At 35.0% G+C, this 65,000-nt stretch overlaps 2 protein-coding genes and 1 long non-coding RNA gene across 3 annotated transcripts; 1 reads left to right on the forward strand and 2 right to left on the reverse strand.

Annotated features, from left to right (window-relative positions):
* Positions 1 to 716: 716 nt before the first annotated feature.
* On the reverse strand, positions 717 to 2,085 carry LOC131932293 (uncharacterized; the record flags this gene model as incomplete). Its single annotated transcript, XM_059289169.1, has 2 exons — positions 1,655 to 2,085; positions 717 to 797 (listed from the first exon to the last, which is right to left on the reverse strand). Coding segments are annotated over exons 1-2 (445 nt in total), but the record flags the coding sequence as incomplete, so codon positions are not given.
* A 16,460-nt stretch (positions 2,086 to 18,545) lies between these two features.
* On the reverse strand, positions 18,546 to 28,912 carry LOC131932295 (uncharacterized). The gene is made up of 2 exons (XR_009384531.1): positions 28,730 to 28,912; positions 18,546 to 21,314 (listed from the first exon to the last, which is right to left on the reverse strand). It is a non-coding gene; the product is annotated as an uncharacterized LOC131932295 (long non-coding RNA).
* Positions 28,913 to 28,977: 65 nt separating this feature from the next.
* LOC131932294 (uncharacterized) lies at positions 28,978 to 43,409 on the forward strand. The gene is made up of 4 exons (XM_059289170.1): positions 28,978 to 29,095; positions 29,220 to 29,345; positions 40,525 to 40,791; positions 41,953 to 43,409. The coding sequence occupies exons 3-4, from the start codon at positions 40,608 to 40,610 to the stop codon at positions 42,708 to 42,710; spliced, it is 942 nt and encodes a 313-aa protein (XP_059145153.1). The 5' UTR covers positions 28,978 to 29,095; positions 29,220 to 29,345; positions 40,525 to 40,607; the 3' UTR covers positions 42,711 to 43,409.
* The last annotated feature ends 21,591 nt before the right edge of the window (positions 43,410 to 65,000 follow it).

The following is a 65,000-nucleotide window of genomic DNA, read 5'->3' on the forward strand; positions in this document are numbered from 1 at the left end:
TGATACGGACTTTTGTTGAAAATAATATGTTAGATGTTTTAAATGTATAAAATAAATTTTATTTAAAGAAGAAAGATAAAGGCATATTTATATGTAGAAAAGGGGGTCTGCGTGGTCGGCGTTGTAGAGTCAGTAAAGCTCATGGTTGCTAAACCGAAAAGTCTCGAGTTCGAACCCTCGGGCAGATGAGGCTCGTTAGCTTGGGACAGCCACTCTTCTAGGAGAGACAACTCCAAAATCAAACAACAGCTGCCTTGTAGTTTTTTCTTGGTTGGACAAAGGCTTTGGAAATCCAAAATGAAAAGCAGGCTGAAATCGGATTCAATGGCCTCAATGGCGCTTAACCAGTTGACACGTAACGCTTAATTGTGTTGGAGGCGTGGTCGAGTCGGCAAAAAGCTCATGGTTGATAAATTCGAACAAAGTCTCGAGTTCAAACGCACTGGCAGATAAATCTCGATCCCCTTCAACACTAATAATTAAGAACGAAAAAGAAGATTAGGGCGCTGCGAGAAGGGGTTGCACAAAGCCTAACAAGGTAGGTTACACGTATGTCACATTTGGCGTTGTGCAGGATGGAAACGAGACACGCTACCTACACACACAAACACACACACAAACAACTTGAAAAAAGTCATACATATATATCTATATATATATCTATATATATATATATATATATATAAATATATAGCCTATATATTTACAATACCTACCCAAATGATTGCTCTCAAATTCTCTGTTTTCTGACTCCGAATCCTTCGATGAAAAGAATTTATGCCTTACGCAAACTGTATCTTTAAAAAATTAAAAGACATGGATATTGCTTTTAGTTACTTAAACAAAGGTGTATAATTTTTTTTTAAATTTTAATTTTGTTTGTGTGCGTGTACAATTGATTTTAATTATCTACCTCAGTATCATAAAGGCTCATCCATAAATGACGTCACCCTTTTTTTGTGACGATTTTACCTCTCCCCTACCCTCCGTCACACATCGTCACAAAAGCAAGACCACCCCCCCAAATTACGTCACACCTTAGCCTACAACCCCCCTCAAAATTGCAGTTGAATTTTTCTTTAAACATCGATATTTTTCAAAAATCTTGTCGGAACTCTTTTTTCTAAAATGCGAAATAACGGCTAAAATTATAATGCAAAATTGTGACATCACACCATCTGAACAACACCCCCCCCCTTTCCCTCATCTCACCCTCACAAAATTACGGACCCCCCTCCCCCTTAGAGTGTGATGTCATTTATGGGCAACCCCTAACCGTCTCAGCGCTGTAATAGGCTACGCAAAATACCTTTGTCCCATATTAATTGGCTATAAAACATTTGATTTAAAGTACCCTAAAGATTAGGCTTAGAAAACCTTATTTTATGAATTGAAAAATAAACTAATTATTTCCGCAAATAAATAAAAGCGTAAAATAAAAGCTAAGACTGGTAATTGTATACAATCGTTAATATTATAATTTTTGTTTTAAAATGTAGCCCACCGATTAAATTGATAAAGTTGGTTTTACTACAATACAATTAAAAGATTCCAACATTTTTTACAATATACTTCTTCTATTATAAGTATTTTTTTTACAATTTTTAATAGTAGTTTGTTTTAGTTTTAAAATCATAATTTGAAATATGCTTACCTATGTGTTGAGCGTTTTTCGATCCCAAATCATTTTTGCCTTTATGCATTTCTGTTTTGCAAAGTCGCCATAATCCAGAATAAGCTTTTATTAAAACTGGTCCCGAAACATTTCTGAGTGAATTATCAGGGCCGTCGATGATAAGCCAACTGTCAGTTGAAATGGCAATAATTTGCAAGCATAGCCCCAAAATTGTAAATCCAGTTGCTATCAATAGTATCCTGGGCTCGAGCCATTGTCCTGCTTTACTACTAAAAGATAACTTTTGTCTCTTTGGTCTTATCCCACTTTTCTGACTTCGTTTATGGTGTCTTCTATTCGAAGGAATTTTTTTTATTCCTTTCGCATTGTGTTCCTTTTCCATCTTGATACACTATGTTTATCAGCTTACTGACTTTGGTATAAAAACTGGTTAGGAGCTATGTCGTTTTCTTTACACAGGATCATAATGTATAGATACAGGTATAAAATACTTTCAAAAACATAACAATGGAAGCGATTAATTAACATTTTTAAAAAGGGAAGTAAATAATAATATAAAAACGTTTACAATAATATGCTTTATTTATGTATTAAAGAAAAAAAAAGAATAGAAACCTATTGTACTAACGCGTAATGTACAATTTCACTTAACGCGTAATGTACAATTTCACTAGCCAGTTTTGTTAAGAAATGACGCGACTAGTTCTTCGTAAGATTCTCACGATTCTCTAAACTTCAACGTGAGAGATCAGATGCTTTTAATTGATTGCATTACATTGTGTCTGGATCACTGTATTAAAGAGAAATAAACTCACGGATTCTTGAATCGCTATCTGATCAGTAATATAGCATATTCAGTGTTTCTTCCAGACTTTTTTCTCCGGGGGGGCATTTGAAATCTTCGGGGGGGCGGTAAACTTTCTTCGGGGGGGGGGGGGGCGGACCCTGTTAAAAGTATATATTTTCTATATGAATTATATAAATTCTATTTCGTTCGGGGGGGGGGCGGTAAAAATTTTTCGGGGGGGCTTTGCCCCCCCCCCCGAAGAGATGCCTGTAAGAAACTCTGAGCATATTACTGTCGGAACGGGAGGGCGGAAGACGATACTCTTGCCGAAATTTTAAGAGCCAAAAAAAAATTAGAATATTGTACCGAATAGATATTTTTTTTTATTGCTTGTTTCATAACAAGTCCTAAGACTGCAATATTCATGTAGTTAAGGCCACTAGACCTACTAAACGATGTAAAAAAAATGGCACAACACGACAACAGCGTTGTTACTTTGTTCAACCTAACTGATAATTTTAAACTGCAATACACTCTTATCAAAATTGTTCTAAAGACACGCCCAAATGTAGACCAAATAAGCTTGCACTTTATACTAACTACACTCTAAAGTAGTGGTTCTTAACATTTTTGGAGGTACCGAACCCTACTGGTTTGATATGCGTCTTCACCGAAACTTTCTTAATAGTTTTATCGTCTACATTGACAAAATGTTATCGTGAATCATATCTCGGGATTGCGTCTGACCTCCGCTGAAGCTCTGAGACTTTTATACTGAACCTCTTTTTATTTTCTTCTTTTTATTCGTTTCGGTTTACTAAGGAGCATAGGCGTAGGCAACACTTCGTCACCTCACTTGATTTTTATGAAGATGGAACCCATAAAATCCAGCCTCCCACATCTATATTTCAAACGATTTTCTTCAGATTTTTTTTGTCTCATTCTCTTCCTCTTTCGCGTAGACTTTACACCAACACCTGCATAGTAATTTATTTACTTTCTTTCTAGTGTGCCCGAACCATAGCTTTTTCCATGCTCTTATCTTATTTCATTCTCCACTGTCTGTAACCTAGCTCCGAACCATACAGTAAAAGAGAACTCATATTTGGCTATAGCTCCTGATTGAATTTTTTTGAGCATTTGAATTCCACATTGTCTAAGAATGTTAAAACGCGTTTTATTGCTGCTGATTCTAATCAGAACGTAATGGGTGTTGCAACTATCATTAAACTGATTATTACTGCTTCTCCAGTCAAAGACTTTGACGGTTTGGCGCTCGGAGTTCCAGAACAGCTATCTGAGCATTTGGCATCCGTTAATCGGTCGTCCTGCATAGCGGAAAAGGGGTACTATTAAAAAGGGTTCGGCGTGGTCGAGTCGGTAAAGCTCATGGTTGCTAAACCGAAAAGTCTCGAGTTCGAACCCCCACTCTTCTAGGAGAGACAACTCCAAAATTAAACAAATGACTGCTGCCTTGTAGTTTGTTCTTGGTTGGACAAAGGCTTTGGAAGCAAATCCAAAAAGCAAAGCAGGCTGAAATCGGAGTCAATGGCCTCAATGGCGCATAACCAGTTGACACGTAACGCTTAATTGTGTTGGAGGCGTGGTCGAGTCGGCAAAAAGCTCATGGTTGATAAATTCGAACAGAGTCTCGAGTTCAAACGCACTGGCAGATAAATCTCGATCCCCTTCAACACTAATAATTAAGAACGAAGAAGAAGAAAGAAGAAGCCGCTGGCTTCCCGGTCATTGCTTGTCCCAAAGAGCCCTGGGCTTCCATGTGAGCTCTATGGCGTGTACGTTCGTTTTTAAAAAGGCCATATACAATAATTGTTAACTATATCGATTCAGGCGCGTCCTCTGGCGCCCCTGCAGAGTGAGATTTGGCGCCCTTGGCTTACCCATGTGCCCAATAGCACCTACGTTTGTTCTAAAAAGCGCAATAGGCAAATGGATAAGATGGGGCGTTATAGTCGGTTACTAAATTGAATCAGGCGCGTTAGTCGTCGCCCTGGCAGGTTGCAACCTGGCGCCCCGGGCTATCCCGTGAGCGACTAGTGCTTACATTCATTTTAAACAGTACGATTGACTGTGCATAAGATAGGGTTTTGGAGACGTTCACTAAACATAATTAGGCGCACCAGCAGGGTACAATTTTGCGTCCTGCGCCCACATTAGTTTTAAGGAACACCCTACAATATTGATGATTAAACCGAGCCAGGGGCCGTACGCGGTGCCCCTGCCATTAACATAATCTCAAGGCTTTCATACAGCACGCCCCATGGTGTGCTCATGGCACACTGGGCGATAGTGTAGGTAATCCGGGGGAGGTTTCTGCGAAAAAAAAATTCAATTTCGCACTTTATGAAACTTTAATTTAAAAATAATAACAATTAATGACTTTCTAAATAACCTTTAGTGCATAATTACATACAAGCTTGTTATTATAACGTTTGTTTTATTTTCTGAGTGTTAAAAGATTTATCCATTTACCTATCGGGTTTAAATCCTTCCGATTTACGTTGGCGCCCTCACCTATCTTGGAAAAGTTGGTGATCGGTTTTTACCGGCCACTGACTCTTAAGGGTATTTCATTTACCTTTACGCCACACCTCTGTAACCATCTTCAGTAAGCTTAAATCTAATTTCCGAAGTACATAAACAAAGTTGTTTTTTTTTTTTACATTATTTTTTATTTTTTAAATTTACTTTTGGTCAATTAATACTAAAGTTTCGCTGTCTGTCTATGTATCTATGTAGGCTATCTATCTATCTATCTATCTATCTATCTATCTATCTATCTATCTATCTATCTATCTATCTATCTATCTATCTATCTATCTATCTATCTATCTATCTATCTATCTATCTATCTATCTATCTATCTATCTATCTATCTATCTATCTATCTATCTATCTATCTATCTATCTATCTATCTATCTATCTATCTATCTATCTATCTATCTATCTATCTATCTATCTATCTATCTATCTATCTATCTATCTATCTATCTATCTATCTATCTATCTATCTATCTATCTATCTATCTATCTATCTATCTATCTATCTATCTATCTATCTATCTATCTATCTATCTATCTATCTATCTATCTATCTATCTATCTATCTATCTATCTATCTATCTATCTATCTATCTATCTATCTATCTATCTATCTATCTATCTATCTATCTATCTATCTATCTATCTATCTATCTATCTATCTATCTATCTATCTATCTATCTATCTATCTATCTATCTATCTATCTATCTATCTATCTATCTATCTATCTATCTATCTATCTATCTATCTATCTATCTATCTATCTATCTATCTATCTATCTATCTATCTATCTATCTATCTATCTATCTATCTATCTATCTATCTATCTATCTATCTATCTATCTATCTATCTATCTATCTATCTATCTATCTATCTATCTATCTATCTATCTATCTATCTATCTATCTATCTATCTATCTATCTATCTATCTATCTATCTATCTATCTATCTATCTATCTATCTATCTATCTATCTATCTATCTATCTATCTATCTATCTATCTATCTATCTATCTATCTATCTATCTATCTATCTATCTATCTATCTATCTATCTATCTATCTATCTATCTATCTATCTATCTATCTATCTATCTATCTATCTATCTATCTATCTATCTATCTATCTATCTATCTATCTATCTATCTATCTATCTATCTATCTATCTATCTATCTATCTATCTATCTGTCTATGTATCTGACAAGAACGCTCTAGAGAAAACACAAGAAAATTAAAAACTTTCACAGTAAAGCGGAAGCGAAATATAACGTCATATTCAGCATATAGTAGAAAAAAGTCGACAGCCGGGAGAGTGCACAAAATAATATGACGTCATTGATTCTCGAGTAAACATTAAATTAAAAAGCCAATTTTGTCTAATCTAAGTGGTTTGCGTGAAGAGTTTCTTTCATACAATTCTTCGGGTAGGGCGAAGCCCCACCCCGCGTAAGAGCGTCTGAGCCACCCCCCTCCCCAACTCAAAAGAAATTTCTTCATCGATACTCTATAATAAAATTACCGCCTAATTAATGTGTCTACTCTAAAAAGTGGTTTGCTTGCCGTTTCTTTCATGCAATTCTTCGGGTAGTGGCGAAGCGCGACACCAGTGTTTAAAAAAAGTGTTTAGAGTGCAGTTTTTTTCATGTATCTCTTCCGGTAGGGGCGAAGTCCCGCCCAGGTTCTTCCTTTAGTTTGTATGATCTACAAATGCGACCAGTGTTTCTTTCAGACTTTTTCCTCCCTGGAGAGGTGTGGGGGTACTTGAAATTTTCGGGGGCGATGGTAGAATTTTCTGGGAGGGGGCGGACACTGGAAAAAGTATATAATTATATTTCGTTAAATGGGACGGTAGACATGTTTTGGGGTGTGTGTGTGGGGGGGGCGGAGCCCCCTCCTCCCAAGTAGAGTTGCCTGAAAGAAACTCTAAATGCGACTTCTGTCATGAATGAGATTAGGTGCATGGTTTAGGGATATGCCTATGACTATATTTTGTATAAATTAAAGTACCGATTGTGGATAAAAATCCGTTTTCAACGTCATTTTTCGTTTAGGTTAAATTGAATGAAGGTGGTGATTTTGGTTTTGGTTTTAGTTTAGAGAAAAGAGACAGCACTATTAACCTAGCGCCCGTTGTATCCTTCCTCAAAAGGGCCATTTTTCTCGTTATAAATATAGGCCTATTTCTCTTATTAAAAATACGTAACAAAAATAACCGGGGCGGCATTTTGATTAATTTCATTGTCGACGTTTTGCAAATTTGGCCGCTATTTACAAAGATATTAACGCCATATTATAAAATAGCATTTTAAATGTGGCTAAAATAATCAAGAGATGTCTTGATCGTCCCAATCTTTTATTAAAGAATGCAAGTTTTGTTTTTCTTACTTCAGTGCATTTAAAAGTTTTTTTTTATTATTAATGTTTTAGCATTGTTTTATTATTAAAAGTGAAATAATTTATCTGCATACTTACAGCAAGCTGAAAATGAATTTTGTTTTTCGATTTAGTATAATTAACGTAGATAAATGTTACAAAATGCGATCACATCAGGTTAAAATCTCTTAGATCTGTATATATTTTTAGGCGATACAATCGCCAACGCTTGTACCTGTTTCAGAAATCGAAGCATCAAGGTCATAGAGTTTTATTTTATGCTATTGTCCGTTATCAATTTTTTGCTCTAAGTTCGTCGAATTGGTAATTTTCACTTACTTTTATTATACTTAAATTAATATTCTTAACAGTATCACAAATTTTAGGCTCAGTTGTTGTGGTAGCCCCACACAAAAACACACCACCACAGCAGTGTAGAAACACCCACACAAACACACCAACACTACAGTGTTGATTATCTCGTTCTCTCCCTTAGGCTTGCTGTGGTGAGGATTTGGAACTGCGCGAGCGCGTGTCGGCACTTCAAGTGCGCGTGCTAATATGGCGTGTGTGCGTGTGTGTGAGACTGGTTAAGGTTTCAGTAGCACAAGTTACACAGCTACTAGCAATCCCCTGCTACACATTTTCGCTGCTGTCGAAAAGATAAGGTCTATTTAACCAGATAGCGTTTTAGCACAGTGTTACATAGTTTTGTTGGGGAGGGTGCTGGTATGAAGCAAAGCTATATAAACCAATTTGAATGTTTTCTTTATTTTCATTTGATAAAAATTGCTGCTCTTTCGAATTTTTACAGAGCCAGAAGACATAAGATGCGGGTTCTGCTGGATATATTTTGACAACGAAGAAGATCAGATAAAACATGAAAATGAGCATCCGAAATTTACAAAATGCTTGCACTGCAAAAACAAAATTAAAAGCAGTCGAGCAATCAGTCATCATGCGAGGTACTACAAGGAGAAACGTGGCTCCATTGTTATTACTGTGACACTTGTTTCTTCCAAGAAGAGCTCTGGAGTATCCACAACAATGAAACGCACTCGGAAAAAGAAGATAAAGGGGGATTCAGCGAAATTGATTGAATACAACACCAGACAACAGATTACTGATTGAATACAACACCAGACAACAGATTACTGATTGAATACAACACCAGACAACAGATTACTGATTGAATACAACACCAGACAACAGATTACTGATTGAATACAACACCAGACAACAGATTACTGATTGAATACAACACCAGACAACAGATTACTGATTGAATACAACACCAGACAACAGATTACTGATTGAATACAACACCAGACAACAGATTACTGATTGAATACAATACCAGACAACAGATTACTGATTGAATACAACACCAGACAACAGATTACTGATTGAATACAACACCAGACAACATATTACTGATTGAATACAACACCAGACAACAGATTACTGATTGAATACAACACCAGACAACAGATTACTGATAAAATACAACTATGACAAAGAGGAAGATACTTATTCCATTAGGACACAAAGCTCTTGTTAGGACCTCCCAAAACCTTAACAAAAGATAGTACAGAATAACATCAGGACAGTCCAGACATATCAATGTCCACAAGCCGAACACAGCCAACTCTCAACCTCTACCAAATGCACGATTAGAAGTTTTGTATAAGAAATCAATAACATTTTAAAACATGAAATTGAAAATGTGAAAAAAGGATTTGAACTTTATATATTAGATTTTAAACGCGATAATCTTTTGATTCATTTCAATATTAATTTGTAATAGTTCATTTAAATAATTGGCTAAATGTCAACCCTTCTTTTGGCACATTTTGTTGCTAATGTTTCACATTTCAATTGAAAATATAACCGAAATAATTCTCTACAATTCAAATATTTTTCTAGTACAACTTTATGTATTGATTTAGGATGATGGATGGTTTTAAGTTAGTATAAATTACATGTTATGTTGGGTGACAATCTATGGAAATAATAACATAATGTTCCAATGAGTTACATCCATGTAAGGCCTATATACTGTGTTCCCGGTTCCGTGATGAAAGTCTTATAGTGAACCTTAAATCTATAATATAAACATTGTTGCTCATAACATTTTTAAAGTTATTTTCCAGTTTTATCTTTCAACACTTTGGGAGTTCTTTGTCTTTCTTAGTCGCTTACAATATTTTAAAATTAGTACGCTAATATAATAAAACCAAAATAAACCGGAAGTGATCTCCACTAAACTTTATCGAATATTCTTATATAACATTACGAGGGATGGAAACTCGGGAAATAGGCCTACACATGATTTTTTAAATCCATTTTTAATTACTTAAACTTTTAAATAATTATCATTAAAAAAGTTTTAAAAAACCCACGTTTTCTGATTGAACTAAAAGGTAGAAAATAAATGCTATACATCACAATAATGCAAGCGATCACTCTACTATAAGCGATCGCCAACTGCGTGCGCATTATGAAAAAAAATGAAAAACGTGGGGCGCCGAAGTAAAACTTTTTTATCGGTCATTTGTTAATATAAGATGTAAAAGTTATATTACTATTGATTAGATAATACTATTGAGTTTTATTAGGGAGCTTGTAGAGAGTCAACAGTATTAAAAACTGTAAGAAAATCACAGCATAATTGCTAGACTTACTAGTTTCAATTTGGCAGTGCTCAATATCCTAATATATAATGGCCCACGTGCGCACTTCTCTCTCTCTCTCTCTCTCTCTCTCTCTCTCTCTCTCTCTCTCTCTCTCTCTCTCTCTCCCTGTCTACCCGCAAAATATTTTCGCCGGACATCACATCAGAAACTGCAGCGATATATGAAGAACTTTATACGGACTTTTGTTGAAAATAATATGTTAGATGTTTTAAATGTATAACCACAATTTTATTTAAAGAAGAAAAATAAAAAATAAAGGCGTATTCGAATGTAGAAAAACAATTTTAATTATGCAACCGGAAAAGTGTTTAAACTTGGGACAAGAACGCATTTAACAATGACGTCGCTTATTGTTTACACTAAAACAAGAGCACGAAACTGATGACGTCATCTTCCGAGTTTAAAATAAAACGAAATGAACTATTTCATTCAAATATGATTTAGAGCTATGTACGCTATGAAATGTATACAATACGATTTTCTCGGCCTAAACTTTAAAAAACAAGGTAATTAAAAGTCTAGTGACAGTTTTAGCGCAATTTCCTTATGTTATCTAAAAATAGCTCTGTCGTAGCGTAAATCAAGAGCAGGGTTAGTAAAACCATTGGTTAAAATATTTGTTTTATTTACAATAGAGTTAAATGACTAAAAACCATTGCGCGCCTAGCTACTGAACGTGATGACGCAGCCATTGAACGTGATGGCGCAGCTATTGAACGTGATGACGCGTGTGGTGTGGTTGGATAAACATGCCTACTAATTAGGTCCAAATTTTAATTAATTAAAAAAAAAATTTGTGACCGAACGGAAGGATATTTTTGAAAACTTTCTTCGGCAATATTGTTCTAAATTATGGCAGGAATCGATTGGTAAATGTTTCAAGTCGCTAAGTGGTCTGGTTGCCGAGATATGGGCCAAAAACTGCATTTTTTTTTTAGGTTTTTTTTGGCTTTTCCGGGAAATCCATGAAAGAAATCCGGAATTTTTTGGCCCACTATCATCCTGGTAACTTGCTTAACATAATTGTATTTGGAACTAGTCCTCGATATTGCTTCGTTGAGGAGGAGATACGACTTAAAGCTGCGGACACACATTCATACATTCGTACATTCGTACATTCGTACATTCGTACATTCGTACATTCGTACATTCGTACATTCGTACATTCGTACATTCGTACATTCGTACATTCGTACATTCGTACATTCGTACATTCGTACATTCGTACATTCGTACATTCGTACATTCGTACATTCGTACATTCGTACATTCGTACATTCGTACATTCGTACATTCGTACATTCGTACATTCGTACATTCGTACATTCGTACATTCGTACATTCGTACATTCGTACATTCGTACATTCGTACATGCGTACATTCGTACATTCGTACATTCGTACATTCATACATTCATACATTCATACATTCATACATCCAGAAATGACGGGTTAATAAACGCAATTCTCCAGAATGAAAATTGCGCTAATTAGTTTATCTATTTGGATTCTGGATCTAGAGATTCTAGATCTAGGCTAGATCTAAATCTACGCAAAAACTAGACGTAGACGCTATGTCGCTAAGATCTATTCTAGATCTAGACTCTATCTACTGTAGAATATATTCCAAAAATAAATTTCTATAATAAACTTTTTCAGGACTTAAATATTTTATAGAAATCTTTGTTTGTTTAGCAATGAAACTGGCTAATTTAGGGTAAAAAAATTAATTTACACCTCACTGATACGGGAAAACATAATTTTGCAATCTTGTCCGTATGTCTGTGTGTCTGTCTGTCTGTCTGTGTGTGTGTCCGTGTGTAAACACGATAACTTGAGTACCGTTACAGCTAGGTTGATGAAATTTCATATATAAGTATTTTATCAAAATCGTAGATCCGTATCAACTTTTGAGCGATTTCCGATAACCGGAAGTGGTACTTTTCCTACTTTGAATTTTTTAAAAGCCTATAACTTGAGTACTATTTCAGATAGATAAATGAAATTTCACATGTAAGTAAAAGATTTAATTCTCTACCTTTTGTTAAATTTTGAGTAATTTCCGTTGACCGGAAGTAGTAATTTACGCTACTTCCGATTTCTCAAAAAACTAATGTAAATTTTAAAAGTACTAATAATATTGCGCACTATTATGCGCTTTTTTATTTGGCGTTCACTTGGTGTGCAATTAATTTGTCTACGAGATTTTATTCTATTTTTAAAAATTTAAGTATTTAAAATGGATAAAAAATCATGTCTATAGCCCGAGTTCCCATCCCCTGTTATTTTATATAAGAATATTCGAGAAAGTTTAGGGGAGATCACTCCCGGTTTATTTTTCAAACACTTCTTTTTTCTCCATATTAAGGACCTAATTAGCTGAGATGATAGTGTACTTGATACCACACAGGTGGTGCTGGATCGAGACACAACAAGTCAAACCTAATTTTTTTTTATATATGTGAATCTTCCTATTTTAGACTATAAAGAAAGGAACTACTTTGGAAATCTTTGTTTATCTATGCAATTTGCTAATCTCTATAATATATAAAGCAAAGTTGTCGGGTGCCCGACATCGGGCACTTCCCGGCGCCGCAGGCGCTTCAAATTTGGCAGGATCTTGCCTTGGGGCGACAGAACACGGGGGCCGGTGCCGGTTGGCCTAAAGGTCTACGATGAGGGGGTCAAAACAGACCTCGACTGACAGGCGCCTTATATGAGCTATAAATTTAAAAAAAATTGTCCACGTAGGAACCTCTTCATAACTCCTGAGGTCGTAGACCGACCCTCGGGCGAATTAATTAAGCATTCAAATTCTTAATGTTTTTGAAAGCCTAAGCGAAGCTGGGCAGCATGCCTAGTATTTTTTATAATTGACGAAAACATATTTTCAAAAACTTAATGTTAAAAACTGTTCGCTTATTTGGGAATCTTGCACATTGTATAACATTATTCATTTGTTCTAGAGAGGTGATATTCGTGACGATGACTAAAATTATTTTCCCCATTTTTGTGTTGATATATTTAGGTCACAGACAATAAGTCATTCAATAAGTACAAAATTATAGCCAAGTAGGGCTTTTTAAAATTATACAAACACTTGCAGTAATGTGTTTAAATTTAGTTACAAAAATAAACGGAAACTAACTGTTACTTACTTATATCACTCTTGATGAAATATTTTATTAGTTTTCACTCTGTGAATTCTTTTGATTGTACAGTATAAATTAGTGATATTGATGCATTTAACATTCCAACACGCTGAAGTAAATAACTAAATTTTATGCAGTCGTAGCAACTTTCTAGCTTCTCTTAGGCTGGCACTCAACGACTCTACCTGTAAAGTAGCGTGGGCTACACACTCACTGCTAGCACACGTAACTAATGTTAACCCTATGTTTTTAAAAACACTATGTCTAAGGGCAATGGCATTACCCGTTTTATTTCAAAGGAGCATTACTGATTTCATCTATGTATGTCATTTCTTTATTTCATAATACCTCTAAATGCACAAGATATCCAACGGGTTTTTATGTATTTTTCAGTGCTTCTTTACGTTATATTTGACCCGTGAGGTTTTTACCTTCTCTTATACAGAGAAGTAATATATCCTGCACAAAAATTATATGAAATTTTGAGTTTTCACATTTTTAAACCTCCCTACTTTCCTTGTCCGTGTAAGCCCTACTAGGTGGGATAACTAAAATCTACCCTTCTAGGCTCATTTAACTCTCCGTCCGGTCAGTGCAAGTCCGGCTAAACCCAGACTGGTTAATAACCTAATACTTATATATATATATATATATATATATATATATATATATATATATATATATATATATATATATATATATATATATATATATATATATATATATATATATATATATATATATATATATATATATATATATATATATATAGCTTAGTTACAAAAAAAAACAAATAAGTTGTGTTGGACGTTAATATACATAGAAAAGCATTTATTTAAAAAATTGTACTTATCTTAATTGAGACGAAATCGTTGACTACAGCCAGCTAAAATCCAAATGGAATGAATGGTTGGAACTTGGGGGGGGGGGGGGGGGGAAGGGGGGAGACAATTGCGGGACGTGTCGTGGTGGGGAGGGGGGGGCTGTGATGCACTACAAAAGAGTCTCATCCGGTTTTGTATTACCACCCGGGACCGCAGGGACAAAAACGTTGTCTGTGTCTACAATTAGGGCGTCAGACACGCCTTTATTTATGGGATGTTTCTCTCTTGGCCTGTTTAGGAATTCCTATAGTGTAACTAATACAGGTGAGAGTGTGCATTGAACTAGAGATGTTTCAGATTTTTTTCTCTAAACCACTTGGTCAAAACGTCAGCTCTTTAAAGAGATGGGTGATGCTAGATACTCTCAAACTATCTTAACCTTGAATATAACAGAAGTGTACCTTGGTTGGCTAAAGCTGCCAGCCCAAAAAAAAACCACTTCTACATCGGACTGTGTTTAAAAATCCACTATGCTATGTCAGACCCTCCCTAGACTTGGACGCGTTTTCACAAATTTAACAACCAGGTAACGCCTGTCTAGTTCAGGTGGGGGATAAATCACTAACGGCTTCCATAGCCTAAAAACCCACACCGCATCCCCACATTTCATTACATCATTATGGGCTCAATAACTCTATAGATAGCTCTACTATTAACTGAAATAAAACTGGCTATGTATGTGCCCCCAATTACTTTAAAGAACGCTCTACTCAGAGTTAAAATACTTTAACTTTAACACTACTTAAAGCATGCTCCTCCTATTTGTAAAAATCAATATGGGCGCAATTATTCTGAATGATATCATTACAATGTATCGAAAACAATATGTTGATTCGTATTCTTGAGATTGTCGCTAATGTGTATCAAAAACAATATGGGCATTCTTATTCTTAAGTATGCTTATATAATGCATAAAAATAAATATATACTAATGGCTGCCAGTGGCGTAGCTACCGTAAAGCTAGAAAGCAAGGCATAGGGGCCCAAGGCAAATAGGGGCCATTTTCCTTCTTTTAAAAAGTTAAAACTTTTACATTGGAATTTGGATATTTATTTTATATAAATAATTTTTAATAAAATAAATGAAATCAAGTTTTTTTTTCTACTGTAGAAATAATTAAATTTTAAAAAGGCCCCAAGTCCTTTCTTAGTGTACAGGCAGTGGCATTCAGTGTGGGAGAGGGTGGGCGACTAACATTATTTACATTGTTAATTTTTGCATAGGGGCCCGAAAATCCTAGCTACGCCACTGAAGGCTGTCCATACAATTTAACAAAAAAAAAGTTTGGGCGTTATTACACTACAAATGGCCATATATTTCACTAAAGATGCCCCAAAAATTTATAATAATAATATGGGCATAATTACCATTTGGATGCCCTTAAAATGGATAATAACGAAGAAGTACATTAAAAAATAGCTTTAGAGATGCCCCCAATGTTAACAACGATGATTGGTATAATTACTGTTGCATGTCCTTCGAGTGTAATATATGAATATAAGCATAATTACTTTCAAGATGCCCCTACAATATATGCCTTTAAAATGTATTATAAAGTGAAGTGGGCATATTAGTAAACGCTCATAAAATATATTATAATGAATATACGAATAATTACTTTAAAGATGCCCCTACAGTGTATAAAAATAAATATGATTTAATTACTCGACGGATGTCCTTGAAAATGAGTATAACGAATACGCGCATATTACTTTAAAGATGCCCTTACAGTGCATAACTTGGTCACAAGTACTCTAAACGATGCCCCTACACTATACTAAATAAATATCACACACATTTATTAAGGGAATATCATTGACTTTCATAGCACTACCCTTCACTGATGCCCGCTTTTTCTATATATGTTTTGCTATACGGACAGTGTAATGTTAAAACGAGTGACAGACGATTGAGTGTTACAATTTTTTGAGTGAGATCGGCAAACATATGGAAAGTTACGATGACAATATGACACGACATATCGCAACAATTTTTAAATTACTAAAAAAAAAAAAAGAATAAAACAAGTTAATAAAAAGTCTAGTGACAATTTAAGCGCAATTTCCTTATGTTATCCATAACAATTTTTAATTTTTTGTGACCGAACGAAAGCATATTTTTTTGCGCGAAAAAAAAGACAACTATATTAACCTATATCAACGGAAACAGTTTTATTTTAACGAGTAGGCCTACAAGATGCTCAGTTTAAACAAGTTAATATAAAGTCTAGTGACAATTTAAGCGCAATTTCCTTAATTAATTTTTTTAGAATTCACAGACCTGCGTAAAAATCCTTTCGAACCTCCGCTCATTCGCTATGGTAAAATCCTTTCGAACCTTTGCGCTAAAAACCTACACGATGCTCAGTTTAAATTAAAACTAGGCCTACAAGATGCTCAGTTTAAAATATATTTAAAAAAATTTTGTGACCGAACGAAATGATATTTTTGAAAACTTTCTTCGGCAATATTGGTTTAAATTATGGCAGGAATCGATTGGTAAATGTTTCAAGTCGCTAAGTGGTCTGGTTGCCGAGATATGGAGCAAAAACTGCATTTGTTCGAGGTTTTTTGGCTTTTCCGGGAAATCCACTAAGGAATTCCGGGAATTTTTTTGGCCCACAATCATCCTTGGAACTTGCTTAACATATTTGCTTTTGGAACTAGTCCTCGATATTGCTTCTTTGAGGAGGAGATACCACTTAAAGCTGCGGACACACATCCATCCATCCATACATCCATTCATACATCCAGAAATGACGAGTTAATAATCGCAATTGTCCGTTTGGAAATTGCGCTAAAAAGTAGTAAATATCATCCTAGGCCTACACGATGCTCAGTTTAAAAAAGTAGTAAATACTTTTTTGTGACCGAACGAAAGGATATTTTTGAAAACTTTCTTCGGCACTATTGTTCTAAATTATAGCAGGAATCGATTGGTAAATGTTTCAAGTCGCTAAGTGGTCTGGTTGCCGAGATATGAGCCAAAAACTGCATTTTTTCGAGGTTTTTTGGCTTTTCCGGGAAATCCAGGAAGAAATTCCGGGAATTTTTTTGGCCCACAATCATCCTCGGAACTTGCTTAACATATTTGCTTTGGAACTAGTCCTCGATATTGCTTCGTTGAGGAGGAGATACGACTTAAAACTGCGGACACACATCCACACATCCATCCATCCAGAAATGACGAATTATTAAACGCAATTGCCAGTATGGAAATTGCGCTAAAAAAATGTCCACCTCCGCTGGATGCCCCCCCGTGGTGGATGCCCGGGGCCTGGGCCCTGTCCGCCCCCTCCCTCTACACTCCACTGCCTTAGTCTAGAGTAAACACAAAAAAACTTTAACAGTTTCTACAGAATTTATTGCATGAATTAAATTGGAACCAAAAAAGGAATGTAAATAAAAACAAGATCTACATCAATCCCAAGCAAAATAACTAGGCTAAAAATACACAAAACAAAGCAGCACTTTTACGTGACAAAACAATATATACAAAACAACATACACAAACACAATATATACAAAACATCCAGCCAAGTTGCACAAGCAACCTCACTGGAAAGGGGGGGGGGGGGAGAGAAAAGAATAAAGAAAAAATTAATATATTGCATGGCAAATACATACACCAATATATACATGTTTAAATACTACTAACTTCTCCTAAAGCTATCTAAAGCCTCGAGTAAAACTAATCCCTACTATTACAATTCTAAAAGCAATTCTCAAAAACACAACTAACAACTCTCTAACCAAGAACTAGCAACTTAAAAATAACGTGTAAAACAAGTTCATTGTAGAACCAATCTTTCCTACACAAGGAGCAGCACGAAGCCATTGGCCTACCTATACAACTTCCATATTGATAACATTGAAGTTAACACACTCCGCTTGGGCCCCAATAAAGGCAGACACCAAGCAAGTGGCTCAACATGACATTGCACGAAACAGCACACACATTAATTTTAAACAACCTAAAACTCTAGGCAACTAAAAATACTCATTGACTAAGCCAATCCTAGTCATCGTGGGGGACTCACAATAACAACACATCATAATAAAGTAAAACAATCAAGTAAATGCACACACGCATTCGCACCAGTTTAGGAAACCTCCTAAACATAACGACCTAAACCACGTGGTCTAAAACATACGCCAAGGGTTTAGAAAATACCAAAAATACATTTCAAATCTTTCAAAATAACACACCACTTGTATACCAGACACGCCGATGCTCACTATCTCGTTTTAGACGAAAAAGTAAGAAAACGAGAAACATAGGCAGTAGCTTTCATACCAATTACACATATAAAAGTAAAATAAAACAAGTACCTGCAAGCACGAGGTGCCCACAAGGAAACTGACCCGATCTACATTTCGCCTCGGGTAAAAAAAAAAGAAATTATCCGAGCGGTCAGTTTTTAAACTGACCGCTTCGGGCGGAAGGGGAAACCCCGTAGCCGCTGTCCAATGGACCATTCACGCACAGATTCGCACACAATAAAATAATACAAAATAAATCATCCATTCACCCGCTCACATACGTAAACACGACAACTTAAATAATGTTTCAGTAAGAAAGACAAAATCTCACATTTGGTTAAAAGATCACTTAGATTACTTAAATTTTTCAGTATTCTCCGATATCCGAAAGTAGCACTTTATTTCTGTTTTATAAAATAACTGCTGGCCAGGTTTCATGGGCGTCACCAGGCGCTCACAGGAGCCACATTTTACATTACTGCAGGGGCGTCAGGCACGGCCTATGATTCGGTTTAGTTATAGAATGTCTTGTGCTACCTTTCTCCTATTGTATGGTGCTCTTTAGAACTAATGTAAGCACCATAGTGCTCACAAGGGCTCGCCCGACCAACGGGGCACGGAAGACGCGCCTTATTCTATTTAGTAAACGATTATAGTAGTGTAGAAGTGGGTAGTAGTACCCCCTTAGGAAAAAAGTTTAAGGTGCTTTTTGATACCTCCATTTCTTCCAAAAACATTTTGATGATATAGAAAAATGTATGTCTATAAAATTAATAAAGCTTTACTGTGTTAAATACAAACGAAGAAAAAAATAACATTCTCGAAAATGGTTGGCGGTGACGGGTTGGTTGTACTACTAGAATTTCTTACCCGCCATGCCACGGTACTCTTTATCTGACTTTAAGGGGTCGGCGTGGTCGAGTCGGTAAAGTTCAGGGCTATTAAGCCGAAAAGTCTCGTGTTCGAACAGATGAGGCTTGCAAGCTGGTGACAGCCACTCTTCTAGGAGAGACAACTCCAAAATCAAACAACTACTGCCTTGTAGTTTGTTCCTGGTTAAAGAAGCAAATCTAAAAAGAAAAGCAGGCTGAAATCGGAGTCAATGGCCTCAATGGCGCATAGCCAGTTGACACGTATACTTAATTGTGCTGGAGGGGGATCCCTTCCAACATTAAAATTAAGAACGAAGAAGACGAAGGAGCAGCCGGTCGGACTTCAACTACAAAATGATTTTTGATTCACGTTTGTAATTATCAAAATTTACAATACAAAACTTAATGAAGTATAAAGATTTTGTCAACACCATAGAACGTTTAAACATGACACGCATATCGTCTTCAGTACTGCACAGTTAGAAAGACAGCTAAACATTACATCAGACATTGACGAAACACAAAAACTTACTTACCGCTTCTCTTTTACGATCAATTCCACTGATTTTTTAAATCCGAATATGGATTTTATCATCTAGAACAATTTCAACATGTTCCCGCGATTTTCTATCATCGGGTCTGCAGTTATGGATTACCCGCTCTACCGTCCCCCTAGTGTATCAGTCTTTCAAATGAACATAACGTCATTGTCGAGCAAATACAAAGTGTTCGTACGAATATGTAGGGGGAGGAGGGGGTGAAAAGTCACAAATCTCACTTTTTAGGATCTGGAGACAAGTATTGTGAATATTTAACAATGCCAATGTACTAGATAGGCTACTAGTTCCACATTTCAGATAACTGTATGCAGAGCCGTTTGGAATAGCTGTTCACTGTATGACAGACTTGCAAAATTGTGATTTAGAATTGTGCAATTTGACCCAAGTGCGGGGTCAAAAAGTCACATGCTTGGGGTGAAAAGTCACACATTTTCAAATGTTATATTGTTGAATCTATTTGATTCTAAAAAACATTTTCTTTTGCTATAGAAAAAAGTTCCCCTAACAAACCAGATTTGTAATTATTACAAAATTTACATAAGATTGAATTGAAACAGTAAAAGATTTTTTTTTATTGTGGACACGGGAAGAGCCGCAGACAGAACACAGGGCCATAAAGAGGACAGTGGCCAAAGATATCAATACAGGACTGTACTAAAATTGAAAAAAAAAAGTAAGGCTGTCTTTCAGTTAACAGTTAAAGAATATTTAGGCTGCATATTTCACGATGACTTCAATTAACACAAGCCACTCTTGGTGCGTTTTGTCCAAGAAATGTCAGACTTTGTCAGCAAAGTAATGATGTCTTTTTTTGGTGATAATGAACATTGACTCTGGGGAAGATCAGGAATGGTGGCATACTATTTCCGATGGCTTTTACAGCTCCATATAGTGTGACGGTGCTCCCTTTCTCGTGTGACACGATGGAGCCTACACGTTTTTCACCCTTCTTTGCTAGTTGTCGCTGAGGCGTTTGTGCAGTGGAACACCCAGTTTCATCAATGTTCCAAATGTATTCTGGCCGAAACTTATGTTTCCCCATCACTTTCTCAATATTATCGAAGAATAAGTTTACGTCTGTTTTGTTGAATGCCTGTGCGCGATTGAGTGATGTTGCCTCCGGACTTCGCAGAGATAGCTTGTCAGTTTTCGCAGAGGACCAGGATTCTGGCATGGAAATTTTGTTGGCGACAGCAACTTCGAAGGCCTGTTTGCGTAATTCTCTCAGAGTTAGGCCATAGTAGATTGAAGAGGCTTTAATGATGTAGTCCAGCTAAACTTGTTCTTGCTCATCTGAGAAGATGCACTTCTTCTGCGTACTGTTGCCAATAGTTTCCTTCTCAATGTTGCCGTCTGTTTTGTGCAGCTTTAAATAGCGTTGAATGGTCTTATAATTAAACCAACAATCGGATGCAGCTTTATGGAGCTACTTTCCTTCAAAATGGGCTGCAACTGCCATCTTAATGGCATGTTCCGTAAATGTTCCTCGTGTTGTCTTGCGCTGGTATTGTCCTGGCGTGATTCTGTGAAGAAAAAATGCAAGTTGAACGCCTTAGAATAAATTCAAAGATACAATCTAAACACAAAAAGTTCAGTGATTGCATGTTATTAAAACGTTTTTATGAATTTTTTTTTCAGAAATTTAAATGTTTTAAATTCACAATAGAGTTGCATGACTAACAACCATTGCGCGCCTATTGAACGTGATGACGCGCTATTGAACGTGATGACGCGTGTGGAGTAGTTGGATAGAACAGCCTACTAATTTTGTCAAAATTTTAATTAATTCATAAAAAATTAATTAGGCATCCAATTAAGTTAAATTTAATGTCAGATTGCCTTGTCTTCATGTCTTAACCCACGTGCCAACTTTGCTTTTCATAAAGTCATTTTTAAAACCACTTGGCTTAGAGTCAGCAGAGTCACAAGTAAGAGGGTGTGGTACCTACTGCACAGGGTGACCATTTTAAGGTGACATCAAGTCAAATAAAGCGGAGTGATCTCCCCTACGTTTTCTCGTATGGGGTCACCCATTTATGACATCAACAAAAAATTCGAAATTTCAATTTTTATACCCCCCCCCCTTCCCTTTCCCGTCCATACGCGTCCACTTCAGGGGCATTGTTACTAACTCGAGAACTGTCGATTTATTTCATAAATTTTATATGAGGTTTCTTTTTAAATTTCTTTTTAAACTTAGATGTAATTATTATTATTCTGATGTAATTATTATTATTCAGATGTAATTATTATTATTCTGATGTAAAATTCAACATGTGGACGTCAACATTGGCGCGATTCCCCCCCCCCCCCCCCCCCTCAGTCCACATCCGACCAAAAAAGTTAATTTTTCCAGGACAACCCCTTTCCAAGCTACAAAAAATTACAAGCTACTTATTGGTTTGGTGACTATTTTGATTTTTTTTTTAATTCGATGTTACAAAATTAAATAGTCCCTATGCCCCAGGACAGGGGTAAGCAACCTTTTGGGACGATAGAGCCAAAAGTTATAATTTACCAAATATCCCAGTTTTTAAAGAGCCACTAACACTTTTATTTCAATATTATTATGATACTTGATTAGGATTATATATATATATATATATATATATATATATATATATATATATATATATATATATATATATATATATATATATATATATATATATATATATATATGTTTAAATATGAAATAATATTTATTCAAATCAAAACATACACATGTTTCGTAGAAATAAGTATTAAAGTATTTTATATAGCTCTGCTAGAATAATAAAATCAGTAATCAAAGTAGATCTATAACTTTCATTATTGAATACTATTTACAAGTTTCGCCTTGCGTGCCTTTTGAAAGTTTGTTTAAACCTGGCTCATAACTTGTTTTCAGTTTCAATCACGATTCTAGATTTGTATTTGCAGAGGCGTAGCGACCCTTCCCGGCGCCCGGGGACATACTTTCAATTTGGCGCCCCCCTCGGGAGCAAATTTTCGATTTGCACCCCCCCTCGAACTTTTCATTTGCACCCCCCCCCCCCTCAAACTTTCGATTTGCACCCCCCCTCGAACTTTTCATTTGCACCCCCCCCCCCCTCAAACTTTCGATTTGCACCCCCCCCCCTCGAACTTTTCATTTGCAACCCCCCCTCAAACTTTCAATTTGGCGCCCCCCCCTAAGGTCGGCGCCCGGGGACATATGTCCCCCCCCCCCCGCCCCCCCCCCCTCGCTACGCCTCTGTGTATTTGTTAGTTGGCTTCTATACTTTGTATTATATTCATGCAAGAAAACGCTTGCTCGCATGAATATATTAACCCGAAGATCGTCAGCACTCCAAATGCCAACTTCTTCGCCTTACTCTAGCATCCTGCAAGACTATTCCTTGCGTCACATAGTAGGGCCTCAACTCGCAGCATTTCTTTTAGAGCTGTCCAGTTGTACAGTGAAACGTACATGTTTTACTGGACCTCCAAATCCTCTAACTTGCTCTTGAGGTCTGTGAACTCACCGCTCCACAAATGTTTGGTTTTCAAATCTAGCAATTTAATTTGAAGCGAACCAGCCTCAACTCCAAATAGCTCAAAGTTAATCTTATTTGTTTTTGTTTTGAGAAAATCTACTATGAACGTCAGCGTTGAGTGGCTTATCGACAGTGTCGGTATAGAATAAGGCTATAGATTTTTTCTCATTTGATTCTGTCGTTGAGACTGTAATTATAGTTATAAACGAGTGATTGCATTTCTTTTGAATTACTCAACTCTCAATGAACCCATCCTTCATTTTGTTTATAGAAATTCTGAAGTGATTCATATTAACAGTAGCGTTGGTTTTATCGTGATATTTTTTTGTTTAGATTTTTCGAAATAAAGTAATTTACCGCTCTCCGTGTCTTCAACCAAATGAAGTGATTAATAATATTTGGATCCCGCACAGTCTACTTGGTGAATTTTACCACTATTCAATTAATAATTTCGACCTTTGGCTTATAATGTTTAAGACAGCTTAGATACATCTTTATTTTGCATTTTAAATAGACCTAATGGCCTAATAATATAAAACAAATATAACGGAATACGAAGGCGGAGAAAGGTAGAATCGATATCGCTAGTAATACTTAGGCCTACGGTCAGTAGCGTAGCGAGGGGGGGGGGATATATGTCCCCGGGCGCCGACCTTAGGGGGCGCCAAAATGGGTTGGAAAATTAAATCGAAAGTTTGAGGGGGGGTGCAAATGGAAATCTCGAGAGGGGGGGTGCAAATCGAAAGTTTGAGGGGGGGGGGGGTGCAAATGGAAATCTCAAGGGGGGGGGGGTGCAAATCGAAAGTTTGACGGGGGGGTGCAAATCAAAATCTAGAGGGGGGTGCAAATCGAAAAGTTTGTCCCCGGGCGCCGGGAAGAGTCGCTACGCCTCTGCCTACGGTATCTAATTTGTTACTCGGTTTTTACAGCTTGTGAACGTCTGAAGAAGAAAATAAAAACATTTGTGAAAATAACATTAAATTGTACCGACTCACACTAAATTCAAATTAAGTCTGAATGTTTTCTTATTTTAATTGATCTAAATACTAACGGATATAGCGACAAAACATTAGCGATACCGTTTTTCTCGATTTTTTAAATTTAAGCATCTACTATAATGCACTACGAAAAAAAATTATTTTCATAGTTAAAAAATGTAACTAAAAATCCCATAGTCTTACTCAAATCGAACCTAGTGTCATTATTTTTAGTTTTAAATCATTATATGTATAACTTAATTTCAGCTTTGTGTTGAGTTATCGTATACCTAATTCAATCATTAGTAGCACGTAGTACAGGACGCAACATATTAGCTCAATGGATACAATTTTTACTATTTTAAAAAGGTTACTTTATTATCTTTGAATCCTCTCATTTACTAGTTTATTATTTTTTTAATTATTAAAATTCTTTAAGAAAAAAAATGTATAAAAATTGGTGACATAATTCCTATAAAACGAAGGAACATGAAAATGCGGTATCGATACCACTAATAGTGTACCTAGTTTGTGAGACATTTTGCATAGTCTGCTAAACGGATAAACCTAAAATAAATATGCTAGTTAGAAAGTTTAATAAATAATAAAGATAATCCTACTAAAAACAAAGCTAGTCTCAATGTTCTACTATTTTATGTAAATTTTTGAAAACTCACCTTTTATACTCAATATTAGATTAACAAAAACAAGTAAAAAGTTGAAATAAAAATTATACGGCGGTAACGGTCAATAACCGCTGCTAATAAGGAGGGCATATATGATTGGAATCATAATCGCGTTCTATCGTTTTTTAAACGGTTTACATAGCAATGCGAACGACTACATTTGAATGAGATTTTATTGTGCACGAAAGGTTTAGAGCCTGTGACGTCATATTTTATTTACTTGTGCAACTAGCTAGTATATACTAGCCGTCCCGGTCAGGCCCTGCTCTGGCTTCTGTGAAAAACCTTTCTGTTAAAGACCATTACCTGTGTGTTTAGTAATCATCATAAACCCGGCACTGCCCACCCAAGCCACAACCAACCAAAACCAAAACAAAAAAACGCAAACATAACGCTAACACAATTACAAATACAAACGAAAACAAAAACCTAACAACAAACCACAACCACAAACACCAATACAAACACAAAGAAAAAACACACAAAAAAGCAAACGAAAACAAAAACCTAACAACCGACCCAACCACAACCACAAACACCAATACGAACACAAAGAAAAAAAAACGAAAAAGCAAACGAAAACAAACCAAATCCAAACGCAAAACCAACCACAAACACAAATACAAACACAAACCCAAAGAAAAAAACACAAACGAAAACGAAAAAAGAAAGAACAAAAACGAACCAAATCAAAACGCAACCACTAACGCAAACCCAGCCTAAACACAAAGAAAACACAAACGCGAACATAAACGCAAAGTGCTCACAGTCTAGCCCTGGGCAGAATCGCCTGTTTCAGCTTAATAAACGACTATAGTACCCCAACTTATTCATAGTCTTTTCCAAACCAAAGCAAATGAACAATTATAATACTCCAAGCTTATCCGTAAAATACCTACAACATTTGCACTTGATCAATCCCCGCTAATTATGTAATTATTTTTTTCCCAACACCAAAACAAAGTAGTAAAAAGAAAATTCTTTTCCACTAATGCAATGTTTTATAAAGGGAAGTAATTGTGTTTTCCTAATTTATCAAAGGGAAGTAAGTGCTAAAGGACTAAATATAAATAATTTTCAGACATTAGAATTTTTGTAAAAGATGATATTTTTACAAGCTTTTATTTAACTCACTTCCTCTGTCGTCGGTCTGTTGTCAGTCTAGATCGAAACGCTGGAGTGAAAATTCGGACAGTTCTACTTGACAGATACGATTCACAGTTGGCACATGGGTCAAGACATGAAGACAATGCAATCTGAAACTAAATTTGACTTAATTGGATGCCTAATTAATTTTTTATGAATTAATTAACATTTGGACCGAATTAGTAGGCATGTCTATCTAACCACACCACACGCGTCATCACGTTCAATAGCTGCGCCATCAGGTTCAATAGCTGCGCCATCACGTTCAATAGACGCGCAATGGTTTTTAGTCATGTAACACTATTGTAAATAAAACATGTAAAGTACTGAAAAAAATTCATAAAAAAACGTTTTAATAACAAGCTTTTATGTACTAATGCACTAAAAAGTAGAAAATAAAGTATACACTATTTAAATTACTTTAAAGAAAAGCGTGGGTCTCTTCTCAAATATTAGTAAAGGTATCCAATAGGTGCTAAAGTACTAAAGTGACCCACGCTTTTCTTTATAGTAATTTAAATAGTAGTGTATAATTTATTTTCTACTTTTTAGTGCATTAGTACATAAAAGCTTGTTATTAAAACGTTTTTTTTTATTAATTTTTTTACAAGCTTTTATTTAACTCGCTTCCTCTGTCGTCAGTCTGTCGTCAGTCTAGATCGAAACGCAGGAGTGAAAATTCGGACACTTCTACTTGACCGATACGATTCATATTTGACACGTGGGTCAAGACATGAAGACAATGCAATCTGAAATTAAATTTGACTTAATTGGATGCCTAATTAATTTTTTATGAATTAATTAAAATTCGGACCGAATTAGTAGGCATGTCTATCCAACCACACCACACGCGTCATCACGTTCAATAGCTGCGCCATCAGGTTCAATAGCTGCGCCATCACGTTCAATAGACGCGCAATGGTTTTTAGTCATGTAACACTATTGTAAATAAAACATGTAAAGTACTGAAAAAAATTCATAAAAAAAACGTTTTAATAACAAGCTTTTATGTACTAATGCACTAAAAAGTAGAAAATAAATTATACACTACTATTTAAATTACTATAAAGAAAAGCGTGGGTCTCTTCTCAAATATTAGTAAAGGTATCCAATAGGTACTAAAGTACTAAAGTGACCCACGCTTTTCTTTATAGTAATTTAAATAGTAGTGTATAATTTATTTTCTACTTTTTAGTGCATCATTACATAAAAGCTTGTTATTAAAACGTTTTTTATGAAAAAAAAAATTTTGAAATTGTGTTTAATGAACATGCCGACAATTATTACTATCAGTTTGAAAAATGAAAATTATTTCCCAACACTTTCAGTATTAATTTTTTTAACTAATAAATTTAGACCGTGAGTACTATAATAGTCTAACACTTAAATCCATCTAAGTATCCGCGACAAACTTATTACATACAGAATTGAGCTTTATAAATTACTAGCCGTCCCGGCCAGGCCCTGCTCTGGCTTCTGTGAAAAACCTTCCTGTTAAAGACCATTACCTGTGTGTTTAGTAATCATCATAAACCCGGCATTGCCCACCCAAACCACAACCAACCAAAACCAAAACAACAAAACGCAAACATAACGCTAACACAATTACAAATACAAACGAAAACAAAAACCTAACAACAAACCCAACCACAACCACAAACACCAATACAAACACAAAGAAAAAACAAACAAAAAAGCAAACGAAAACAAAAACCTAACAACAAACCCAACCACAAACACCAATACCAACAAAAAAAAAACAACGACAAAGCAAACGAAAACAAACCAAATTCAAACGCAAAACCAACCAAAAACACAAATACAAACCCAAACAAAAAAACACAAACAAAAACGAAAAAAGAAAGAACAAAAACGAACCAAATCAAAACGCAACCACTAACGCAAACCCACCTAAACACAAAGAAAACACTAACGCGAACATAAACGCCCGGGGCGGAATCACCTGTTTTAGCTTAATGAACGACTATAGTACCCCAACTTATTCATAGTCTTTTGCACTCACTTAAACGAACGCGCCTGTTTCAATTTGATGAACAATTTTAATACTCCAAGCTTATCCGTAAAATACCTACAACATTTGCACTTGATCAATCCCCGCTAATTATGTAATTATTTTTTTTCCCAACACCAAAACAAAGTAATTAAAAAGTAAATTATTTTCGACTAATGCAATGGTTTTATAAAGGGAAGTAATTTTGTTTTCCTAATTTATCAAAGGGAAGTAAGTGCTATAGGACTAAATAAAGACATAATTAGAATTTTTGTAAAAGATGATATTTTTTTTTAAACTTGTGTTTAATGAACATGCCGACAATTATCAATTATTACTATAATTTGAAAAATGAAAATGATTTCCCAACACTTTCAATGGTAATTTTTAGCTCATAAATTTAGACAAATGCGCACGCTAATTTTCTAACACTTAAATTCGTACAATTCCAACGACATACAAATGCATTACATACAGAACTGAGCTTTATATATTATATATATATATATATATATATATATATATATATATATATATATATATATATATATATATAGGACTATATACAATGAATTGCATTTTAAAATACATGTTTCATACACTGGATAAGCTTGTTTTTAATTTATCTTAGGAAATAGTTTTTCCTAATCGACGTCCAAGTGTCGGTTATGAAATAAAATGACATCGCCTACTTGCTGTATAGACTAGAACCACTCATTGCCGGACCTTATGACAAAGCCAGAATGACTTACTGGCATGTCCGGACCGGATGCTTTTCTGCCACACTGCTCGGCCTACTATTTTTAATAACATTGCTATTTATAACTTATGACATCATATTTTGGCAAGTGACCAAATTTTCTGATGCAATTCCATTGAAAGGTCAAAAAAATAGTTCAAAATTAATTATTTGTGGTGAAAAGGCATGACAATTCTTTTAGTAAATCTCTATAGCAATTGCAAAAAGTATGCTTTTTAGAAAATTCACTATATTATACTTTATAATCATTTTATCGTAGTATTTTTAAATAATTTAAATTGAGTATTAATCTAAGACTAAGGTGACCTTTATTCTAAAATACTTCACTAGGGTACGTGAGAGGCCATTTTACAATATTCCATAGACACGTCAACACAGAATTGGATGATAATGGCCAAGATGTCTACTTAGGTTTCCCCAGACATTTCGCCCACCAGGGCATAGTACAAACATGGCGTAAGTAGCTCAACCTTAAAAACTCATAAAACAATTATTAACTTAATCTAGATCTAGATATTAATTTATTAATTTTCTAGATCAGATCTTGAACTAGAGATCTAGATCTAGATCTAGAATAGGTATTAGGTAGCATTAGGGGGCCTACTAATCTAGACTAGATCGAGGATAAATTTTTTAAATTTGTTTAATTGGGAAAAACATCTAGATTAGATCTAGATCTTATACTAGAATCTAGATTCAACAGTCAAAGGAGCAGAAAATTACAATAACAGAAGTTTGTGATGTAGCTCAAACGGGGGATTTTTTTTGCGTAGGCCTAGATCTAGATTCTAGAGTAAAGTTCCACGCGCGGTTAAAACACCGGTGCGATCATCGCCTGTTTATCGCTTCGTACAATATTTGTTTTGATGTTTTATACGAAACTAGAGGAGCTTACACTTTTCGGACACACATAGCGAAAAAACGCAACGTAAAAATTCCATGCGGTCTCATTCAGTAACCGCTTAACATAGAAAACAAAAAAAAGTATCATATCTATCCGCAACCATTCTACTTTAATAATGTGTGCGTCATTTTGTATTCATACGCATAGAACTTAAGCTATTCTTGTTATAGTGACTGGGGGGTCTTAACGTGTGTTCGAACACATGTAATACAGTTTTACATGTGTTCGGACACCTTAACCCGTCATCGGACATAGCACTTTTTATTCATTTAGAATAATTTAAAGTCAATTTAATGAATAAAAACATATATTATATGCATTTATATTGTGTTATTGATTGTTTGTGAGGTAATTTTAATAGTATAAAACCTTTTTCCCACACTCCCAAAGTTCATCCCATTCAGCCATTGCGGCTCGCGCAGTACGCTGCTAAGCCAGCCAGGTCACATGATTCCCCCTCCTCTTTCGCATTCCACTGCCTTCTTGACCTTATTTTGACCCTTTCCCTTCAATAACCAGCCCCTTTTATGCTCTAAATTCTTATTTAGTAATATTTTTGTGTTGCTGTCCGGTCCCATGTAAGGCCAAATAAGTTAGCGAACACCCCTTTTTTATTGTTCAAGCACAAAAAAAACCCATTAACCTTGACATTTACGATGTTCCATACATATATAGAAGCTATTAATAGTGTAACCTTTTAGCTAAGCATTGATTGGTTCAAGTTTTGCCCCTAAGTCCAACCCTAGGTCACTTCATCCGGCTGGTGTAAAAATAGAAATGTGCGTACCATGCAACGTTAAAAAATTTCTAAAAATAATTCTTGAGAAAGGAAACGGAAGTACTTGACACGGAAGTGTTCATAAATGAACAGTTTACGTGCAGGCGCCGTGGTTTCGCGTGAGACATGCTAATTAAAGTTTCTATGAGCCAAAAACCGACGAAGTGTTCGCTCCTACGTAATTTTTGGTGTGTGTCCGAAAAGTGTAAACTCCTCTACCGATATCTGCTGTAAACTAGCGAGGCTCACTAAATCTTAATTTTAATTTTTTATTTTTTTAACCAATACCAATAAAAGCTAGAGATATTTTTCTAACTAACTAGGCACTACATTTGATGATTTTAGCTCATTATGAACTAAAATACATGATTTTAATTATTGGTGCCATACAGCTTAGCTGTGAAAGATTTTTCCATGACAACCAGTCTGAGATCTGATTCCTAAAGTTGACCTGAAAACTACCTAGGAGGTTCGTAAGGATCATGTGTGGGGAGGGGGAAGTGGAGGTATGCTGCAATAAAACGAAATCGAAAGGATACTCGTAACTTGGTTATGTAATCTATTTACTATATTTTTAGCAAACGCCAAATGAACGCCAAATGAATGAACCAAAAATAATCACGTATAAATGTTTAAAAATATATAGATCTAAACTTTTTAAAGGTATTCATTTTCACGTTTTATTCAGTCTTGATTAATCAGTGTAAATAGGAATGTTTAATTAGGACAATTATGCATAATAATACATAGATTGAGTTAACGGCGGAATCTAACCCTCCTCCCTTATCCAGCATGGAAGCTTTGTCTAGGCTGAGTTTTAAATATTAAAAAAAAGTATATAGGCATAATAAAATATCTGTTTTTATTTTTAAAACTGTCGTTGCATTAAATTTCATCACATGTGAGCGAGAAATGCATTCCAAACATCGCCACTCATAGGCTGTGCGTAGTGACGGCTCGCTCGCGTTGTTTTGTCAACGAGAGAAACATCGCCCGTCCGAAGCTAGATCCAGGTGGAGTTTTAATACTTAAATTTGTATCTAGAGCTGGTGTGTAGATCTAGATAGATCTATTTAAAGATTGTTAGGCTACGCCTATCACATTAACGTTGATCACTTGTGAGTGAAAAATTATGCAAATTCGTCACGAGCCCGCTTGCGTTCTTTCGTCACGCGAGCGTGTGCGCAAGTCCCTGTACTGTGTCAACTAGATCTAGATCTAAGAATGCAAACTTTTGTTTATGCAGGCTGTCCTCTAATATGATTATTATAATTTATTAGCCTAGCCCTTCTGGATCTAAATCATAATAATCAATTATATAAAAATGAAAGCAAATGAAAATAATATTAACTATAATTCGATCTAGTAGTAATTAGTAATAATAAAATCAAGTAAATAATTTAGCACCTAGACTTTTTCGAGATCGCGTTTCACCACGAGATCACGGGTTTACGGGCTTTTACAGAAATACCAACTAATTCCTATCTTCCCGTGTTCAGATCGAAATACTTAATTAATTTGTCCAGCAATGTAAAAATCAAAATTGGAAAATATTCACTTAACGCTCGTCAACACAAACGTAGTAAAGAGTCGATAGAGCCACCTAGGCGAACGTCTGCCGCCAAATAGCGGTCACGTGGGTTATGGAATTTTTACTTCTGGTGGTGACCGTTTTGGAGAATTTAAAAAAAAAATAGCGCATGTAATATTCGATTTATTTTTACACAGACTGTTAAATCTAATATTGATGTACTTTCGGTTTCCGATCTACATCGTAGTTGCTAATATTTAAAAAGATCTACGAATGTTTGTCGGCACCACTTTTTGAGCTTCGGTCTTCATTATCCAAAGCAATTTATAGCGTTTCTCTGGCATATTTAGCACTGCCAACTATAGTTTGTTTACATTATGTGAAAAAACCGCAATTTTTCACGAGGTAAACATTTTAAAAACGAATTCCTATAAAGTCACTTGGGCAGACAAGAAAAATGTCCGAAACTAAGCGTCCGGTTTAGGACGCCATGTTGTTGTTACAGAGGCGTAGCGACCCTTCCCGGCGCCCGGGGACAAACTTTTCGATTAGCACCCCCCCCCTCGAGATTTTTATTTGCACCCCCCCCCCCCCCCCCCTCGAGATTTTGATTTGCACCCCCCTCAACCTTTCAATTTATTTTTCCAACCCATTTTGGCGCCCCCTAAGCTCGGCGCCCGGGGACATGTGTCCCCCCCCCCCCCGCCCCCCCCTCGCTACGCTACTGTGTTGTTAGCAACCAGAGACGCTTTCAAGTTAGTTATCCTTGCTATAATAAGTATGCATCAAATACTCTCACCAATACCAATCTGAAGGGTAGATCGATGTGTTTCGCGGGCTTTTATAGCCTTGTAAGATACCTATCATCACATGGCCAGGTAAAAGATCACTAATGATTCTCAATTAGCCTAATTACGCAGGAAATCAAGGCCAAATTGTGAGCCCATTTGAAATAATATACAACCCTTTTAGCGTCTATTGCGCATACTTCCGTACAGCATCCATCACAATAGCGATGACGTCACAATTAAAAATTACGTGCTTTCAGTGACCTTTTTTGGGCGCCGATTTCTTAAAATGGTTATAAAATAATTACAATATTTTTTCACTAAACGATGAGTCTAATAATAGCCTACCGAACAGTGCCATTTGGACACATAACAGACCAATATTTAAAGTTTTTAAACAACTCAAACTATACCCATGTTTACGTTTGACCTACATTGTCGGAAGCAAATTTTAATTTTTTTTTCTGGCAAAAATAGCTTTGTCATCTTCAGATAGCTTAAAATACGCAAAAAAAACGCCATTTTTCGCGTGATAATTATTTTTAATGTTAATGTTAAGGTGGTCTCTCGAACAAAGCTGAAAAAATTGCCCAATCGTAGGCCAAGGTGTGGTAGCCATGTTCTGGTTAGCAACCAAGGACGCTTTCGAGTTAGTGAGCCTCTCTACTGTAAACCTGTCCATTTCTAAATATATCCAGGTCAAATTCTTTTGTTTTTCTCCTTCTGGAAGTCGAGTTTTTAAATTTTAAAGTTTCGAGGTATGACGTCGTAGGCGGTTCTAGTTCCCCCTATGAAAAACACTAGGTCCCGGATGAGATGAATAAAACCAACCAATCAAAGCTTTTTATAACTAGGTTAACTATAAATAGCTTCTACAATATATGCGGGACACTTTACATACGATAGATAAGGCTAATAAAGCAACCTGATAGGTAAATAGGGGTGGCCGCAGCTTGGGTGTCGATTACGGTGGTTTCACATCGCTGCGTAACCAACGACTTGAGCTAGACTAGCCTAGTTCTAGATGCTCTATATTTCAAACTAAGCCTAGAATCTGTATACTTTCTATTTTTTTCTGCTGTTTTAAATTATTTCGATCATCTACTTCTTCTAAATCTAGTTTGTGTCTCTACATACAAGCATATCTAAGCAAATGTTACGTTATGTCTTTTAGTGGTTGTTACGTCCCTTTGTTATGATTATTATAGTTGCGTCCCTTGAGTCATCACTGGGTCAACTTTTAATGTCTTTAATTAATTTAATTAACATGTTTTTAATTATTATTTTTGCAATCTATTAATTAATAATACAATCAACAACACGTTTAAGTGTGTAAAATATTTATTTCAATTATTAAAATTGGATCAAAACGTATACAATACGCTCGTTGGCAAGCAGGTTCTTGCGTACGCAGGCAAAAAAAAAAGGGAAAAAAAATATCGCAAGGAGGGACGTCACTAAAACATGAATATCTTAAATACTATGCGTAGGAATACAAAATGACTCATACATATTACAGTAGAATGGCAGCGGAGTAATACAGTGCTTTCAGTTTGTTTCTGTGTGAAACGGTTATAAAATAGCGCCCGATGAAAATCGGGAATTTGGAATTTTCCGCTATGTGTGACCGCGCGTGGAACTTTACTCTAGTCTAGATGTCTAGGCCTATTAAAAAAGAAAGATTTTAACACGAGTTTTTTTTTTTTCAATTTCTGAGTGTTCACTAAAATTGTCCCAGGCTGTGTAAACTGTAGCGATGCTCACTAATTTTAAATTTCGTTATTTTTCGATTCAAACATTGGTAAAACCTTAGTTTAGCGTCGGAAATTATCGGGTAATGTTTGTTGAGTTTCGGTAACTAGAGTTACGGTAAATCATGGTTTATTTGACCATTGAAATATAAATAAATTGAAAGACGATTGCAGTAAATTGTTTTAATTTTTTAAGAAAAATCGACAAAAGGAAACAGTAGCGTAGCGAGGGGGGCGGTGGGGGGGGGGGGACGGACATATGTCCCCGGGCGCCGACCTTAGGGGGGCGCCAGATTGAAAGTTTGAGGGGGGGTGCAAATGAAAAGTTCGAGGCCGAGGGGGGGGGTGCAAATTGAAAATTTGCTCCCAAGGGGGCGCCAAATTGAAATTATGTCCCCGGGCGCCGGGAAGGGTCGCTACGCCTCTGAGGAAACAAGAATAAATACAATAGTAGATTTAAATTAGTAGATCTAAAAATTAAAAAAAAAAACATATTAATATAAATATAAATAATGAAGTCAAATGTAATAATTTAGCCTAATGTTTTTGGCTTGCAACGGATTTGCGACCATTAATTAACCATTAATGTCCCATTCATTCTACCAAAACTCCACTCATGACGGCCCAATGTAAGGAGCATAACTCTGTATGATCAAGTGAATAGTTTCACAAAATATTTGTTTTTGTCTAAATGAAATTGAAAATTAAGATAAAAACTACTGCTTAATGTTGGGAATAAACCTGGCTTTCCAACAGTATTAAATAGAATATATTATATTCTGTAAAAGTACAGTATAAAAATAAAAAATGTTGGAGAAAATTCAAAACAGGTCATTTTCGGTAGTCAACTTTATTTATTTTTGTCTAAACAACTATGCATCGAATTTAACAGTTAAATATCAATTTGGTTATGTTTAACATATATAATTCATAAAATACATGCCTAGATACGTTTAGAGGCATTAATTTTTTTATTTTTAATATTAAATCTACTAAAAATACGACAGATGAGTCGAAAATTTTGAGATAGAAAGAAACTATTATTTTTTATCTTTCAAAAGCGCCATTGAAATTAGAAGACCGGAAAAGGATGCTGAAACCATCCGACTTCCTGTTTAGTTAAAAATTAGGATTTGTAGGCCAAATTTTAATGAAACAAATTTATTTTTTCTATGCGTATTGTAAGCGGGCGTTACGGGACATTAACGGTGTTGGGCGGCAGCCGGCGTTACGGGACATTAATGGTTAATTAGATCTAGCTAGATATCTAGCTGCTAGACCAAGTAAAAAAATCTAGATTACGAAAATAGTAAAAATGATTACAAAATGTAAAAATGATTACAAAAATAAATCTATCCAAATTTTAAACATTCTGTATAAAAATAAAAGATGACGCCAAATAAAGTATGGTTTACAGTACTTCCGGTGAATTCCGGAAGTGTGTGACAGACTTTGGCATTGTTTTACTGTTTTTTTACTGCTATACGATTCCGGAATAATAACCGACGCTAAACTAAGGTTTTACCCAAACATTACCAATGAAAACTAGAGTAACTTTACCAGGCCCGGACACCCTTAGCCCGAAACGGAGACTCCTTTCCGGTTCGAGACACCTAATTTCGTTACTATTTGACATATAATGAAAACCAAGGCATAGAAAAACTCTCCATCCAAAGAAGAATAAAAATATGTATTCCCTTTTTTTCCTAGGCCTATAACTTTTAAATATATGCCCCCGAAACAGACGACCCAGTCGTCCTGGACCCGACAACAATTTTCCCGGTTTCGCCTACAAACGACTGGTCTTTCCTCCATCCGACTAAGTCATTTTGTGCTGTTTTTTTCAGCTCAGTTGAATAAATAATCTTGTACTATTAATATTTTATGTGTTTAGTTTTGTGTTTCAGTGTGTATTTGTTTTTAAGTGCCAAAAATAATATAATTTATAACAAAGGAAAAAAAATAATAGTGGAGATAACTCTTCCCAATAAAATGCTGTTACGGTTTACTATAGGTAATCGTTTCCAGGCTAAACACGTAAATTTTCATCCTCCTTACGACTACCCCAAAAAAATGTATTTAGTAAAGAAAATAGCATTTTTTATAAAAAATATATGTTCTGTAGCCTATCCCATTCAATTTCAAATCATTTTTTCTGAAAAAAAATAAACATTGTTTTAAAAAGACGCTAAGTCGGCAGGAGGCTTTGCTTGTCTCGGCAACGTAAAAATGGCCGCCTACATGACGGGTTGCTTTTAATTGCTCATATCCCACTGTGGGTAATTCAATGGATCAAAGTTTGATATAAATGGACATATTTGCTACCAATTATAATGTTTCTGTATAAAACATTCAAATAACAGTGCAATTAGTATTCAAAGTGAGAGTTACGGAGTTGTTTGTTTCGAGGCGCGTAGTCGGGCCAGGCCAAGTTACTCTAGATCTAGATAATGTAGATATCACTCTCAAATCGGTAATCTATGGTTCTAGGTATGTAAAATCCCAGCGGCTAGTAATGTACGAAAGTTACCTCATTGTCAAGGCTTTAATAGAAGTATATTATTGTGATATATTTGTGTCAACTTATAGATAAATGAATAATAAATCTAAATCAATGGCTAAATATTAGCGATACTCACTAATTTTAAATTTCGTTATTTTTTCGATTTAAACATTACCAATGAAAACTAGAGATCAATCTCTTATCAATCAAATGCTTAATTTGTTGATAATAAACTCATTTGGAGCTTAATTTCCGATTTTTATTAATTGGCCACTCCCAGCATTGCAAGCCAAAAAATCTGTGACAACCATATGCTATCTGAAGAGAACTCTGCAGGATTGACCTTGCAGCTGATTTGATATTAGCAGAATATGCACAGTACATTTGATTTTATTACCACATTTCTATTCGTATGGACACTGTCTTCGTCAGAATAAAAATCACAAGATGGAATTAGATCTAGATCTATATTTTTTTAAATATTTGATTTCCGTTTTTTTTTAATGGAAGGATGTTTAAATAGGAAAACTTAACCCAGATTAATGAATTTGATGACAAATATGCATCAATAAAATATGTGTAAGAATATAGAATAGATCTTAACTTTTTAAAGGCATTCTATCCCATGCATGTTTTACTAACTAGTGTGTTTTAGCAATGCTTAATCAGGGCAATTTATAAAATTCTAGCGATGTCATTGTAAAATGAATCTAACCCTCCTCTCGCACTGGACTTGGGACAGGTGTGTTATTCACAAAGTTTCGCCGATGCTAAGTTTATAATATTGTTAAGATTTGTAAGTATTTGATTAATTTTTTTAAAACTGCAATAGCATAAAAATTGATCAAGTTAGCGAGAAATGCATTTTAAACAGCGTCACGGGCAGTGCGCGTGACAGACATCTCGCTTGCGTCGGATTGTCAACCAGAAAAGTTAGCCTATCAAATACAATTAATCAGGCCTATAAAATAAAAAGAGGCTGATCGCACGTGAGCAAAGATAGGCCCTGTGGGCAAATTACAAACATCGCCAGCCCGCCTGCGTTCTTTTGTCAACCAGCGAGAGAAAACTCACAGCACAGTGTGAGCATGCGCTAAATCTAGTCCAAGTACTTTGTTATCCCAAGTTATAATTTGTATTGTAGGTCTAGATTAATATAAAGTTCACATTAAATGTATTTTATTAAGATGTGTGTCTATTTGATTTTTTAAAGGTCAGTGCAGAAAAATTGATTACCCGAGAGCGAGAATTAGGCCAATGCCTATGCATCCAAACATCGCCACAGACCAAGTGTGACACATGCTTGCTCGCGCTGGTTTGTCAGCGAGAGAGGCATAGCCCGCCACAGCGGGGGCACAGCACACACATGTCCTAGTCCATGCGTACTTGGTTTACTAAGTACTAATTAGTAATGTAAACTTAGACCCAACGCTAAAATCATTTAATTTATCAGGCCTCTATAATCGTAATATTAACATTATTAAGCCTAATAAATGTATCAACGAAGACCAGTGACAATAATAATATAATTAGTCTAATTAAAATTTATGAAATCAATAAGAATTAAGACAAATTAATTAAGCTATAACAAATTTGAAAACAAATAATTAGGCCTAAATAAGCACACAAAGACCAACGCTCACTACTAGATCTAATTCCAGGGATCAACAAAAAAAAAATAGATCGTTGTGGTTTAAGGGCTTTTGGCTTTTAGAGTCGTAGTATAATCCAAAAGCCATGTGAAATATCCATGATTAGGCTTAATTAGTCTAATTACGCTAGCAAAATAAGCTGAAAAAGTGTCACGTGAAAAGAAAACACAATTATATAAGCAGCAAGAGGATACTACCGTACAGCTTCCGTAACAATAGTGATGACGTCACAATAAAAAAAAAATTTTGCGTGATAATTATTTTTAAATTTAATGTTAAGGTGGTCTCTCGAACAAAGCAGAAAAAATTGTGCGATCGTAGGCCAAGGTGAGGTAGCTATGTTCTGGTTAGCAACCAAGGAGGCTTTCAAGTTAATGAGCCTCGCTACTAAATATATAATTAATATATTGGTAATCTATCGTTTTAGGTATGTAAAGTCGCCCGCGGCTAGTAATGTACGAAAAAGTTACCTCATTGTCATGGCTTAGGGTTATCATCACGTAAAAACCAGACCCCACATTCAAAAAGATGTCACACCTCAGACGACGTTTTTGTCTTTTAAAAACAACTATTTCGGCTGAGCGTGGGTCTGACCACACTATCCCTTCATATGCTGACGTCACAGGTGAACTCTACACCTGCCCAACTCTACTTCACCCTCCCCGTGTCCCGCCAAGTCCCAATTGGCATCTTTATCATTCACATCTATAAAATTAAAAAAAAAATTAACATTGACGTGATATGTCTCAAACCTGTACCGTGCCACCTGATTGTGACTATTACATTATCATCTCAGCTATCTAGGTTATCATTTCAGCTATCTGATTAGATAGAAATTAGTGGGATAGTAGAGAATCAGTGTAACTAAGAAATTCTGTTACGCGAATAGGCCCATTATTTCAAATTAAAATATCCCGTTTTAGCCAATTCCAAAGCTAAACAAAGATTTTTATAAAATAATTAAGGCCTGAATTGGTTTCCTATAGAAACTAATTATTGGCATAGATTGTAGATCTAGAGAGGCTAGATCTATTTATAGCTAGAATCTACGGCTAGCTTAAGTCTAGTTTTTCCGTAGATTTAGATTCTAGAATTTAGATCTCGAATTATAAGATCTGAGATATTTATGGACTAAATAAGTTTAATAAAGAGTTTCAATTATTGATTGTTTGTGTGTATTACTTATTGTTGTATGTTTTTCTTTTTAACAAATTATTTTTAATTAGGCCTTAAAGTTTTTTTCGGTATGAGTTGCCTTTTCTTCCTATACATTTCATGTCACTGTATTTTTCTGTAAAGCTATTTTTGGTTTGGTCTTAACATCAAGTGAAGTCACTAAGCCCGGGGTCAGGGGAAAGTTTTTTAAGTTCTTGAGAAAACAATGTGTTTGTTCTGAACTTTTATAATTAAAGTGGTATTTCTACCAATGAATATATCATTAAATTAAACATCTTTAAATGAATTTGTGATTAACAGTTTGGTAACAAAGAACATTATTCTCTACCTAAATATGTATTATACAGCTCTACACATAGTTCAGATTCTCTCATGTAACCAAACAAATATACAAATTTGAGTTTTAGTAGTATAGATTGCTAGATTGATACATTTATGTTAATTTATAGGCCTCCTAGTCGGCCTAGTGCTGTCCCTGTTTATACAGGAAGTCCTTGTAAAGTCTAGATCACAAACAACTAATTTACAAATTATTAATTATTCTTTCTACAGACCATTCAACTATGTATACCTAGCCCCGGCTACCAAACAAGAAACAATCAATCAACTAAAAAATTTAAGATACATTCAAGGAGATGAGCATGTGGAACGAGAATTTATTTGCCACAGACTTTGTGGCCAACATATATGTCGACCAGACAAGTGGCCTGTTCGGTGACATAAAACATGTTGATTTTAATGAAGGTGACTGTACTGGTTTGCAGTCACGGGAATCTGTTGCTAAGCACTTTTTTGATGATGTGCAGCCACAAGAAGATGGTAAAATATTTTTGTTTGTTCTGAGTATTGCACTTAGTAATTTAATTTGTACCATTCAGGCTGTTGAAGTATTCACATTACATAGTGAATATTTAGTAATTAAGTTTTGTAACATCCTACTATGAGCTCCTTATCAAGTCAAGTTTCTACCAGTCTGCTACTAGAACCACCAAAATGTTTAATTGTGTCAATCCTTTTTAATCAGACAAGCATGTGCATATGTTTATCCATATATATATATATATATATATATATATATATATATATATATATATATATATATATATATATATAATTCTCTTCTTCGAGCCGTTAGAAAACAAGCTGCAAACGCTCTCCCTACCTCCCCACCCCTACATGGTTTTAGTGAGCTGTGTTCACTCTAAATGTTTACAAGCAGAGCCAACGATTTTAAACGTAGGGGGGGGGGAGGGAAGGAAGGGGGGGGGGTTATGGTCCTTAACGAGCTACTTATAGTGTTTTAAAGAAATATTTTCAGTGTCAGCGTTGGTACTGTCGAATTCACAAATTATGAATTATTGAAAATTAGAAACAACTAAATAGCGTCGTATGTTATGCCGCGGGCCGGCTCGTATATATATATATATATATATATATATATATATATATATATAAAGGATGCCTGTGTGTCTTTTATGCATTATTACACCTTTCATTGGGCCTATAGTTCCAAAGTGGTTATTTTGGCACCTGGGATCTGTTGATTGGACAAACTGCATGGGGGGGGGGGGGAATGTCAGGGGTACTATTTTATTCAACAGTTAAATTTGAAACTGCACCTATGATGCCATGCTTGTCTTTAAGCACCCTACAAAATGAACATCAGGGGGTGCCTCTTCAGTAGTGTAAATGGTGGCTCCTGAGAGCAGACTTCTCCCCACTATCACCTTTCTTAACTTTGGTGTGCAAGATTAGATCACAACTTTTATACATTAATTACTTCAACTCCGCTGAGTTTTAATATATTTAGAACATGTTGAATTTTACTCTGGTTGAAACACATAGCAAATATATTTGGATATTAACACTTCATACTCTTTGCAGTAAAGGAAAAGTTAACTTTTTTTTGTTGGTAACTAAGTTTCGTGTATTGTTTTTTTTTTCCTTGCCCACCAACTTGAGTTGTTTTCCTTTTCTCAGATATTCTCAGTAGTGATTGGATGGAATCTTCTGACATTGGCACCTATCTGGATGCCCTTGGCAATGAAAGCCTGCTTCCATTGGAGGAAAACTTGTATGATTTCCCACGGGTCTCAGTTGATGAGGACACTTATGTTGAGCACTGCCCTACCCCTTTCTGCAGTGCTTTCAATGTTCCTGATAAGGAACCAAAAAGTGTTTCAAGTGGGACTTTCGTGGATGCTTTTTTATCACCGCCAGATTCCCCTGAACAAGTCACTCCAGTTATAGAATCAAATGTACCTGATAGATCATCATTGCCGGTTGTTGATGGATCTTTGGGTAAAAACTTTTTGTGTAAAGAAGAAAAGGGGTTTAATCTATGTAATGCTGAGATTAGTACAATCATCAGTTCAAGTCCTGAATTGTACAAAGTTATTGCTGGTTCTTCTTTCATTAATAGTAGAAAATCAGTCAAACGTGGGAAAGATTTGAAGCATTTGCATCCAAAATACAGTTACAGTTGCCTGGCTATTTCTGATCCCTCAGTAGCAGATCAACTTAATAAGAAAGACAGAAAAAAATTGCAGAACAAAAATGCTGCCATAAGATATCGACAGAAAAAAAAGGAAGAGGCTGTTGGAATAAAATCAGAAGAACAGATTTTGGAAGAGAAAAATAACACCTTAAAAATGAAAGTTGAAGACTTGCAAAGAGAGATAAAATACATGAAAAATTTAATGGAAGATGTTTGTAGAGCTAAAAGTTTATTAAGCTAAATTGTGGTTGCAATGTATTTTAATGCCTTTTTTTTTGGGCTGCTACTAGAAATTAACATTAATACTACATTCATTAAATATATTACATAATTTGACAGAAAGAAGTAGTTTGAATTGTTTTGATTCAGTATTTCACCGTACTCAGCTTATCTAGAGTGGCGCTTAGCTTAAGAAGCCATTGCTTTTTTGCTAGAGTCCTGTGTGTCATAATCAATTTAAGAATAGTTTGTTCGGTTAAATTATTTACTCTTTTTTTATCTTTTGCATATTTTTTTCTGTTTTGACTTGTGTTGTCTTATGTTGCGATAGGATGGTTCAAATGCTTATCAGAAAACTGAAACACAATTAAAATACATGTTTATGATTGATACATTTTCTGTAGTTTTTAATAAGTTAAGTGGCATTTGTATCACATATGGGCCTTGATTAGATTTAAGAAATTTTTTTATAAGCCATCATGTGTTGATTATGTATGTTATATAATTGTTTTGTAATTCTTTACTCTGTTGTGTGTAAAGATATCCACTTTAGTTATGTGCATCTCTGACATCAGCATATTTGTGCCCACTGCATAGATCTGTCACTGATTAATTACTGCAATTTTAAAATTCACTGCAAAGATGTACATTGTCAAGAACCTAATATAATAATTTCATTTGAAATCTGAAGAACCTAATATAATAAATATTTCATTTGAAATCTGTTCAGTGTCTTAACCCTATCCCTACAAGGCGGGTCAATTTGACCCGACACTGCTACATTTTAGTTAATTACCGGTCAACCACTGGACCAATTTTTTTGAGCTTCTAGATATGCTACCTACACATACAATGCTTGATTTCAACATAAAAATGAATGTTTAATTTTGCACGTGTGCATGAGGGTGAGCAGGTTTAGGTTCGCTATTCCTCTCCCTACTAACGTGGGTCAAATTGACCCGTATACATTTATATAGAGAAAAATTCTACTAGTGTAGGGGAAAGTGGTATAAATCTATAGAAGTTTCAAACAACTTCCCTTGGGGCTAGAACTTTTGGGCTCCTAAGTTAGTATCCCTTCCTAGCTTACTGAAGACACCAATTAGAAACATTTTTTTCAGCGTCGAAGCACAACATTCGAACAATCCTTTGTTCAACAATTTTGATAGCATGTTTTTAGACTCAAACTTTTTGTTACAAATAAAACTGTAGTGCATTGCTAGGTTTGGGCCTACACATTGAGAAGTTGTAAGTAGATACAAAGACGTACCAACTGATGACTGCATGGGTTCATTGGCTACTGTATCAATTTGAAAGCAATGAATCAGACCTGAACTTATTTTTGCTGCTGAATTTGGAAATTAGGGCCATACTGTCAATAAAGTATTTAGGAAGTTGTGTAATAATAAAGATACAGCAGGAAGTCAATATTGATTTGTATCTATGCAGTCTGTTGCGATAAGAGCCATCTGACGAGGTCAGTTTTATGGTCCGTGGGTGTTAGACCATGTCACCTCAGACAGTCCAACCATAGTTGGGTAAAATAGGACCAACTCCTTGACTACAGCTTTGAAGTACATGGAACCATATTTTGATAAATCAATGGATATAGAGATAACTAATGTTTCAATCTCTGATAACTTTGTACGTTACATTGAACTAAGCTTTTGGCTACTAATCTGTGTCAAGCATGCATATTGATGCCAAAATGATGACATTGCTCTAGCAATATGCCCCAATGGGCAAACTAAGTGGTAGCTAATGACCATATTTTTTCAATTTGCAACTAATGTCCCCAATAAGTTGGAATACAAAGTGACAGCTATTACAAATAGACAGCAGCAGATTTAAAAATTTGTATATTGTCAAAAGAGTTGATTCTGCCATAAGTTGAGCACAGAGAACTATGTCCAAGCTACTGCAATTCACATTAGAACAAATAGTAGACAAAAAGATGCCTTCTGAAACCACCCACTGAGTGTTGGGCCCAATAGCGTCATCCAAACAAAAGTTATTTTGCGAGATACCATAACATGTTAGATGGTAAAATTACTATTTGTCAAATATATAGATTCTATCTCTAGTCTATATAGCTTTACTGTGCAAACTGATAATAATTGTGATTAAGTTTTCTTGCATATGAAAAATAAATTTATAGTAAAGGTATAAGTCTTTATAATTTTGTAACGTCTAGTTTTATTTATGCCTAAAAAGTATAATAATAAATTACCTAAAACTAAAATTTAGTGTAGAAATGTATAAACTATAATTTTATTGTCCATTTATAATTAAATTAATAGTTATACTATAAAAATATACATATGCAATAATATATTCTTATATAAAAAGTATACGGGTCAAAATGACCCGCCTTGTAGTCGAATACAGTGAAATAGGGTTGTAGGGATAGGGCTAAATATGTTAAAAATTTGAGGTTTCCAGTCAATATGGATGTATCACATCATAAATACTGTGATGGTTATACCACCACCACTCATATTAGCTTAGATTAATTTTCTTATTTCTAATTATATTTCAATACATTTTTTGTTGTTGAGGATATGGGATTAGATTAAAATTAAACAATGGTTTGTCAAACTGATGAAAACAAGTTTTTGTCCCATGAGTTTATAATAGTTTTTTCTTTAAAAAAAAGCACTTGTGTAATGTCAAACCACAAGCTTTCTTTAATAATAGATGTTATAATAATGCACCACTACATAAACAACTAAAGTAAAATAAAAGCATGTATTTCTATCAATATGTATACAATACCCATACTGAAATAAAGGACTTGTGCTTTTTTGTAGATAAATGGTTGTGCATTATATTAATATATTTATTTTAAGGAAAGAGCATTATACATTCATGTATATCAAAAGTATATCAAAATATAGGGGAACACCGCTGCTTTGAATTTAGTAATGTATGCCTATAACAAGTATGTTTAAAACACGTTTAATCAGAAGAGTGCAGGTGTTCACAATCTGTGGAAAATGAGGTTTTTTAAAATTGAAAATAGACAGCTACAGTAGTTCTGGGTACATAGAAATAAAGAATAACCATAGCGCTTAATGTGTAAACTGTCGGTGACTAATTTATATGCGATCCAATGGTGGCTGGAACAGTGCTAGGGTCACATAAAGAAAATATTTTTTGTTGAAATAATTATTAATCTCTATAACCAGTAGTACATTTAAAGTAAGAACATTTATTTAGAATGCCTCAGTTGATGTATTTATTCATAGCTGGTTCTACAATTATTGCGATATGGTAGGGCTACACCAAAATACACTATTATTAACAACTGCCAAGGCTAAATAGATAACCATGCTAGTCTTGAATTTGAATCCTCACTGTTAGTATCTTAACTGTCGTTCTTCACAACTATAACAATTATGTAAACAATAGCCCGGTAAACGGTCAACTTAATTTAGAGGACGTAACCAGGTTTATTTTCGTAGACATTGTTTGATAAGGGTTTATTTCCAAGCTGACTGCAAATACATCTGCACTCGTGCATTGATCATCTACATGTATGTTACAAAGTGCTCGGGTTCCCGATAGGGCACTTCCCGTCGCCGCAGGCGCTTCAAATTTGGCAGGCTCCTGCCTTGGGGCAATTATTAGAACACGGGGACTGTTGCCGGTTTGACTCAAAGCCCCCAGCGAGTGCTAAAAATGACCGCGAATGAAATTCTACTTATTTGTGCTATATAACGAAAAATACTATTGCCGAACGACCCCCTAGATATTTTGTGAGGTGGTAGAAGATCGCATAGGGTTTCAGAAAAAACTAGTCGTATTTCCCTATAGAATCTTTGTATTTTATGTGAAAAGCAGGGTAATTTCAACTAAGATTTTAGGGTACTTACCCTCTGTACATTAGGCTAATTTTTTTCGTGCACCTCTGTAGATGACTAGGCCGTGTAGAAAAACTGTTGGTCAGAATCAAAGCCCTCGACGACGGTTGTTAAAAAATGACCACGATTGAAATTCTTATTATATGAGAAATAAATTGGCGAACGATCCCAATAATATTTTGTGAGGTCCTAGACAGACGCTTGAGGGTAACAAAAATAAGTAATTCCCGTCGGAAAAAAAAACCCTTAGGGTCGTTGGATTTGTCCAGATACCTTATTATATAAACAACTGTTTGTGAATAAGTAAACGGGTGTTGGGAGATTGCGAAATGGCGAGGCGGGAAAATGCGAGACATACCTGCGGAGATAAGGGTAAATAGCGAGACACTTTTTGCGAAAAAAAAAAGTTTTTTTCATGCTTTTTTTCATCTTAATTTATTTAAATAATTTTTTTTTGGTTTTAAAATAAACAAGCATTTAGCCATACCCTTTTAGCACGAGTGTTGTATGTTGTTATTTTTTATCTAGATTTTATTATATAGATAGATACTTAGAAGCAGGGGCGGAACTACAGTGCCGCCAGACCCCGCAATGCGGGGGGGCCCACGCCATTTAGGGGCCCACGGCCGACCATAACAAAAATTGTTATAGTTTAAAAAAAAAATTCTTGCATTTTTGACTTAATGTTTGTTTTGTAAAAAAGATTACCGTAGCTGCGGTTGGATTATCTTTATTCTATAGACACCGTCCCACGATAGTTTTTCCTTCGTTTTTAAACCACTGTCAATCAAACTTATCAAAGATAAGCAAACGTTCAAACCACTTCAATGACTTATTTCCCTTTTTTTTTAGTTAAATAGTGATGCTCATAAGCTCCTTTTAATAGATTTGTACTAAACAAATTAAAAAGCAATTACTTCTCTTTATAATTATTTGTTTATAAATTACTTACTAATGAATGACAATGTATTTAAAATTAATAAAATAAATACAAAAAAACATAAAAATAAACATGACACGAGACACCATTATTTACAGAAAGCTTTCATGATTTATATTCTTTTTGACCGGTATGTTGTTAGAGGTCTTACGGCAAACATAATATAAAACTGATTTTCACATAACAGACTAATGAACTTACACACATGACATGATGTTGTAATTTGTTTCAATTTTTAAAAAAACCCACGTATTTCTCAAAACACGAACAGGCCAGCAATAAGTATCCTTGTTCGTATTTTGTGTTTGAGTATATATATATATATATATATATATATATATATATATATATATATATATATATATATATATATATATAGGCCTAAATATTTATATGGGGGGGGGGGCCTAAAAAATTTTTTTGCGGGGTGGCCCCTTTTTTCTAGTTCCGCCACTGCTTAGAAGATAGATAGATCTAGATCTATCTATTTAAAAATCCTAACATCGTTGCTGTGCTACTGTCATCGCCCGCTCTCGTTAGCGAGAGGAAAATCCCGTCTCAGTCGGCATTAATTTTAAAAATCTAGCCCGCTCATGTTTATACAAACGTGAGCTGTGTCATTGTGAATTGGTACAATCTTGTCAGCAGTAGAGATATTCTGCAACATGTATTTATGGATTTTTGTACTTGCAAAAAGTGTAAAAGTATAAACAATTCTAAAAAATGCAATTTATTTTTTATTAAGTAATGTTAATTACAAACAACAAAATTTACAAACAAAATCGTCTGAAACAGGCCTAGCACTACTCAAACACACCTCGTGACACCATCTTTCACACATAGTACATCCAACCCAGTTCATTAGACTCCCATTTATACATTTTTCTTTGGCTACTTCTTCCAATCCACATTCACAACATGTCACAGTTGACCTCCCCGTTCAGCCCACACACAACACTGGTGGCGGCTATAATACAAAATTTCTATGCAACAATACAAAATATGTTTGCGACGGCAGTGGATTCGTGCACGGTGATCTTCAAAGACGGCAAATCAGGCGGCCTCGATGTTCCACACAAAAGACAGAAGTTGATCTATTGTCGGCGGTATTTCGGGCGGTTTCGAACAAGGTGGTATTTTAAGTTGACACAAAAGATAGGGGGAGTTCACAAATTATCACCATGTCTAGCGACGGAAAACAAGGAAATTTTAACAATGTAAACGAAACGTCTTTGAAGTCTGGACCAAATACCATTGAAAATCGGGTGCGGTAAATTTTTCGCAGAAATCTTCGCATTTCAACACCACCCAGCGTAAGTATCGGGTTGTGGTAAAATGCGAGACAAAAAGTCACGTGACCGACCGTTTTCGCGCCCTTCTCGCATTTTCCCGCCTCGCGATTTCGCTTTTCGCGTCTCGCAATTTCACCCTAAGTAAACAAAGACTGTCATTTGGTCTATGCACAGTGAGGTAACTTTTTAAAGTAGATCTAATCATTTTTAAATATTTTTTAACTATTTTCAAGACAAAACGAAAATTACAAAGTATAGCATTATTTTAAATAAATATTTCGTTATAAATTAAGTTATGTATTGTAAGTGTACTGAAATTGAAAAAAAAATTGCTTAATTAAGTTAATTTAATATGTAAAAGAATTGCGAAAGTTAATTTAATATATTTGATTTATACTATTAAGGAAGCCTTTGCAGTTCTAATAACCTTGCGAGTATGCGAATACTCCACTAATGTTTGCATGACTGTATGACATGAACTTACTCAGATTGTTGAAGCTTAAGCACTTCACATAACAGCCAATCACCAATTAAATAGTCATTCAAATTCTGAAACATTTTTTTGAAAACCTAAGCGAAGCTAGGCAATATGCCTAGTTAATATATTATATGTACTATTTAGTTTAAAATCATCGCTAAAACCCAAACCATCCATGACCTTATAGGGGGGGGGGGGGTCTATACCCATAGGCATATATTGTTGACATTGGCGACAAAATGTACGATCACGTGACCTTATACATTTAACATTAAAATATTCAGCTATATAGAGAAAAATCGCACCCTCCCGTGGCGCCGCCCTTGCGAAATTAAAAATTCTTTTTTCACAGAACCCTTCCCTAGAGTATTATAATGAACACCCCAAAATTTCATGCCTATCGGATGAACGGTGTCAAATCAAAACCGACTTTTATTTTTATATACCGTATATAGAGAAAAAACAAATCGCGCCCTACGGGGGCGCCACCCCTATGAATTTGAAAATGTTTTTTGCGCAAAAACCTCCCCAGGAGTATTCTCAACATCTTACCAAAGTTTCATAGCGATCGTGAGAATGGTGTCACTGCAGTTCACTTTTATTATTTTTATATACTATATAGAGAAAAATCGCACCCTCCCTTTTTTAAATAGTCAAATTGATGTGCTCTTAAGAAACTTTAAATAGATTTGCACTAAACAAATGAAAAAGCAATTACTTCTCTTAATTATTATTTAAAAAATAAAGATTGACATAGTATAAAAAGGAAATGTATTAAAAACTAATAATATAATTACAAAAAAAAAACAACTTATAATAAACATAAGGCGAGAAACCATTACACATACAAAGATTTCATGCTTCATATTCTGTCAAAAATGAAACGGAGAATTTCAAAACAGACTAGATCTAGATCTAATAGCACTCACACAAACAATGTGTTGTTACTATTGTAAATCTGTATCAGTCCTCACAAGCCGATGATGAAAACTGTAATACCAAAGCGAACACACAACTGGCGCTGTAAATTACATGTCTGAGGCAAAAAAAAATAAAATAAAAATAATGTGTTGTTTTAAGGTGGATAAAAATAATATATAACAATGCACATAATTATTTATTAATAATCAACAGCAGGGGCGTAGCGAGGGGGGTGCGGACCGCACCGGGTGACACCATTTAGGGGGGTGACACCAAGGCAAAAAATAGCAAAACATATAGAAAAAAACTCGAGGGGGGGGGGGGTGCAAATCGAAAGTTTGAGGGGGGGGGGGGGGGTGCAAATCGAAAATTTGAGAGTTTGTCCCTGGGAAGGGTCTCTATGCCTCTGGGGGGTGACACCATTAAGTGCCGCACCGGGTGACACCCGACCTCGCTACGCCACTGATCAACAGTGTTACAAGCGCTTTTCACGTACAGAAATCAGTTAGACAAGGTTGTCCTTTATCTCCCCTACTACTATACATCCTTAGCTTAGAACCCCTACTAGAAAACATTAGACAGGACAACTCGATTAAAGGACTGTACATTCCAAACACGGTAGGCAAGAAAATACTTGCATACGCAGACGACACTACTTTCTTAGTACAAACAGAGAAAGCAATACAGACTGTAATAGAAAAATTCAACAACTTTGGGAAAGGAAGAGGGGGAAAAAATAAACGCAGAAAAATTAAAAGTAATGGGTATAGGTAAATGGAAAGGTAAAGATAACTATCACATAGACATAACAATAACTGTCAAACTCAGAATTTATGGAATAACCTATACCAGCGATCCCACAATAAACGACCAAGAAACTTGGACCACACTGAAAAATAAAATAAATCACAATCTGAAAAAATACCAATACTGCAATAGGCGTAGCAACCCTTTCCGGCGCCCGGGGACAAACTTTCAATTTTGGCGCCCCCAAAAATGCAGCTAAAATGACATTTAAATTTGTTTTTACAACCCATTTTGGCGCCCCCTAAGGTCGGCGCCCGGGGACATATGTACCCCCCTGCCGCCCCCCCCCCCACCCCCCCCACCCACCCCCATCGCTACGCCTCTGATACAACAATTTTTGCCAGAGCTGCATTAGTAAGCAGATATATCATTCCAAAAATAATTTTCGTAGCGACGAACTCTACAATACCCAACTCATTTATTAAAAAAAAAAACAAGCACATTAGAGAGTTCATTTTCAAAAACACGATTAAAAACATTAGCCACAAAACCTTAATACAAAATAAATTAAATGGAGGTATAGGGCTACACGACATTCAAACTAAAATGAACACCTTCCGATTAAAACACCTGGATAGAATAAGGATAGAACCACATTATCATCCATTAGCACAATACTACATTGGGTTAAACATAAAGAGCTTTTTAAAATTAAACATCATAACACCACACTATGGGGGAAATGACATAGGCAGCTTTTATAAAGAAACGCTAGCAACATTCCAAGGAAACAAAAGCATTATCGGGAAGACACAAAAATATATACGACATCGTAATCAAACAACAAGCGAGAATTAGTTGGGCCAGGGAACACAATATAATAGACATTAAAGATACATTTAGAAACCTACATAATAAACGCTTTTACACCAAAAGAAAGGGAAGTAGCACACAGACTGATTTTTAATACAACTCCAGTTTCACGAAATACATAGCCAAATCAAAATGTTAAATTAACATGCCAAACGTGTAAACAAAATATACAAGAAACTGAGAAACACATTTATTTAGATTGTATATTAGTACAGAAAGCAAAGCAAACACTTGCGAAAATATTAAACACCACCAATCAAACAGCCACAACAAACAAAGCAATCACATTTAATTTAATTAACACGACTAGACAAATAACAGAAGACGAAAACAGACTAGTAGCAACGGCTATTTATACATCGACTTAATGGCAAATTAGGAACAAAGTCAGATATTTTTTCACAAAATACACGGACATCGAGTTAAAAGAAATATTTCAAGCAAAGCTACGACATAGACTGGGAACTCTGACTTAACTGAGAAAAAAGAAATGTACAGGAAATAAATAAATAAACTATTATTTTTTAAATTTAGACAGTCTCAAGCCAAACATCACTCGATCAGCCCCCAAGTAAATTAACATTCGAACAGTCTTCTGTTTCCCAGGTTTTTAAAGTGCACAACCTCAATGGTAAAAAGAGATACACACCTCAACCCCCCCCCCCCCCCACACACACACACACTTCCCCCCCCCCCCCCCCCCCGCCCACTCAACCGGACTGGCGGATATGTCAAGGTAGCTCGCCCTCATTGCCAAGGGTCAATTTTATGTCATGGAAAGTTTTGGAATGATAGATCAGTATGTGTATTACAGAGACACTTCTCCCACGGCAGTGGCGGAACTAGAAATCAAGGGCTCCCCCGCAAAGAAAAATCTAGGGCCCCTATATATATATATATATATATATATATATATATATATATATATATATATATATATATATATATATATATATATATATATATATATATATATATATATATATATATATATGATCTATATTCTGAGTAATTTAGTTTACTTCATTGCAATATATAACCATTCTGAGAGAACAAAACAGAAAATTTTAGTCCAAACTCAATGTCGGGTACCAAAACTGTCGTAAACATGCAGATCAAAAATATATAAAGACGTTAGTTTGATTCGTGAATGGTTTCTCGCGTTATGTTTATTTTTTTCATTTTTGGCTTTTATAATATCAATTTTGAAAACATTGATTTTTATAGCTATATTGTTGTATAGTACGTCTTATTTAAGTAACAATTCAGAGAATCAATTGCTTTTTAATATACATAGTACAAAACTATTTAAATGAGCTTCGTGGACATCCCTATTTTAAAGAAGGGCAGTAAGTCATGGAAGTAGTGTGAATGTTTACCTACCTTTCAAACTATAGCTCTTGTAGATTTTAAAATATTTTTCTACGCAACAATCTCTGCTATAGTAGACCTGTTTTTTGTTTTTTGTTTTTTTACAAAACCACTTTCAAGATGCATGAAAACATAATTTTTGAAAAAAAAATGCATTGTTTTTTGGTCGGAACTGGGCCCCTGTCCCACGGTCGTTTCTATTTCTGTCCATGGGTGACTACAATGTGAAATTTGACTCGGCAGCACAGTAAACTAAGCAGTCAAGAGAAACCTAGTTTGCACACCTTATTTTAGTCTAGTTCTTATGCCATTTTATTTTCTCCCTTTGATTATTATATTTGCAATTGATGTTCATTGTTCATGTCTTTGATGCTGTGTAAAATCTATCAAATATATTATTATTACTGATTTAAATGTTTAAAACAATTGAATTAATTAAAAAAAAACTGTTTGAGGACTGTATAGATATAGATGTTTGAAAGGGAAGAATGTTTGCTTTGATGTGTCTCATTGTAATAGCATATCTTTTCCGATTGCTTAAAATTTGTATCATTTTAATTCTCTGTAATCCCAATTTTTTTTTAACTCTACTTAAAAACCCAAATACCACCCCCCCCCCTCCGTCCCCTCAGCCCACCAGGCCGAGAAAATAAAAATTCCATGGAATCATCATTTAATTACACATTTGTATTTCCAGTTTCAGGTTGGTTTTTGTTTTTAATTTAAAAAAAAAAAATTTCTTTATATTTAGACGTTTTGTATTAGATCTGTATCAGAGGCGTACCCAGGTTTTCGTTGTAGGGGGAGCGAAAAGAGCAAAAAAGGCGCCGAATTTTTAACACGTTCTATATACGTGTATTATATATATATATATATATATATATATATATATATATATATATATATATATATATATATATATAATTACAAGCAGTATGTCATTACTTCGCTATGATGTAAAATAAATTGAAAGTAGCACTCTGAAGAAATAAGAAAAAAAAACACAATGTAGGCCGACAAAACAAAGTTGTATCAATCTAAACAAAAAAAAAATATGCACACACTACAACCAAAAACAATGAACGTAACACAATCTGTTTTGTAATTCTTGTAAAAAAAATTTCTTACATAATAATTCCTGGGAAATTATTTAAGACAAGTGAAATAGGGGAAATAATCACTCTCTTAATATAAATATGTATATATCTACACATTTAATTATAATTGTCAAAACAATTAAATAATTACTTTAGAATATAATTAAATTGTTTAACACTATTCGTGTTTACAAAATGTTTTTGTCTATAATCAGAATTTAATATATCGTCATCATAAATGCTAAAGTATTACAGCATAATGCAAGTTTTTTAAATCAGAGTTGGTATAAAACCACGCTTTTCAATATAATAGAAAAACATTTTGAATAACAGCCTACATTTAACTAAATATTTGTCTTTTAGTTCAGATCACATATATTAAATTAACTACTGCTTACTTGTGTTCATTTTTTAACATAGTGATAGGTATGGGTTAGATCACTGTATTGATCTCACACCTTTTTACTGGTAATTGCAAAAACAATATTTACAGAGTTTTACGTTTAAAAAGCTAATTTCCTGGCGGCATGGTACTTTGGTACATCATTACGCGTTTTTCTACATGTACTTAACAGATCAGTTCGGGGTGGGTTGGGGGGGGGGGGGGGGGTTCAACTTCATTCACCACTGTCCGGTCACTTTAGGTCAATTATCCAACCCAGTGTGTACCTAGGTGTGACATTAATGTCGCTCTAGACAATTGTGGTGGTGAGGTGTGTGTGAAGGGGGGGAGAGATAACCAACTCAGAGTGAACATAGCGTCAGTTTTTAGTTGTTGTTTTTTTTTTTTTTTTACAGAGTGGTCCATGGGGGAGGGATTTTGTAACAGTTTCATATAATTTGTAATCGTAATCACTATCGCCCAAACTGTAAGAATACTACTACTTCATCGTGATGACGTTGTTGACCTAGTCAAAATTTCCCCACCACTACGCAGGTTGCTCATTCGTAAATTTAAATAGAGGTGCCACATCAGTTGTATGTGTTTCTGTATTGTAATTTTTTTTAATTAATCACACGATTAAAACTGTATATATAAAGTAATTATATGTGAAGTTTTATGGCAAACATTTTCTAATTCAATTATTCGTAAGCAAATACACTATACAGTTGCATTAAACTTAACACCCCTCTTGCCAAGTGGTACTACCCGGTAGAGGTTTTTTAAACAATGCAATGCATCGTAATGGTTATTTTTAGAATGGCAAACTGATGCAGCTGTTAATACGTGTTGTAAACGTAGACAGTACTAGACTAGTACAATAATGCTTAATTGCTGTATGAAAGGAAATCTTGTGATTTACATAGATGTGCCGACAATTTTTTTTTAAACAAATATCATTGTTTAAAACTTTGAGTTTAAAAAGTTAAAAAAAAGGCGCCACTTTGCTGAAAATGGCCAGAGGGGGAGCGGTCGCTCCCCCTGCTCTCCCCCCCCCCCCCCGCGTACGCTACTGATCTGTATATAAGTAAACCATCTTAAATGAATGAAAGCAGGCTACAAGTAAGAAAGAAATATTACTATTGTAAATCTGTATCAGTCCTCACAAGCCGATGATGAAAACTGTAATACTAAAGCGAACACACAACTGACGCTATAAATTACGTGTCTGAGGAGAAAAAAAGTTAGACAGAAAAAAAAAATTACGTCGGAACCTATTATATTCATTATATATATTCATGTAATGATAATTATTGTTAATGTTTGAGCTATGTTAAATACACACTATGTTAAGCACACACACGTTTGTATATGTTGATGTAATGATTTCTATTTAAAAATAAAGATATAAAAAAAAAGTTTTAAAAAAAAGAAGAAAAAAAAAGTACAGTGTGTAAAAAAAAATACATTTTGTAGAACTTGTAAATTAAATTTTATGAAAGTTTTGTTAAATAAAGTTTAATGGATTACTACACTATTAATCAGGGGTCGGCAACCTGCGGCTCGCGAGCCGCATGCGGCTCTTTTGATATCAAGATGCAGCTCTCCAGCTCCTTGCACAAATACTAATAATCTTAATAAAAAAATAAAATATTTGAAATATAAAAATGTTAGTGGCTCTTTTAAACCAGGGAAATTTTGAAAATTGTAACTTTTGGCTCTTCCTCTTCAAAAGGTTGCCGACCCCAACACGTTCAAAGCCGACATCATATTAACTAGTGGTCTAATTCATCTTTATTCTCCAAGTTAAAGACATCACATACATTTTAAAATATTTATCAACTTTTAAATAAGGTCTAGACTAGTCTAACCCATGAACTTCTTATTGTAAAAATAAGTGTATTTTCTAATAGTTTTTTTGTATATTTTATTTTTTAAAACAAAAAACATTATTACTTGCAATGCTAGTAAGTATCAAGTTTTAAATACTTCTGTTCTAAAATAGTGCAGCAGTTGTTCATACACATATGAAAAATCATTTAGGTGTATGGGTTTGCTGTCATATAACTTGGTTTTGTTGTTTTTATTATTGCCCACAAAATTTAACATTTTGTTGTATTGAATTTATATGATCATTTTAAACTTTGACTGATAGTCTTGTAGTTGATACTTGCTCTGTAATACATTTTTTATTCCAAAAAAAAAAGTTTTTGTTCTAACTGTTAAAACAACACATCATTTGTGCGAGTGCTATTAATTGTAATTAAAAATATGAACTAAAAAGTTAAATTTCTTCAAATTTCGAACAAGTCCGTATTGAGTATTCTATGTTCATATATATATATATATATATATATATATATATATATATATATATATATATATATATATATATATATATATATATATATATATATATATATATATATATATATATATATATATATATATATATATATATATATATATATATATATATATATATATATATGGGGCCCACATTTATTTGCGGAGTGGCCCTTTTTTTCTAGTTCCGCCACTGTTCCTCTCGATGTGTTACTTGGCGTGTTCCTGCTGACGTGTCCTTAACGATACGCTTTATATATTATATGTCCTTGTAGATGTGTTGTCACACGCCCTTAGCATATTAGGAACTGTGGTTTCCGGTGCAGATGAATTGTTCGTTTGTCCGCTGAATTCATTTACGCTGGGCATCAGGGTGTGTAGCATTCACGACGATGACGACAGATTCTGAGAAAAATATGAGCGGACATGTCGTCTTAAGCGTTTTTGTGCCCGTCGGACAAATAACCTTCCTCTTTTAAAGAAAATTCACCAACTTTTGATATGCTGGCTATTTGTCTTCGACACACTACATAACAATAATAATGGTAACTATATTATTATAATCATCAACTACACAACTGGCATTTAAACAGAATTAGATCAGATACAATTAAAGAAAAGACACGTGTGTTGTGTTGTGTGTCACATATCTGTAGTGCAGGAGCAGCTCTCTGCCTTTGACTGTAGACTGTACATAACCATAATTATCCAACCTCCAATGGCCATTGTAACATATTCTTTGCCTTATGGCTATAGAACTTGTAAGTTTATCGTTCTTTCTCGCGTTAATTCGTGTCTGGTTAGCCAGGGAGAGATAAAACTGTAGTTCTGTTTTGTTATTTGCAAACAATGATGAAAGTATACTGAACTGCCATTGAGATATTAATATAAATGCTATTGTTTATAGTTTAATTCTTTCAGAAGCAACTATATTGACATCAAAACTGAATCTTTATTGTACACTAAGTATAAAAGCTTACCCGCAAACCAGTCCATGTCAACAATTTATTGACATTCAAACATTAAATTTTTTTAAAGGTGATTTTTCTTAAATAAAACAGACTACTTTCATATGGGATAAGAAACATTTAATTTTGAAATTGATTGGTTTATTAAATTTTAATGGAGCTGAAACTAAAACACTGGGTACAAATTTATTATTACTTTGTTTCTCAGAAAATTGCAAATTTTGAACATAAGAACTGTGGGAAGTAGGCAATGATGTTAAAATATCTCTTGAAACTTGAAGAAATTGTGGAAGGTTTAGAGATAGAAAACAACATTTCAGAAGATGATGTTTGAAATAATGGTAAAATATCTTTAGCAATTGTCACTGAATAAATATTTTCATTAGACAAATCACATTTAGATATAGAAGAATAAGGTATGTCTTCAGATTTTCTTATCAGCGAAGATCCTGGGTGATTCTCTTTGTTACCATCGGTCAAACGACAAGCCAATTCTGGAAAATTCATTGGGTTCTTTGCCTGGGCAGCTAAATATATTTAAATTAAGTTCATGCAAAGCTTTAGAAACATCAATTGGATAAAACTCTATAATTTCATTAACTTTTTATTAATATCAGCTCCAAAGGAATAATATAAACAAGTTACACATCATCAATAAATCAAATTTGCAGATATTTCCATTTCACCAAACTTTCTCTAAGTCATAATATATATTTTAAATTCATGGCATTTTGTTAGGCTAGATATGTTGACTTTTATTTACCACAATAATCTGATTATATAAATTAGGATTACCCAGCTATCATACATTCTTCTTTTTACTGCCCTCCTTTATGAGGGGGAGGTAAAAATCATCATAAAATGTGTGATGCAATTTACAGATGAACCCTCTCTCTCTCTACCCCTCCCCCTATATATATATATATATATATATATATATATATATATATATATATATATATATATATATATATATATATATATATATATATATGTATATCTACATAATCTCTAAAATCATGTTGGTACCTCTACCTGTTTGAATGTTAGGCCCCTTTCCTTAAACTGTTTCTGTGTGGATCTTCTCCATGGGGGTCATTTATAAATGACGTCACGCATTTTTTTGACGATTATTACCTCCCCCCCCCTCCCCCTACACATCGTCACAAAAAGCCAGACCACCACCCCCTAAAATGACGTCACACAGTACTAGATTCTAGATCTAAATTACTACAGTTGCCTACACTCTAGATTTAGTTCTTAAGTTCTACAACAAGACTACACTAAACTTCGCTAGATCTAGAATAATCTAGATTCTATATATAAATTGATATTGAACATATTCTAGTCTACCTGTCTTAAAGTAAATAGCCTATTTAGTAATTTAGTAATTAATTCCACTCAACTACACTGTAAAATAAAAGAAACTAGATCTAGAATCTAGATCTCTAGACTACTCTTGAGTCTATAAATTAAAAATAAATCCTGTATGTCGTATGTTACTGTCTAAGTCGGAATTTTCAAGAGGGTTTTTTTTTAAGTCATAGATCTAGATATAGAATTCTAGATCTAGAAATCTAGGCTCTAGATCTAGTCTATATATATTTATTAATTAAATTAGGCTTGATTTCAGATTTACGATTGAAATCTTTTAGGCCTATAAATATCATATTTTATATAGATTATAGATGTATTATTATTATACAGGTTGTATTCTAGATCTATCTAGATCTATATAAAATATAATATATTTGTGTGTGTATGTTATTTTAAACTTAATTTACTTAAAACAACTTATTGTCGGAGTTTTTTTAATTCCAAAAACGAAAGTAGATTTCATAACTTAAAAAAAAATAAATAAAAAATATTCACATTTGGTTTGAAAAAACAAAAAAACGCCAGCTGGCAACTACCGGAGCGAGAACTTGGTAAGCTACTTTAACAACTTACAAGCCCAATAATTGAGCAGCTCTCATTATACCACATTATGACAACTTATTCTTTCTTCAACATTTACATTGTCTTACAACAAGAAGCTGTGGTGTTTTACTACTGTGTTTGAACAAAGTGAGTTGACATTATAACTGTTGGTTCAGGCGGGGTCAGGTTGGTTTGTGGGCTTATTGTGTTACAGAAATAACATACGTCTCCATTATATTGGTTTCTGTCTTTCTTCCTTCTGCCATATGTAGTTATCTTTCGTGTAGGTTAAGTGAATGACTGATTGCTTTCGATAATAGTTCTTTCTTCTACACAAAGTGTCGTATTTTCCATAACCAGAGTGTCTTCTATTTATCTTTGACGGTGTATGTCGGTTGTCGTAGCGGCAGAGGCGTAGCTAAGGGAAGGGGCGGGAAGGGAAGGGCGGCCGCCCCGGGCGCCGACCCTAGGGGCGGGGGCGCCAAAAGGGATATGTTGGCTAGTACTCTATGGTTGGCTTGTTATTTTAAATAGTTGTCACAGGTTGCTTGTTTTTATGTGTAGTTGTATTCTTCGTTGGTCGTAGCTGGATGGGGGGTAATGTTTCCCCCACCCCTAAACAACAGGACCGCGCCCGGTTTTCACGGGCGGAGGTCTGCCAGTGTGTCAAGCGTAATTTACGAGCTTTCACAGTTGTGGACTGTGGCCGGAGATTGGCTTGACCGGACCCTAGGTGTGAGCATGCATTGTGTTTCGATTTAATGCCCTGTCTTCTTAATGGCCGTCTCCCTTAATTTACGGTCGGAAGGCCACGACCTGTGTCAGATCGGGTCAAACAGTTGGTTTGGGGTGATAGGAAAGTTTGGTTGGATTCAGCCCATAAAAGAGGAAGGTTCGATAGTGTGAGGTCTCTTACACACACACATAGCTAGGACTAGAGACTACTCGAGGCCTTATGGTAGCAGCCTTAGGGCTGGCTGCAGTGGCCCAGCTGATGTATGGATGATATGGCCTGGTGTTTACACCAGCGGCCGAACGTCTTGTTCTTGTAAATATGTGCTTCGTTCCTGTGGCTATTATTGTTATTTGCTGTGGCCTAAATGGATGTGGTACGTGTGGCCAGATATTGTACCAGAGGCCAATGTCTTTTTCTCCAGTGGTTGGAAACCTTCATGCCGCTTGAGTACGATGTTTGTACTAGATGTCCGATGTCTTGTTTCCTGGGTAGGAAATATTCCTGCTGTTCTAGTGTCGAACTATATTGTTTTGAGTACCGCTGAGTACTCATTTTTAGAAGGATTTAAACCAAGGATTAGTGGGATCAGAACTAGGGATATTAGCATTTTCAGGTGTGATTCTGGGATTACGTAGCAGTGCAAGAAATAAAATTAGGACTAGTAATAATAACTTTGACAAGTGTGATTCTGAGATTACGTAACAGTGCGAAAAATGAAATTAGAATTACGAGTGTAATTCTGAGATTACCTAAACAGAGCGGTAGTGTAGGACCTGAGGAAATGACGTTTACCTGTGTAAATTTGATTTATGTAAATGTCGGTTTATTATACACACTTACATGTTTTTTAATGTTATGTAACCAAGGTGAATAATTCTGTATAGAGATGTAAGTTTAAGGATTTGTTGTTATTTTTTATTTGTATCAGGAATTCAAATGATGTTGCCTTGAATATGAAAGACTGGCCAGGTCTTATTTGTGTTGTGTCTTTTTCTTTTCCCTTAACTTATATATTTGTTACGTCAAAATGAAGATAAATAAATGCATTAACTGTGTGTTTACTATGTTTTATTTTTAGTTTAATAATGGTGTTGTATAGATGTAAATTAGTTTTGCTCAGGTCTATTAGACCCCTTTGTCACCACACAAAGGTGCACGGATTTGAGAGAATAATTACCATTTTACCATATCTCTCACCCAATGGGGAACCCCCCCCCCCCCCTAACAGATAGAAAAAAAATTTAAAAGCTCATTTTAAGCTGCAGTTTTGAATTATAAAAGTCAAAGTTAAGAAATGTAACGGCTAAGAGCCTTTGCATACGGATTTAACTGTTTTCTATCTTGCATATGTGTAAGCCCTGCTAGGGGGGGATACCTTAAAAATCTATCTACCCTTCCCTATGCTTATCTATTACCGTCCGGTCAGTGCAAGCCCGGCTAAACCCAGACTGGTTAATAACCTAACCTTAGTCTAAATAATAAAAACAAAAAAATCTTTTAACAATTTAATAAAATTTATTACATGGAACCAAAATTATATTAATAAAAAATAGATTAACAAAACCGAGCTTTAACGTAACAAAACAATGTAACAAAACAAACTTTTTACACCACACAAAACACCCAGCCAAGTTGCCCAAGCAACCTCACTGGAGGGGGGGGGGGGGGGAGAAAAAGAAAACATAAGAAAAATGCATGGTAATGGCAGATATATACATAAATATATACACAAGTTTAAAATGCTACCTACTACTACTATTTAGCTAAAGCCTCGAGTAAAACTAATCCCTAATATTACAATTCTAAAGCAATTCTCAAAAACACAACTAACCACTGTCTTACCAAGAACCAGCAACTTAAAAATAACGTGTAAAACAAGTTCATTGTAGAACCAATCTTTCCTACACAAGGAAGCCCGAAGCCATTGGTCTACCTCTACAACATCCATATTGATAACATTAAAGTTAACACACTCCGCTAAGGCCCCAATGAAGGCAGACACCAAGCAAGCGATACTCAACATGACGTTGCACGAAACAGCACACACATTAATTTTAAACAACCTAAAACTCGAGGCAACTAAAATATACTCCTTTTTGCCTAAAACAACCGACTATTGATTAAGCCAATCCTAGTGAATAACAACACACCATAAAACAATCAAGTAAATGCACACACGCATTCACACTAGTTTAGGAAACACTCCTAAACACACTGACCTAAACCACGTGGTCCGAAACACACGCCACGGGTTTAGAAAATACAAAGACGAAATTGAAAGAAAACGAGAAACATCGGCAGTCGCATTCATACAAATCACATAAAGATAAAGTATAAAAAAACAAATACCTCCACGCGTGAGGTGCGCCACGCGCCCACACAGAAACCGACCCTGTCTAGATCTTGCCTCGGGTCAAAAGATAGAAAATCATCCGAGTGGTCAATTTATACTGACCGCTTCGGGCGGAAGGGGGAACCCCGTGGCCGCTCCCCATTGGATCATCCACTCGCAGATTCGCATCAAATAAAATAATACAAAATAATCCATTCACCCGCTCACATATGTAACTGGAAAACATATACACTTTATAAACAGTGACCGGAAAAACCGCTTTCCAGTTTTCCTAGATGGGGGGGGGGGGGTGCGCTTTTCCGAAGACTAAAATCGGAAAAAATGTACACTGGATTAGTAAGTAGATAACCGTTGTCACTTAGAAAAGAAACCCAATTTACTAAAGCGTATTTTACGATTGTGTAACATAGGCTATTCCCGTTTTTAAAAATATACTAATGTTCGCATAGTCAAAGAAAGATTTTAAACGACTTTATTCTTCAGTTTTTCAAGAAAGTATAGAAGAAAACAAGGTAATTAAAAAGTCTAGTGACAATTTTAGCGCAATTTCCTTATGTTATCTAAAAATAGCTCTGTCGTAGCGTAAATCAAGAGCAGGGTTAGTAAAACCATTGCTTAGTTATTAAAATGTTTTTTATTAATTTTTTCAGTATTTTACATGTTTTATTTACAATAGAGTTACATGACTAAAAATCATTGCGCGCCTACTGAACGTGATGGCGCAGCCATGGAACGCGATGGCGCAGCTATTGAACGTGATGACGCGTGTGGTGTGGTTGGAAAAAATGCCTACTAATTCGGTCCAAATTTTAATTAATTCAAAAAAAATTTTTGTGACCGAACGAAAGGATATTTTTGAAAACTTTCTTCGGCAATATTGTTCTAAATTATGGCAGGAATCGATTGGTACATGTTTCAAGTCGCTTAGTGGTCTGGTTGCCGAGATATGGGCCAAAAACTGCTTTTTTTAAAGGTTTTTTGGCTTTTCCGGGAAATCCATGAAAGAAACCCGTAATTTTTATGGCCTATGTTCATTCTCGTAACTTGCTTAACATAATTGCTTTTGGAACTAGTCATCGATATTGCTTCGTTGAGGAGGAGATACGACTTAAAGCTGCGGACACACATCCATCCATCCATCCATCCATCCATTCATTCATACATCCAGAAATGACGGGTTAATAAACGCAATTCTCCAGAATGGAAATTGCGCTAAAAATTACACTGTTCCAAGCAGTAGTCTATATTCTTAAATCCAGACGTGTATAATTCAGTAATGCAGCTCAGAATAAGCTTTATTTTTTTGTTCCTACTCCGTTTAGCGACGGTGCCCGGGAGGCCGCCCCACCAGGCCTCCCCTTACTGCGCCTTGGAACCTAACAATGCAAAATTCTATTACCTACAATATATTCAATGGGATTATGCTATATGAAAATATGGAAACAGACAGTGAAAAATATACCTGAAATTAAATTAAATTACAATGTACATGCATATTTTCAATGCTTTATCAAACAGCAATCTTTTCCTTATTTACTTTTTTCTACTTCTTCTTTTTCAATATCTTCATTAACTCTGTCTTTATTCATCTTTTGGTATTTGCACACGCTGAACGTAATTAAACCCAACTTCAAAACATTAATAAAGATTTAAAATTTAAACCACGAAAAATCGAAGTAAATTAACATGTGAGTATTTAAATAATGAAAGTAATAACTGTAAACAACTTTATAAACTTAAACAATTTTTCAAGTAACTTGCACATAGATATTAATTTTTTCCACTTAAACACATAATTAAAATATGTTGTACAATGAATTAACATGTCAAAAACGTACATTTTCATCTAATTTATTTTTAAAATTCATTTTAATAGATTGTGTAATATCGTTTTAAAGTAGACAGTGCTACTTTATATCTCAATGCTAATCTCCTTGTTTTGACTTTTTTTTTCAACAATTTCTACCAAATCTGCTATCATTAGCAATACTGAGGAAAAAAAGAAATAAATTACAGATATTGACA

Source organism: Physella acuta, unplaced genomic scaffold (genome assembly GCF_028476545.2).
Source record: "Physella acuta isolate Inbredline_101_S28 unplaced genomic scaffold, ASM2847654v3 ptg002132l, whole genome shotgun sequence".
NCBI classification, from domain to species: Eukaryota; Metazoa; Mollusca; class Gastropoda; family Physidae; genus Physella; species Physella acuta.

Bases quoted from the DNA above. Each gene is read 5' to 3' on its own strand.
- LOC131932294 (XM_059289170.1), top strand. From the start codon at position 40,608: ATGAGCATGTGGAACGAGAATTTATTTGCCACAGACTTTGTGGCCAAC. The intron at 40,792-41,952 runs GTAAAATATTTT...TCCTTTTCTCAG, and splicing joins TGTGCAGCCACAAGAAGATG to ATATTCTCAGTAGTGATTGG.